The sequence below is a fragment of the Spinacia oleracea genome, chromosome 2, assembly GCF_020520425.1.
Source record: "Spinacia oleracea cultivar Varoflay chromosome 2, BTI_SOV_V1, whole genome shotgun sequence".
Lineage (NCBI taxonomy): Eukaryota > Viridiplantae > Streptophyta > Magnoliopsida > Caryophyllales > Amaranthaceae > Spinacia > Spinacia oleracea.
In genome coordinates this window covers 76729926-76800574 of record NC_079488.1, presented here as the reverse complement: position 1 = coordinate 76800574, position 70649 = coordinate 76729926, and the positions used below count along the sequence as shown (strand labels likewise).

General features: G+C 33.2%; 8 protein-coding genes, 1 long non-coding RNA gene and 1 other non-coding gene across 11 annotated transcripts; 5 read left to right on the top strand and 5 right to left on the bottom strand.

Annotated features, from left to right (window-relative positions):
- The first annotated feature begins 15944 nt into the window (after window positions 1–15944).
- Window positions 15945–19847, top strand: LOC110804852 (uncharacterized). Its single transcript, XM_022010454.1, has one exon. The coding sequence runs from the start codon at window positions 15945–15947 to the stop codon at window positions 19845–19847; it is 3903 nt and encodes a 1300-aa protein (XP_021866146.1).
- A 508-nt stretch (window positions 19848–20355) lies between these two features.
- Window positions 20356–31985, top strand: LOC110804853 (pleiotropic drug resistance protein 1). 2 transcript variants are annotated; one of them, XM_056837065.1, is made up of 23 exons: window positions 20356–20604; window positions 24064–24187; window positions 24371–24459; window positions 24568–24652; window positions 25786–25945; window positions 26157–26233; window positions 26539–26592; window positions 26719–26809; window positions 26919–27220; window positions 27296–27577; window positions 27773–28089; window positions 28187–28347; window positions 28431–28537; window positions 28694–28850; window positions 28930–29108; window positions 29204–29536; window positions 29631–29921; window positions 30015–30098; window positions 30236–30369; window positions 30471–30698; window positions 30818–30989; window positions 31067–31321; window positions 31512–31985. In XM_056837065.1, exons 1-23 carry the CDS (start codon window positions 20465–20467, stop codon window positions 31767–31769), a joined length of 4080 nt encoding a protein of 1359 aa, XP_056693043.1. In that variant the 5' UTR covers window positions 20356–20464; the 3' UTR covers window positions 31770–31985. The 2 variants fall into 2 exon arrangements, with proteins under 2 accessions (XP_056693043.1, XP_056693042.1); XM_056837064.1 differs by lacking the exon at window positions 20356–20604 and adding an exon at window positions 22885–23419.
- TRNAG-UCC (transfer RNA glycine (anticodon UCC)) lies at window positions 21195–21266 on the bottom strand. Its single transcript has one exon. It is a non-coding gene; the product is annotated as a tRNA-Gly (tRNA).
- A 3585-nt stretch (window positions 31986–35570) lies between the features above and the next one.
- Window positions 35571–36117, top strand: LOC130467938 (uncharacterized). The gene is made up of 3 exons (XR_008928024.1): window positions 35571–35706; window positions 35800–35889; window positions 35973–36117. It is a non-coding gene; the product is annotated as an uncharacterized lncRNA (long non-coding RNA).
- A 4146-nt stretch (window positions 36118–40263) lies between these two features.
- LOC130467553 (uncharacterized) lies at window positions 40264–40995 on the top strand. The gene is made up of 4 exons (XM_056836095.1): window positions 40264–40393; window positions 40484–40542; window positions 40634–40749; window positions 40843–40995. Exons 1-4 carry the CDS (start codon window positions 40350–40352, stop codon window positions 40993–40995), a joined length of 372 nt encoding a protein of 123 aa, XP_056692073.1. The 5' UTR covers window positions 40264–40349.
- A 1165-nt stretch (window positions 40996–42160) lies between these two features.
- On the bottom strand, window positions 42161–44839 carry LOC130467552 (protein FAR1-RELATED SEQUENCE 5-like). The gene is made up of 4 exons (XM_056836094.1): window positions 44805–44839; window positions 44448–44612; window positions 42853–43964; window positions 42161–42435 (listed from the first exon to the last, which is right to left on the bottom strand). The coding sequence occupies exons 1-3, from the start codon at window positions 44837–44839 to the stop codon at window positions 42974–42976; spliced, it is 1191 nt and encodes a 396-aa protein (XP_056692072.1). The 3' UTR covers window positions 42161–42435; window positions 42853–42973.
- Window positions 44840–45533: 694 nt separating this feature from the next.
- Window positions 45534–47453, bottom strand: LOC130467937 (calmodulin-interacting protein 111-like). The gene is made up of 5 exons (XM_056837068.1): window positions 47213–47453; window positions 46712–46792; window positions 46387–46577; window positions 46121–46302; window positions 45534–45705 (listed from the first exon to the last, which is right to left on the bottom strand). Exons 1-4 carry the CDS (start codon window positions 47238–47240, stop codon window positions 46264–46266), a joined length of 339 nt encoding a protein of 112 aa, XP_056693046.1. The 5' UTR covers window positions 47241–47453; the 3' UTR covers window positions 45534–45705; window positions 46121–46263.
- Window positions 47437–53190, bottom strand: LOC130467936 (sugar transporter ERD6-like 7). The gene is made up of 7 exons (XM_056837067.1): window positions 51238–53190; window positions 51055–51120; window positions 50858–50933; window positions 50695–50759; window positions 50526–50618; window positions 50344–50424; window positions 47437–47637 (listed from the first exon to the last, which is right to left on the bottom strand). The coding sequence occupies exons 1-7, from the start codon at window positions 51256–51258 to the stop codon at window positions 47437–47439; spliced, it is 603 nt and encodes a 200-aa protein (XP_056693045.1). The 5' UTR covers window positions 51259–53190.
- A 61-nt stretch (window positions 53191–53251) lies between these two features.
- On the bottom strand, window positions 53252–55712 carry LOC130467935 (protein FAR1-RELATED SEQUENCE 5-like). The gene is made up of 3 exons (XM_056837066.1): window positions 55409–55712; window positions 54292–54372; window positions 53252–54182 (listed from the first exon to the last, which is right to left on the bottom strand). The coding sequence occupies exons 1-3, from the start codon at window positions 55512–55514 to the stop codon at window positions 53260–53262; spliced, it is 1110 nt and encodes a 369-aa protein (XP_056693044.1). The 5' UTR covers window positions 55515–55712; the 3' UTR covers window positions 53252–53259.
- A 64-nt stretch (window positions 55713–55776) lies between these two features.
- LOC110804859 (pentatricopeptide repeat-containing protein At5g55740, chloroplastic) lies at window positions 55777–58580 on the top strand. Its single transcript, XM_022010461.2, has one exon. The coding sequence runs from the start codon at window positions 55889–55891 to the stop codon at window positions 57731–57733; it is 1845 nt and encodes a 614-aa protein (XP_021866153.1). The 5' UTR covers window positions 55777–55888; the 3' UTR covers window positions 57734–58580.
- The last annotated feature ends 12069 nt before the right edge of the window (window positions 58581–70649 follow it).

The window sequence follows — 70649 nt, the reverse complement described above, 5'->3', positions numbered from 1 at the left end:
TTAAATTAAAAAGAGAAGGGAATAAAATATTTAGTTGATGTAAGGAAGGAATATCTTAGTTCGAAAATTCTGCGACTGTAAATTAAGGACACAAAGCTTAAATGAAAAGAGAGAATGGGGGAGAAAAAAAACAGCCCAAAAGATTAGTAAAGAAGGGGCAAGGAATCTTCTTCTGCTACTTCAAACTTTAGTGAAGTGGGTGGGAAGGTAAGCGGATTCTCTTTACAAATTTGAGGGGAATTTCCTTTCATAATAACAATAATTCATGGGTTAATCGCTATTATAAGGGTGTGTTTAAATTTATACTTGTAAAGGACGAGTATAGGTTAGATAAAATACAAAAAATGTGAAGTTAAAAAAGTTAGTTCTCGTGACATAAGACCTAATTATTATTATTGTTGTTAATTAATAGGATTGCTATTATATAACTATCCCACTTATTATAGGATGGGATTCGAAATTTGAGTATATATTGGTGAACATTTTGGATCTTAGTTTGAGGAGAATTTTTGTTCATAATAACAATAATCGATGGGTTAATTGCTATTATAAGGGTTCTGTCTTGATATACTGGTAAATGATGCGTATAACTGTATAAGTTAAATAAAATATAAAAAGAATATGAAATTAAAAATTAATTGTCATGACAGAAGAGCTACTTATTCTTATTTTTATTATCGCTATTATATATCTATTTGATTAATGGTAGGATTGGAATTTGAAATTAGAGTATATATTGGTGAACATTCTGGATCTAGGATGGTATTTATCTTGTTTCTTTAGGGACCATTGATTTTTAAGAAGGAATACTCAAGTGTATGTGTTGAATCTCAAGAAGATTTGAAGCCCACTTACACAGTCAACTATCAAATATATGGACCCTTTCTGCTTCTTTCTGGAAATTTGTTTTATGCAAAGGAAAATTCATGTACAAGCTACCTTAAGTTGTTATCTTCTTTCTTTGTTTCTTTACTTCCTTCCTTTTTCTATCTTTTTATCTTTTCGTTTCCACTATTTTGTGCATTTTTTGATTTGAAGTTTTTACAAAGGTTTAGAGTCAGAAGAACATGTTTGTATTAACAAAGTAGTCGATACAAATTAGATAAACAATTTTATCCTTTGGTTAATGGCTTTTGAAACTAGTCATTAAAAGGAATCACAAATTAGAAGATGTACCATGTTGTATGTAGCTCTACATGTAATCGGGTTTAAAGCACATTTTTGCAATTTCAAATCACATTTTTGCGGTTTAAAAGCACAATTTTCCAATTTAAAATCACATTTTACAGTTAAAAACACACATTTTTCCTGAAATTTTCTTTTTCTTTTAGTGATTGTGTTGAATTCAACAATATGTTCTCTTTTAAAGTGAATGTGTTTTTTGTTTGTAAAAATGTGCGTTTAATTGTTAAATATATGCTTTTAAACAATAAAATGTGCTTTTCTAAAGGATTAAACATACAAAATGACCCAATTGTGTGTATAGCTACGTACAACCTGATATACCTTCTACCAATTAGGAAGGAATTATCTCAAACTCAATTATATTATCAACACGCCAAAGTCTTTTTGGGCTGTATAGACGACTAGAGAGCGCTACAAATGATAATAACGTAGATAAGATTTGATTTCGGGTTTCAGCTTAACTATGTTATATTTAACCATTTGTTAGGAAATAAACACAACTTAACTATGTCAACCGGCGGGATCACGAGTCGGAGCCTTTGAAGTTGGACGGTTGGTTACATGTTAAAGTAAACAAAAAACAAGGGTATCTTGAGGGAGCTAGGCAATGTTCTCTTCACCTTGTCATTGTTATTGGATTAGACCTTATTAGATCAGACCAGATCAGATCAGACCAGACCAGACTAGGCCTTTTTAATTAATTTATTATTATTGTTATTATTATATAATTATTATATAATTATAATAATAACAATAATATTAATAATTATAAATTATATATTATAAATTATAAATTATAAATTATAAAAATTGATAATTGATAATTGATAATTGATAATTGATAATTAATACTTAATAATTAATAATAAATAATTAATAATTAATAATTAATAATTAATAATTAATAATTAGTAATAACTAATAAGTAGTTAGTAATTAGTAATTAGTAATTAGTAATTACTGATTAATGATTAATGATTAATAATTCACAATTCACAATTAGCAATTAGCAATTCATTATTTATTATTTATTAACTTTCACTCGTCTTCTCAAAATAATCTCAACTTTGAATTATTTTGGAATAATCTCAACTTCCATGTATATCTTATTAAAACAATCCAACTATCAATTTACAGTAGACCCAAAATGGTTTAGTAATGACAAGAAAAAAAGACTTCGGATTATTTTGAGAAGGTAACTCCAAAAGTTTGGATTATTCTAAAATAATTCAAAGTTGGGATTATTTTAAGAAGATGAGTGAAAGTTGGGATTATTCATGTCAAATTTTTCTATTTTCTTCTTATTTTTCAACATCAAATTGTCATATAAATCAACATTCAGGCTCAAAAAGATCCTTGATTCATAACAGTTCATAATCTTTCGTGACACATGTTTGATAATAACACTATTATTTTGTCATTTGAGGATGTACGTGAAAATGAATTATCCTTCATCTTTTGTTTTCTTCTTTCCACTATGAATTATGCAAATTTATTTTTTGTTTGACAATTGGCCTTCTGATAGACCGTAAAGATCCTACACATTTATCGAAGAGCTTAAAAGTTTAATACCTACCACTCATGGAAGAGGTTAAGAGTTCAATACTCGACCCTCTCCGACTTTTCAAGTTTTTTCTCCATGCTAGAATACAAGAATACACATAGATGTGTCAATGTTTGTGTGAGTTAAATTATATGGCGAATGAGTCAATTGTGAGTTGAAGTCGATCCATGCAAGTTGGGGTGAGCATGGGTTGGGTATCCGAATTGATAGCATTATCGGATCGGGTAACTAGTAACCAATAATGCTTAATTGATATCTATGAACCAAACCGTTAAGTTCCGGTACTCGTACTTCGGGTATCCAAACTTTTGGATCGGGTACCAATTATGATATCCAATTGGAAAAAATAGATGTTATAACTAGATTATTATAATGTCAATCAACACCAAATACCAACATTAGTATAAGATTTTGACTACATTACTAATTAAATTACAATTTTTCAAATTATACATTAATTATTAACATCTAGGATTTTGAACTCTTGGGAAAAAAAAATATTTTAATTGGAAAAAACTTTAAAAAAAAGGCTTATCGGATTATTATCGGATACCTGTTATTTGTAAAAAGATATCCGTAACCATATCCAATAACCGAATTTCAGTTCAGGTACCCGAATCGATAACCTTATCCCACTTTTTCGGATCGGATACCGGATCGGATTTCGGGTTTTTGTTTTTTCGGATAGTTTTGATCAGCCCTATGCAAGTAGAGATGGCCAGCAGGCCGACTCTGACCCAACCAACACTGACACAATCCATACTGATTTACGTGTGTCGGACCTACTTATGACCTTATGATACAACCGCCTAACTCAAATTATGTATGGTGTGTAGAGTTTTTCCAACACAACGTATTTCGACCCACCCAATCGAATCCGAAACAACCCACCATGACACACCCCACCCACTCAACCTTATGACCCACCAGACACGTCATTCTAATTTAAACTATTTTGTATGTTTTAAATGCCGATAAATTTTAAATTTATTATTTAAATATACATTAATTACATTTATGTAAATTAATTTATTTAAGTTCATTAAAATTTGTACTTTTTAACGCTTAAGTAGTCCAAAAAACCCGTGACTCACATCGGCTCCTATAACTTGTCTAAACCCACTTGACCCACATCAACTCCTAAACTTGTCTAAACTCACCTGACCCAAATCAACTGTTAAAACTCGTCTAAACCCACGTACCTGACCCACATCAACTTCTAAAACTCGTTTAAACCCACCTGACCCACCAGAGTCACATCAGGTTTTAAAACCTATCGTAACCCACCAAACTCAACGAACCCACTCGATACGCATAACCCTGACTCTACTGATGCGGGTCGTGTGTCAACTATCCCCGACCTATGACCCACCAAACTCACTCATGACTCACCTAACTGCCTCGTTGGCATCTCTACATGCAAGATAATGGCTTTCAATCGGGTGAAGTTATAATTAGAGGATCATTAACTTCTAACTTAAGCGGGATTAGAGGAGAAAGGGTATACAAAGTAATTGATTTTGGTAGTCCTATTGTTATACCACGGTTTTCTTACGTATCTAGTTACCTAAATCAATCATTAGAGTGGAAAAACCGGTACCACCAGAAGAATGGAACTTAGACTCTGTTCTTCACCTTATTCTTATCGCTTACTTTTCTTGAAATTAGACCAGACTAAAAAAATTCATGCCAAATCAGACCAGACTAGAAAAATTCAGATCACCACATACAAAAAAATATATATATATACTAGATACAGAAGAATCAAACTAAACTAGACCAAATTAGATAGGTAAAACGTTGTCATGAAAGTTAGTAAAAGGGGGTGCATGGGCTTAGTTGAGGACTTGGGGTAGTGGGAAAATTAAGAGGAAGAGGTGAAAAAAGAAAAAAAAGTTAGCTTGAGAATCGAATATCTTTTTAACAGCAGAGAGAAAGAGAGAGTGAGTGGCAATAATGAAAGAGAAGGTTGGTCACTTTCTAATGGAAATGAAATCAGTCTTCTAGTACAATACTCCAACACTTTCCTTTTCTCTAGATTCTCTCTTTAGTTGTGTTTTTCATGTATAGTATTTGAAAGAAAGAAAGAAAGAAAGAAAGAAAGAAAGAAAGATACTCCTCGTGACACGCGTACAGATATTCTCAATATCCAAATAATATCATCCTCCTCCTCTCTGAATATCCCTTTTGTCTCCTCTCTTTCTTTTCATCCCTTTCTCTCAACACCCCCACTTCAATTCTCTACTATTTGTTCTTACCCGAAAACGTCAAACCCAACTATATCTCTTATGTTATGGATGCTATAGGAGCATCACAATCTATGTTACTCGAACTCCTTATTTCACATCTTGCATTCGTCCTCGGCTATTTGATATGGGTGTAACTTACGTAACACTTAATTTAAGTAATAAAATGTTATAACATTGACCAGTGATTAATGACTAGCCTTCATTATGTACATGTTAGAGTGAGACTTAGAGGAACTACTGCTGCTCAACATATCATTTACGTATGATTTTGAGTTGTTTTGAACTGCAAGGGGTTGTTTGGTTCACAAAGTGGGATTTAGACAAGGAATGAAACCAGGATTGTAAAGGGTTGGAACTTGATTCTTAGTACTATGTGTTTGGTTTTGCTCACGAAGATTTTTTTTCCCTTTTATTTTGGTATCGTTCATACCTACCTTCCCCTTCTGTTTTTCTAAATCCCATAACTTATACTCCCTCCGTACCAAATTACTCGTTACACTTACATTTGTACAAAGTTTTATGTGATATGTGGTTGTTTGGTTATCATTTGTTATTTCATTGAAAAAGTAGAGTGATGAGAGTTAGTGGAGTATTTTTTAAATTGGATGAGACAGGATGTGGGAACATTAAAAAAAAAACAGTGAGAAGAGAGAGACAATATAATAATTATGGGTTCATTCATAATTTAAAAGTATAACAACTAATCTGAAATGAACGAAAAATAAAAGTGTAACAACTAATCTGGGACGGAAAGAGTACATTTTTTTTCATTTCAAACCCATATGTCCATGGGCGGACCTATGTGTCCCCCAAGGGGTCCAAAGGGACCCCTATTATTTTCAAAAAAAAATGTTAAACTTAATTGATGTTGGGGTAATTAATTGCACTTTACGTAATTTAAATATATATAATTAAGTTACAATTATGACACTTAAATACCTTTGGCATGGTGGTTGCTTGACTAGTGTTTTATGTAGGCAGTCTGGGTTCGAATCGCTAAGAGGTCATTAAACATGATTTTTTAATTTCATAGTTTTTTGTTTTTCATTTTCCCTTGGTAAGTCGTTTTTTCTTCATCACTTTTTATTTTTAATTTTGTTGTTTTATAATAATTCATGATTTTTATTTACAAAAATACAAAAAAATAGTAGTGTTATTTTTTCCTTCAAAAGATTTTGTAATTTCTATAATATATATACTTCTAGTAATATATTTTTAATACTCTACTTTAATGGACTTATAGTTGTCTGTTACTTTGAAATTTGTAGAGGTCTAATTGATTACTTCAATTCATATATAGATTTATAATGCCCCACAAGCTAATGTCTTTGTGTGTTATTTGTTCAGTGACAATTATTGTAATAAAGTAAATTTCATTCAAAGTATGAAAATATTAATTTTTTACATTTTAAATTGATATCGCGCCAAGTTAGTGTTATAATTTGGACTAGGTATTGAGTTTTACTGTTATAAAAATCCAAAACTAAAGTTCCTTAGGCTGTGTTCGGTATGGGTGTTGTTTTGTGTTTTTGGATTTTTTAATCCAGAAAGTATTAACGCTTCTGTTCGGCTAAACTGTTTTATAAAACAAATAATTGGGCTTTTCTACTACGTAGTAAAACACAACGGAAAACCCAAAACCAATAAAAGTGGTTTTGTAGGTTTCGTTTTCATTCTCGCCCCTTCATATTCACTCTCACGCTCTCTTTCTCTGTCTCCGACTCCGCTCATTGCCATCTCTGTTCAAGCAGCATACTCGTACAAGTATGAAGCTTTTGTCATCTTCTTCCTTCTATTCACCTTGTAATCATCCTTTCTTCCATGGTTTCTCTATTTTTTGATTTATACTAAAAAATTTATTGATAAATTGGGTTAATTATGTAGTAGTCACTTTGTTTGTCTAAGTTTTGTCCATCAATCATCAATGGAAAACAATTCCATTAGTGGTGATCCATCAGTTTGTTTGTCAATGGCAAACAGTGGCGATCTCCCTGATAATATAGGGTCCTTATATAAACTTCAGTATTTGGATATCTCAAACAACCTTTTTATTGGCTCTTTACCTTCAGAAAATGGCGGCTTAGTCACTCTACAGAACCTTTCATTTACCGGAAACAATTTTTCCGGATTCTATTTCGGGACTCACTTCACTCGAGTCTCTGGACTTGAGCCGCAACTCCTTTTCAGGCCCTCTTCCTTCGTCATTGACAAAGCAATAACAATAACACCAATAAAAAAAATATAATTCAACATGAGTTAAAATAATGAGATAAGAATAAATCCCCTAAAAAAAATGACATAAGAATAATAGTTTTATTAGTTAATTGAAAACAAAAACTGAAACAGTTTTGAGAAAATAGAAAACTAAAACTAAAATCAGTTTTTTGTTTTCTAAAAACAGAAAACTAAAAACTGATAATGATACCGAACAAGCCCTTAATTTTCCACATGTTTTATTACGACGTTTATAATATTTGGACAATTCCCCTTTCAACTTTAACAACCCACTAAAAAGAAAGTAAATCATAATTTTTTTGGACCCCAAATATAAATTCCTGGGTCCGCCCCTGCATATCTCATATGTCATACCATAAAACTACTCCGTGCGAACCAAATATCGCCGAGTCTTTTGAAGAAGATAGATATTTAGTTTGGTCCATCATACTATAAATCAATCAATGTTAGTCATATACTTTTTTTTTTGGTTCGGATCATATTATAAATCAATCAATGCTAGTCATAAAGTTTGAGCATAATAAGTCTGATAATTAGCCTCTCAATTTTTTTTCTTTTTTTTTTGTTCCTTTTTTTATTTGAGTATATATAGGAAAAGACAAAAAGGCCAATGAAGATAATACATTTTACTCTCTTAAACACTAGCTTAGCTAGCTTCGTTATTAAAGTGTATAATCCTATAAAATGGCGGACTTCGGCCGTAAAAAATCAATCCTTGTATATTGGGCCGGGCCAAACCTTAGAACAATCTTTTGTGCCCCAGGCCCATTATTTTTAACTAAATAGCAGAGTTTTCAACTCGGTCAAATCTAGTTTTGAGGCATTCAAAACCTGCCCAAAAATTTAGATCCAAATTAGGCTGCACATAATCACGTTTAATCGTCTAAATATTTACAAAAGAACATAAAATTTCAAAAAGTTATACTTCGTATATGAATAATATGTGTATTTCTATATGATTACCCGATACGGAGTACATATTTGACAAAGAAATGATCAAATATCGTACTTTAACAAGCTAAATCAATATGGTTTGTATATATAAAACGGAGTAATCTATGTATGAAAAAAAAAAAAAAAAAGACAAATAACGAAGATATTAATTGTCCTATTAACTAAAGGAGAATAAAATATTAAACATTTAAAACTTCAGAAAAAGAAATTGTAGTACGTACTACGTAGTAATGAATTTATACTAATAAGAATTTAGCTTTATCAAATGTCCACTGGTAAGTAGTGCATATATTTTGTTTAGTTAGCCTTTGTCAAAAAATATAAAAAAAAATAAAAAAATAAAATAAAAAGTAGTGCATATAGATTCCTTACAAGTCCACCCTGCAATGATTTAAATGAAAAAGCCTATTTTGAGGATCACCGCAACCACCCTTTCTCCCTACTTCGTTTCCCTTGTTTTATTTTCAAGAACCTTACATTAATATTTTTATAGAATATATGATGCTAATCTCTTCATAGTGGAAAAGCCCACACTTTAAGAATATTTAATATTGAATTATTGAATTAGAACCTAACAAGGTCAAATTATTGGTGCATGCAATATTGCAAGTCCATTGCATGCATGCTTGTATTTTTTTTTTTTTTTTTCATTACTCCATTCTTTTAGAATATGCCAAGATTAATTTGTTTGTGTTATAATGCTTATTAACATTATGAATTTATGATACATGATTAATGTAACCGTATATTAATGTCGCGTGATGTATCAAAAATCTCATACGAGTATTTTATTTATATTTTTCGATATTTTCTATAAGTTTAGTGCTTATACTTTTTTGTTTTACGAACAAATCATAAGGGTTATACAAACTATTATAGGTTCAAATTTCAAAGGTCAAGTATCAATTTTAAAATCTAGCTGACCATCACTTAATCAACCAACATATTGATTGCTGTATAACAATTTATGTGTTTCTACAGCTGAAAAACAACTTTCTCTTTTATACAAAGTATACTACGTACGAAATTATTCTTTTATACTTTTGTTGACTATGAAGGACGATGATATAGTCGGAATTTGATTTCTATACAACTTCCTTTTTTTTATTAAACTATAGTAGATATATTGATGGGTAGCATATTATTGTTAGGTCCTAAGGTGCCATACAGGAATGCACCATCCATTTTTCTTATCTTATATTATAAAAAAGATTGGTCCATTATAAATTTATAACCCTATAATTCTACACAGAGAAAGCGTAGATACTAAGAATAATCTATAAAGTCAAATAAATGCAATGCAAGTACCTAAGTGTATTGGATTATATTCCTCTTTATCCATAACACTTTGCTGGATAATACACACAATTCATGAATCAATTAATTTTAAATTTCAATTTAACTTATTTTAAATGTAAATTCTTGTAAAATATTGTCAGATACTTAGTTAACTATTACAGCATATGTCATATATATCACAATCAATCTCCTAGTTGGAATAATATTAGGCATGATAACAGTTAAGTAAGCGTCAAACATTATGTTAGAAACTAATACGTCGTAATTTAAATGAGACTAAGTTGAGAAAAGGGAAAAAAATAAAAAATTAAAAGCATGGCCTTTATTTAAATTTGCATGTACATGAAATATTCTTGGGATTGCTTTAATATAGCGGAAAGAGATTGATGTCTACGTTTACGAATTATAGTGGTTGTTTGTCAAGAATCAATGGGGAAATAATATACTGATTTTAGGGATTGAGGTCTAAGTTTGATTTATTATGCTTAACTAAATTCCCCAATATAATTGAAATTCTGATTAAAAAGAATTTGTTCAATTTAGGGGAAGTTGATACATATACCCCCTGGGTATGGAATAGTGTCATATCTTGGACTTTCATTGGTCTATTTTACATAATAACCCCACATGAGATTTAAATTTAAATTCAAAATATCAACCCCATATGAAATTTATAAATCTAAACCAATCACAGCTCAGGGTATGACACTATTCCATACCCAAGAGATATATGTAGCCTTTTCGCAATATAGGGACTTGGTCATTCATATGATGATTGCTACTTGTTGATTGGATGGGATTTTTGTCTTACTCTTCTCAGATGGAAATGACTTTGATGGTTTAGCAATGAACTCAATTTTCTTCTAGAACATGTTTACGAGTATTCAAAGTCTATCTTTGTACGAGTATAAAAAGTATAAGAGGCCATTTCTTGATTTACAATGTTAACTTTATTGTTTTGGATAGTTAGGGACCTTGGTCATTTTTCACTTTTGTAGATTGTACTTTGCTAATGTGCTTAATAGTATGAATTAAGACTTGGGAAGACGTTTTAGGTGAAGGATTTAGCGATGCCATTTTTCTCTTCTTCTAAAAGACGACTAAACACTATACATGACATAGATGTTGTCCCTATTACTATTACCAAGTCATGTTTAATGTGACCCATGAAAACATGAGGTAGAGTGGCACCATGTCAATGTGAAGATAGAAGTACCACGTGACAAAAATATGTGTAAGACATCGTCTCCGTAGACAATATAGATGTATCGATATACTGACATAAACTATAGCCACTTATGTGGAGGTCGGATATGTGAATATATCTTTGACTTCCTAGTGATTTTGCCTTATTTCTCGATGCTCATTAGAGGACTCCACAAGATGCCTCTTGGTCGATTTCATTGAAATTCGAAGTACAATTTCTCTCTAAGTTTAAAATCCCACTCTTGTAATGTCATTATCCTACATACATTGAAAGAATTAACAAGAATAATCTCAATTGTGCACGTATTAGCCATCGATAAGGATGAGCATTGGACGGGTCCAATGAGACCTAGACCCAGATCCATATTTTTCACGTGCATCCAGATCCGCCCCAAATATATTGGGTTTGAAAAATTCAGACCCTTGCCCAGATCCAATGGGTCTTTCGGGTCTTGGGTTTAAAATGGATCTTCATATTTTATTACTTTTAACCTTTTTGGTCACTAATTTTTTTTCTAGGCCATTAGTTTGGCGATCATTTATCATCACATTCGTGTATAAAATATCACAAGTTATTAAATATTACTTCCTATACAATCTAATGCCAGAAATATGTCTACAAGTAAGTTAAATTAATATATTTACGACATTAGATTGACTCCCCAAGTTTGCTATATTTCTGGCATTAGATGACCAGGTCAGATCTATCAGTCAAGTCAATTGGATCGAGTCAATTTTAGGGCCTGGGTCCATTAGTATTTCGTTATTTTATTAATTGAATGTGTCCACAGGCCGGATGTGGAGCGGGTATGGGTCTAAAAATATTGGACCAAGACCCAAGCCCGTTTATTAACAAATGGACCAAGATCCAATGGGTCCCACAAAATTGGACCCATACCCTAAAAATGAAGCGGGTTCAACAAGGTTTGGGTCGGGTCCTAGACCCATGCCCATCCCTAGCCATCGATCTCGTTCATATAGAAACTACGAGAGGACATAATTTGACTTAATACTTGTAGATTGACTAAAGAGACGATAGCTAATCCAGAAGAACAAGAGCAAAAACAGCATCAAATAAGCAAGTTGAAAAGGGGGGAGAAGAATAGAATTAGAATCAGAATCAGTGTTGTCGGCCTCTTAGCAAAAGATTAACTCTTTCTTAAAGGCTGATTTTTAGATTGCAATTCAAGATAGGAATTTCAAAACCCTACTTTTAATTTATTACCAAATAATAAATTCATAGTTGACCCTTAATAAGTATATTACTATATATATTCTACTATTTTTGATTTGTTGTCGTAACAAGAGGCATGGAAGTACAACTGTACAAAATTATATTTATAAATTAAAATTATTATAAATAAATTAATAATAAATAAGAAATTTGATACTGAAATGACAAAAGGAGTAGCACACCAGCACCAATATGTTTAAAAAGGTATATAGAGAATTTCACCATAATGGATGTATCTTCTTCTTCGTCGTATACTTATATTCGTGCATCCAATAATGCATATGCAAAAAATCCATAGAATTGTGCATTGTGGCATCTTTGTCTTTTGAAGTGGGGTTTTGTTTTAGTTGCTATACATGAGGTCAAGAGGTGAACCAATTGACCCGAATTAATGGATATCAAAAGTCATCTTGGATCTGGAAAAATTGACTCGATCTAAATGACATGAACTGATGGACCTGATCCAACAACCGATTTTGTCTCAAAATGACGACCTGAACATACTTGAAACCTAAAAATGATCAGAATCAAGTTTGAAATCGAGCTGAAATTGACTTGAACTAATACTTGAATTGAATAGAACCGTCCAATCTCAAATATTAGTTAGTTTACTACTCCGTACATCATAATATCTATTTTTTTAAAGGATACATCATAATAATTTATTGTTAATCCCTAAACAAAATACCACATTTTCCGTTTTCTTTAATTATTATTGAACATTTTAACGAACAATGATTTGATATAACCCAAAAAACTTAAACTGTGCACAATAACATCTGAAAGTTTTTCTATCTTCTTTCTCTCTCTAGAATTTGAGAGGTCTCAACCTCACGTGACGTGAGTGGTCAACCCAAGCAAGTCTTGGTGTTACTGTAGCATGCAGATGCTTCATCTTCCATTTCTTCCTACCTTTTCAGTTCTAGTCAATAGGAATTCTTGCTTGTGTTTCATTCTCTAGGAAGTCTACATGCAAAAGAAGATTTGCTTTCCATAGAAATTTAATTATTGGTTCTTGTTTCAAATTCTGAGTTAGGAAATCTTTCCAAATCTCTGCTTTTCTACTCCACCCAATAGAATTTGAGCTGTGTTTACACTCAAAACTTCTTGAGCTCCGGTTTATGAACTGATTCCCAAGGTTTTTTCAAAACCTTCTGCTCTTCCATTTTCCCTCATTCCACGTGGTGTTCATGCATAACATTTCAAGTGAATTTCAATTGATTCTTTCCTATAAATTTGGGAATTTATTTCCCTGAGATCTTCACTCTTAAATTTCTACTCTTCTTCTTTCTTCTTCTGTTTTCTGTTCTCTCTGTCTTCATAATGAGGAATAGCAACTCTCAAAACAATAATAATCATCATCTTCATTCAAATGGGGATTTCCAGATTCGTCTTATAGAATGGGTCCTCTAGTACTCCCTCCACCAAATTTTAGTACTCAAGCAGGAATTAACTTCAATGCATGTGCGATTGGGGTATTTGTGGGGTTAAATCCGCCCTCTGAAGTATTTGTGCAGCATATAGTTCGTTCAAGGTGGATACGAAGAGATGAGATTCGAGTCCACAGATCAGGGCAATATTTTCTCTTTGAATGTCGCAATCGTCAAGATCTGGAGGGGCTTGTAAGGCAACAAACTGCGATCTGCGATGGTCGTATCATCAATTTTAGAAGGTACCATTCCACTTTTGTACCTCAACAAATTCTGTTTAATACTACTCGATTGTGGGTTAGAGTTTTTGGTCTTCCTTTTCCATATTTGACTGCTAGTTGGGCAAGACAAATATTCCCACATGTGGGAATGATTGATGTGTTGGAACACAATGAGAATAGGCATCCTCGGCATTCGGAACTGAGGGCAAGATTGTTCATTGATATCTCACTTCCCCTAGTACCTGGATGTTATATTCCGTTGGAAGATGGAAGGGTTATCTAGGTTTATTTTGGTTATGAAGGTGTTTTTAAATTCTGCAAAGCGTGTGGCTGCGCAGGGCACTCAACAAGCAGATGCCCAACTACACCAGAGGTGGCGATCAGAAATTTGAGGCGACGATTGGATGCGGTTCATGAGGAGGGGTTAAGGGTACTGCATGGCCCATTAAACTATCCTTTCTACACTAACAACATTCAAGGTCTTCAAGATTTATTCAGGAATAGAAACTCTAGTCTGAACTTGATGAGATATGAAGAACCAGAAGATGTGCCATTGTCAGAGAGATTTCGAGATGGGTTCCAGAATAGGGGAGGTGATGATTCGGAGGATAGTTCAACTTATTCTCCAGGGGGGAATACTGAAAGATATTTTACTGGGTCGGAGGACTTTGGAGACGAAGACATGCAGGAGGGTGAGGAAGCTAGTCAAGGAGATAGGGATTTGGAGAACATGGTAATTCAATCTCCTGGTAGAAGGTTTGGTTTCTTTAATGATCCGTACGCTCAGTATGTGCAGCAAAGAAGGCCAATGAGTCCAGCAATTAGGAGAGAAGATGTTGAAGCAAGGGATCGAAATAGGGAAAATCGAGGTGAGGACCCAAACCCAAACCCTAACCCTAACCCTAACCCTAACCCTAACCCTAATAATGTTTTGAATCCAAATGTTAGAAACCATGGGGTTTTTGGGCCTTCAAGGAGTGGGGGGTCCACGGGGTCTGTTTCGAGCCCGTTTAGAAGGGGTCCTTACTTTGACTTGCGAAGGGCGGCAGCTTCTCTGAATCTAGATGTAGATAATTTGCCACCAGTGACAGCTCTGGTGTTTAGAGGTGGTAATTTTGAAGTGGGTGAATCTTCAAACCCAGTTAGAAGGGATAATATAAGGGAAGAAAGGGAGGATAGAGGGGAAGTTACTGGTAATCTTTTTCGTACGCTAGGTATTGATAACTGGGTGGCAACCCCACATAGCACAGTGTCAATGATGATTCAAGGAGGGGTGACAGGTACGGGTTTGTTGGAGGATATTGTGGCTCCGCTACCTGCTGAGGTTCCAAGGCCAAGTCAATTGCTCTTATCATCGCTTACGGCTCCAAGGGTGGTAAGAGAAAGGGATAACATAGGGAGATTGAATTCATCATCAACAAATTTCATGGAAGCAAGTAGAAGGCTAGCTCGATCTTTATGTTCGTTGAGGACGTTTCAAAGGGCAACGAGAGTTCATCCCGAACCAGGAGCAACAAGACCACCATTTGTTCCACATTCCCCAAACTCCTTTGGGAGAAACTTGCCAAATTTACCTTTAACTGAGTTTGATCCTCCTAACTCTCCTGTTTCGCCTTTTAGTTCCATTAATTTGTCAATTTTTGGTTCTGATATTGTTGAGTCTGGTTTGGGAAAACGGAAAGTTAGGGAGAAAGATCAAAGAGTGAGATCGTGTATGGAGATCCCTGTAAGAGAAGAAGAGTCTGAGGGGAACTGGGTTAATGGGATTAGAAGAAGTGAGTTTGATTTAGAATGGGTAGGTATTAAAAAGCGGAAAACTTTGCATCGTTGGTCTGAAAAAGGGGGTTTTAATATGTGGAATAGGGATCACTCTGGTTCGCTCAAGTTTATCTCAAAAGCTTTCTCTGATGTTGATATGGCTCGATGCTGGGGGGTGAGTGTTTCCAAGAAGTTTGAAAGGAAGAGCAAAGGGAAGCAGAAAATGGGCTCGGGAGTGAAGAGTACTAGGAGAAAGAGGAATGGGTGTGTAGCCAATACAAAGGAGGGGAAGAAAAGAGCGCAACCATCATCTTCATCATCTTCTTCTGTTACGAGTAGGTTTAAGAGGAGGAGGAGTGAAGTTGTATCTTCAAGTAAGCAGGATCAATCACTTGGAGCGGTAATTGAATTACAGGAGGCGATATTAGCATCAATGAAGACTCACAAAGTGGTTAAGGAGACTGAACCAGATCAGTCCCCGAAGCAGATATGAAGATTCTTTGCTGGAATTGTAGGGGTCTCAACAACCCACACGCCCTTGCAATTCCATATCTAGTGTGGTTGTGCAGATCTAAGCAACCTTGTTTTCTCTTTCTTTCCGAAACAAAAATGTCTTATGTGGATGCGGCTTGTAAATTAGGGGTTCTAAATCCTTCTACCTCTTTTGGTGTTGATTCGATGGGTAGTAAGGGGGGTTTATTAGTTTTTGGTTGGACTAAGGCTGTTGTACGCCTAGTGTTTTCTTCTTCGAACCTTGTACTATGTAGTGTTTTGGAAAGTAATGGAATATGTAGGTATTTTGTGTATGTGTATGGAGAACCGAAAGTAGAAGATAGGAAGAATGTTTGGGATACTTTGGCGATGATCATTTCTGCTTATCCTCATTGTGTTCTAATTGGGGATTTTAATCAATTGAGTAGTTTGGAGGATAAGCTAGGGGGGTCTTCTGTTATTAGGGGAGGAGAACGGTTTAATGATTGGCTAATTGACACTGGAATCATAGAAGTTCCCTTTTCTGGTCCGAGATTTATCTGGTCTAATAAAAGAGAGGGGAGGGATCTTATAATGGAGAGATTAGATCGAGCATATGTTTCTCAATCATGGTTTGATGAGTTTCCAAATGGGAGGGTGTTTAATGAACCAATAGTATGTTCTGATCATGCAACAATTCTATACAACTCTGATTGTGTGACTCGAAGTTCTAATAGGCCATACCAAATTGAGTCATGGTGCTTGCAGTTCCCAGAGATTAAAGAGTTGGTGCATAGCTCTTGGAATAGTAGAAGTTTAGGATCACCCATGTTTAGATTGTCAAATAGCCTAAAGAAATTGCGCACCATAATGCAAAGATGGTACTTGAACAATAAGAAGATGTGGGGGATTAATTGGAGGGGGACAACTAAGAGCTTAGAAACTTTGGCAAATGGGGTTGTGTCAATAGAGCAAGGTGTAGAATATGTAGAGAAAATCAATGAATGGCTTCCAAGAGGTGCCCTGGAATTCGAATATTGGAGGCAAAGAATGAAGAAAAACTGGATTAAGTTTGGGGATTGTCCAACGCCTATGCTATATAGGAGGGTAAAACAAAGACAAGTAAGAAATGAAATCCTTTGCTTAAAAGATAAGAATGATAATTGGGTAGAAGGGCAAAAGAGGGTTGAAGATTTGGTGGTTAGTTCTTTGAAGGAGGTGTTTAATCCTAGTATTCAAGATTCTCACCTAGAAGATGTAGATCTTGTGCTACGTCAACTTGACCTACCCCAAATAAAAGAGATTGATAAAGCCATGTTATCATCTAATTTTTCTTATGAGGAAATCCGGAAAGCAATGTTCGATATAAAGTGTTGTAAGTCCCCGGGTCCAGATGGCTTTAATGCGGAATTTTTCCAGAAATATTGGGAGTTAGTGGGCCCTATGGTTTGTGAGAGTGTGTTAAATTTCTTCGAAAAGGGTTATGTTTTAAAAGAGTGGAATCAATCGCTCCTTGTCATGATTCCGAAAATTGCCACTCCGATTTTGGCAGGACACTTTCGACCAATTAGTTTGTGTAACACGATCTATAAATGTATCTCGAAATGTATGGTGAATAGAATGAAGTCGTGTCTACCTATGTTGATAACGGATTTTCAACATGCTTTCATTCCGGGAAGGTATATTGAGGATAATGTTCTTTTAAGTCATGAACTCATCCACATGGTTAATACGAGAAAATCCTCGGATGCGGTAGTGATTAAACTGGATATGTCTAAAGCCTATGACCGTGTTAATTGGAATTTCTTGCTCAAAGTTCTCTTAGCATATGGGTTTCCTCCTCAATGGGTCCAGCTTGTTTCTCAATGTATTTCGACGGTCTCCTATAAGGCGATAGTGAATGGAAGAATGTCCGAAACATTTAGGCCTAAATGTGGTCTACGACAAGGAGACCCTTTGTCACCTTATCTTTTTCTGTTTTGCATGGATATTTTGTCACGAATGCTGCAAATGGCTGAAAATATTAAGCAGATCCAGGGTCTTAAAGTTTCGAGAAGAGCTCCTTCGATATCACACCTTTTCTTCGCGGATGATGCGTTGCTTTTCTTCAAAGCTGATTCAACCAATTGCAAAAACATAGCTGATATTCTTGGGGAGTTTGGCAGAATCTCAGGGCAACAGCTTAATCTTCAAAAATCTTTTGCAAAATTCTCACCCCACTTACGAAAAGAAAAGGTGGAGGAAATGAAATCGTTACTTTCCATGCCAGTGGTTAACAATGTTGGAAATCATTTGGGTGTACCAGTTGATCTTTCTGGGAGCAAATCTGTCTTCTTTCAGAGTTTGCTGAATAAGATTTCTAACAAGATTATTTCTTGGTCCCACCTTCACATTTCACAGGCGGCAAAATTGGTGCTTATTCAATCTATTCTCATGAGCTTGGCATCTCATGTTATGAGAAGCCTCAAGATCCCTAGTGCCACTGTCCACAAGATTGACTCGTTGATTGCAAAATTTTGGTGGGCTGGGAATGGTGAGCGTGGAATACATTGGGTAAGAAGGGAGATTGTTCATCGGCCAAAGAGACTAGGAGGGCTAGGAATTCGATCCGCGGAGTTAGTTAATGACACTCCTCTTTTTAAACAAGCCTTTAGGATCCACAATAACCCAAACCTTTTAATCTCAAGGGTGGTGAATAGTAGGCAGGGTTGTTTGGTTTGTAGTAACTTGTCTAAGATAGGTTTGGCACAAAATAGTTCCTGGGGAAAGAGGAGCCTTTTTCAGGCAGTTAAGAAGTTTGAAAAGGGTTTAGCTTGGAAAATTGGAGAGGGGAGTAAGGTTAAAGCTGTTAGTATGCCTTGGGTAGAAGGAAGAGTGCCTGAAGTCAAGGATTCTCAACAGATATTCCAAGCTAGATTATGGAAAGTGAAAGATTTTATAAGAGAGAATCATGAGTGGAACCATTGCAAGATTAGAGAATGCTTTGTCTGGAAAGATGCAAGTGCAATTGTAGCAATGGAGCAACCGAAAGAAGGAGAGGATGATTACTTATACTGGAAGATGCATCCTTCTGGAAAATTTTCTACTAAGTCTGGCTATTCCTTCATTTCGCAACAAAGTTCTAAAGACATTCAGGAAGTCAGCAAGGAGGATGCTATTTTCTTCAAACTTATTTGGAAGCTCGACATTCTACCTAGATGGAAAGTATTTTTATGGAAACTTATGTACAATGCAGTTGCGGCCAAGGAAAATCTGAACAAGAGAGGGATTGTAACAATCACAAGTTACTGTGGGTTTCCTAGTGAGGATTCACAACATATTTTCCGTTTTTGTAACTTAGCAAAACTGGTTTGGAGCTGCTCGCCCCTACAGATTTGCTCAAATGATAATGAAGACATTTCTTTGAAGAAATGGATTCAAAGCTATATCCTGCTCTTTCGTAGCAAGGATGGTTCTGACTGCTTCAGAATCGACTGTTTCGTTGCGGTTCTATGGAGTTTATGGACTACAAGGAACAACAGAATCTTTCGTAATGAGAATGGTCATGCGCGTTTAGTTCTTCAGAATGTTGACAGGATTCTAGATACTTCAAAACTCTATAAATCTTGCATCCCAATTGCTCCCAAAGAAAATCAGGAGGGTGAAGTTCCCCCGGGTTTTAACCTGGTTCAATTGGGGATCCTTAAGGATAAGCTTTCTAACTCTGTTTTGCAGGTTGATGGTTCATGGGAAAAGAAGACAGGCAAATCAGGAGGAGGTTGGGTTTACAAATTTCATGATGATACCCATTTCCAACCAGGAGGGGGTTTCTATGGATGTGCACACTCAGCAATACAGGTTGAGACGGAAACTTGTCTGAGAGCAATGCAGTGGGTGAAGCAACAAGAGAAATCAGAAATCTTTATCATGATAGACTCATCAGTCTTGATTTCAGCTCTAAGGAATGCAGTGAATGCTGATGTTAGGATTTCTTGGATGATTAGAAGAATCAAGCAACTAGCTTCAACATCTGTACGATTCTCAAGGTGGACAGAAGGGTGATTCAACAAGCACATGAAATAGCCCAGAATTGTAGGATTATAGGAACTAGCTTTAATTTGATTGCTTAGTTTAGAATGCGTAGCTGTTGTCAAAAAAAAAAAAAAAAAACTTAAACTAATCCAAAAACTCAAATATGAACTCGATCCAACTATTCATAAACTAAATTAAATTGAATATCTGAATAGATCCGACCTAAACCTGTACAGTTGTATCCAATCTGAAATAGGTATGACCCGAACCGAATTTACCCGATCTGATATTGGTCCAAATGTTTGGCAGATCTAATGAGTAATAGTTTTAGAAATGAAACTCGCCACTTTACTAAGTTGAAAGATGAAGAATTCCAAAGTTTGACGGATAAGTTGGATAATGGTATTACTGTGATGTCCAGCTGCCAAGTTGGGTTGGGTGCCCAACAATGTATACAGGCCCATGTATTGGCTTGTTTTGCGCTACTGCTTCGGCAAAAGGGAGCAGGCATATTAAATACATTGACTTCATTTAGCCCAACCAATGTATCCCACGATTTACTGCTAACAATTTCAGTTCTCCTTTGCCTCGTTGCTTGATGTTTTTGCACATTTCTTAAGGTCGTTATTATTAGTTTAAAACAAAACATGGAGTGGCAGGTGAATTTAAAGAGGTTTGATGTTTCTAAACTTAGTTTTGTTGAAAGGAAGGCTTTGTTGAATAGATTGCTTAAAAATATGGCTCAAAATGAAGTCTTCTTGCACAAAATCAAGTCTAGGTTTGATCGGTAAGTAACATTTTTATTTTGTGTTCTTCTTCTTTGTTCCTATGTTTTGGTAAACATTTCATCTTTTGTTATGTTTAAATCGGTTCAGATCGAGATAAGATTGCGTACAACATAGCATAAGTAATCCTACTAGCTAATCTATGCATAGTGAATCTAGATTCTTTCTTTATTCATTATCTTTAAATCGGTTCAAAGGTAAAGATTGCGTATTAGGATCGATCTAGCTTCTTACATTGAATCAGTAGTGATGATCCATGCATAATGAATCTTGGTTTTTTTTTCCATGTAAATTTAATTTCCCATTTCTAAAATGTTTTCTAAATACTTTTTTCAAACGCTAATTTAGATTCTTTTGAGGTGCGTAAATTTTGACTATTAGATTAGTTCAAATAGGTACGGAGTACATCCTAGAATAATGTTTCTTATCTATAATTGGAGATATTAACGTTTGAAATCGTGCATTGGCAAACGTGCCCTAAATAATTGTGTCATTTAAAAAAGAACAGAGGAAGTATTATATTTGTTTAGGTCGACTAACATAAACGGTCCACAAAACGCGAAAAAAGAAATGGAAGCTTAAAATTTAAAGTTGCGTCTGCCGGGAGTCGAACCCGGGTCTATTGCTTGGAAGGCAATTATCCTAACCGTTGGACTACAGACGCTGTTATTGGTTATGTTAGAAAAGAATATGTTATATTATAATTTAGTGTTGCACAGATTCTGGTTAGTTTCTACACTTGATACTCCGAGTATGTATTTTGGGTACGATAAAACTTTGACGTCTTTAATTAATGTTAGAGCTTAGTAAAACTAAAATCAAACTATTTTTAATTACTTAATTTTATTTTGACATAAGCTAAATGAATCTATTTGGATGGTTGGTGTTATTGATATGTTCATGAAAGGTTGCCAAGTCCCCAAATTTCTCCAACTGTTGTACACTACGTGTATGCATGAGACATATAAGCACTATCAATAGTCGAGTATTATTACATACTACGAGTAGTCAAGTATTATTATGTACTCCCTATATCGGTATATGATGTGTGATCAGTATCGAGTGAATTAAGCTAACATATTTGTTTACAAAACCCTTCAAAATTATGAGTTTATAGTAAGTGAAACCTAAAATCCGAAGTTAAACGCTTAGATTAAAATATACGAGTGAAGCATGTTAGATCCGAATTAAGTCCAGACACACCAAAATCCACATCAGTATACATACACCAATACATCTAAAGGTTGACCATAGTTATTATGCTTGTGTACAAACTTATATCTCTAAATTTATGGACCATATTTTATAATGTCCCTTGATACCCTCAACTACCAAGCATTCACTTTTTTTTTTGGTGATGCTAATGTGGTACATATTCTAATTCCGGAGTTGATGTAGAACACATGCTAATTGTGGCCAACATTTAGTTTTATTTACTTTTTTGATAATTTGAGGTTTTTCATTTATTAAAAGAAAGAGCAGCAAGGCCCAATTTAGTTACAACGTACAAACTAGGCATTATACTAACAAGATGAGACATTGTGTTAGTATTACATCAATTAGACCCAAGCAATGAAATCACAATATTTAATTTAAGTGTGTTTGTTGTAACAAATGGTTCTACTTTTTAATTAGTGGAACTTTTTGTTACCACTATAGTGGGGAAATATGGAGATTTGAAAACCTCTCTAAAATCAAAGTTTTGATTTATTCTTTCATAAAAATGAAAGGGTGTGACTATATATGTTACTTCTCTTTATAGTATTGGTAGGTTAATTACTTCACTTATTATTACCTCGACCTTAAATTTAGAATGAAACCTCACCATAAGCTTTATGTCTTTAGTAGCGAATTGCATTATTGGTGCATTTACATTAATAAGAAAATTAAACTTGTTTACATTAAGTATTATTAGGAGTCAACAAAGACCATATGTAATAATGGAAGATCATAAATTCACAATCTGCAGATATTGTGCAACAAATACTCACATTCTAGAACCTTAAAATAAAATAAAATTAAATACTCATATTCTAGAAGGTAAATCACTAAGAAGCATCATGTATGATAATATATGATGCAATTAAAATCTATATTCACAAGTTAATATATCTATTTATTGGAAAATGATAAATCCAAGGAAGAATTTCACTTCTTCCAAGGAAATCACATTTAAAAAAATGTGGATTTCCTTGGAAGAAGTAAAATTTTCCTTGGATTTATCACTTCCCCTATTTATTATATTACCTTAATAAAAATACACGTTTTTATTTTTATTTTTTTGGCCTTTTCTTATTTTTTCTATTTCTTCTTTTAATGATCTTCAACTCTATATAATGCCCCCCCTCACCCCACCTCCCAATAGCTTCAATTCTTCTATATATATAAGACCATAATCTACACAAAATATTCACCAAAATATTTTCTTAATTTGTTTTTAAAGGAGCGTTAGGTAGACATTTTATTAAATCAAATCAATCTCAGTTAAAGTCGTGAATTTTTACAAATTAAGTTAGAATTTATTAGAAAAATGAGGTTGTTTAAAAGTGTGAAAATTGAGCATAGGAGAAGTTCATGTAGTAATTCAGATGAAAATAATAACAGTAATGAAAATGAAATAAATTGGGCAACACTTGAAAGGCTCCCAACATCAGAAAGAGCGCACCATGGTTTTTTGCATGGAGTGGCAGGTGAATTTAAAGAGGTTGATGTTTCTAAACTTAGTTTTGTTGAAAGGAAGGCTTTGTTGAATAGATTGCTTAAAAATATGGGTCAAAATGAAGTCTTCTTGCACAAAATCAAGTCTAGGTTTGATCGGTAAGTAACATTTTTATTTTGTGTTTTTCTTCTCTTTTCCTATGTTTTGGTAAATATTTCATCTTTTGTTATGTTTAAATCGGTTCAGATCGAGGTAAGATTGCGTAAATTTAAACCTTTCTGCAACATACCATAAGTAATCCTACTAGCTAATCTATGCATAGTGAATCTTTATTCTTTCTTTATTCATTATCTTTAAATCGGTTCAAAGGTAAAGATTGCTTACATTATGATCGATCTATCTTCTTACATTGTATCAGTAGTGATGATCCATGCATAATGAATCTTGGCTTTTTTTTCCATGTAAATTTAATTTCCCATTTCTAAAATGTTTTCTTAAAACTTTTTTCAAAAGGTAATTTAGTTTCTTTTGAGGTGCGTAAATTTTGACTATTAGATTAGTTCAAATAGGTACATCCTAGAATAATGTTTCTATTTATTATGTAAATATATCTTTCCATTTCCAAATTTAAAATGCATGATTGCTTTTATTTGTTAAGGAAAGAGTGATTTCTTAATACTTAATAGTTAATATCAAATTTAATAAAATGCATGAGTTAATAATTTGTTACTTAATTAATCATTTTCATTATGTTAATAAGTTAATTACTTACTAACTAATTGTTACTTGTTTGATGAAATAGAGTTTCCTTGGCAATACCATCAATAGAAGTCCGGTTTGAGAATCTAAATGTTGAGGCTTATGGTTATGTGGGCACTAGAGCTTTACCTTCAATCTTCAACTCATTGGTCATGAATACTCTTGAGGTATATTTGAAATTTTATTATTCTTGTTTTTGCTATTTACAAAATAAAAAATAAAAAATAAAAAATCATTAAGTAAGAATTTTATTAATCAAGGCTCAAATATTCTATACAAGTTAAATCTTGATCTTTTTTACCCTAATTTTTGTTTGATGAAATTTGATTCATTTTTTATTTATTTTAAAGAATGTGCTAAATTACCTCCATATAATTCCAAGCAAAAAGAGAAAATTGCAAATTCTTGAAGATTTTAGTGGAATCATCAAACCAGGAAGGTAAATCTGTTGGCTTTTATTTCCTCTTATGTTGGATTTCCTATATTGATTTTATGATTATTGAACAAAATATTTAAGATATTGCATTTACATTGTGTTTGACCTTAGGATGACTTTGCTTATGGGTCCACCAAGCTCGGGAAAGACCACACTACTATTAGCTTTGTCTGGTCTTCTCGATTCGGAACTAAAGGTACTCTCTTCGTCTCTAATTATATTTTTGATCTTTACCGAATCTTTTAAAGTCAATGTCAATAAAAATTGACTAGTAAATTTTTTACATGATAATTGTAGTATATTATGATTTTTTACTATTCATTGCAATATGTATATTTAAAATTTCACTTAATTTTCATAATTATTATAGCATGTGCAATTATATATGAATAGTTTTTTGTAACTTTAACCTAGTTTTTTACAACTTTTACATTATAAAAAAAAGTTGATAGATAAATATTTTAAAGGATTAGATGATTAATTTTATTCATTATTAGTGATTTTGAAGATTATTTTTTATTAACATGAAATTTTTTATTACTACAAATTAAATAGATAACTTTTACATACTTCCTCCATTTTTTAATAATTGCACCATCTTGATTTTAGCAGTATTTACGCATTCTTATATAATTATTTTTTGCGATTTATATGTAAGGAAAAATATTTTCATGTGGGATCTTGTTAGATTCGTCTCGAAATATACTTTCAAATTATCAAATTTTTATAATTTTTTAAATTGTATAATGAGAGATATTAGTGGTTAAAATAGTGCATTGACAAGCGTGAAATCAGAGATGGTGCAATTAAAAAAAATGGAGGAAGTATATAAATATAATTTTTAACCATTTTGAGTCAAATTTTACTCCGGTGTATAATCTTCTAGAATAAGATTGATACGTGAGACTTTGTCCCTTAGCCTCACGCGGTCACGCATGAAAGTCAGAGAGCTAGTCAATTACTCGATTTCTCAGTAAACCTATACAGAAAGAGAAACCAGGAACTCAAAGTATACCTAAGAAGTTACAGAATTGATCATTTATTACTCCTTGATTTTTTTTTAGAGATCGTTTGTTTCTAGAAATGTAGTGCACAAAAATTGGACATCTATATGTATTTCATGCAAATTAATAATTACTCCGTATTTAATTAATTTATACTCCGATAAATAATTGAATATGCATGCGTGCACTGATTTTAATTTAGTGAATATTGAAAAATGCAAAAAAATAATTAGTGAGTATTTAATTTTTATCAATAAATGCTGCAGATTTTCCTTTATTTTGGCTTGTTTTAAATTAATTAATAAATTAATTAATAAATGATCAGGTTTCTGGAAAGGTGACATACAATGGACATGAGCTGCATGAGTTTGTGCCACAGAGGTGTTCTGTGTATGTTAGTCAAAACGATGTTCACATTACTGAGATGACTGTTAGAGAAACTTTAAGCTTCTCTGCCACTTGTCAAGGAGTTGGCCATGCTTATGGTATTATTTTCTCAATCCCTTACACGTTCCATTTCTAATGTGTGCATGAGTACATGCATGCGTGCGATGTTCACTATACACTTAAAAAACATAATTGTATTCTCTACATGTTAACAAACATGACATATTTCATGTTCTTTAATCAAAATGTCAAATTTGCCAAGTTTGTATTATGATCCTCATTTTGTTGCTTATTGTTTCTTTGATAAAGAGTTGCTCTTGGATCTGCTGAGAAAAGAAAAGGAGATAGACACTAGACCAGATCCCTTGCTAGATTCACTCTTGAAGGTTAGTCCGAGACATCATTACTTGATTCGCTAGTATGAGATGAGTACGGGTTAATAATTCACTACCTACTACATAATTTGCTAAATTGGACAAAAAATGTAATATTTTATTTTGGGTCACAGTTCGTGTAGGATGATTAGAGAATCAGGTAACACTCATCAGACAGGAACACGGGAAATAGAAATATTATTAACTTGTTTTTCTATTTTTCTAAAGCTTATTGCATTGATTATTCAAAATGGATAAAACAAGACTAAAACTTTCAACTTAAATTTTGGTGTTTTACACATTTAATTTGTACACAGGCATCAGCTATGGATACACAAAGAAGAGCTTTGTTCACTGATTATGTTCTTAAGGTAACGGATTTGATTACATATGTTTGTATTGCCTCTGTGGATCATTGGCACCAAAAATAATTTGGTCCTGGAACAAATTTGCTAAAGAATCCCCAAATGAAGCAATTAGTCAAAATTTGTTTTCAGGTATTGGGGTTGGAGGAATGTGCAGATACACTTATAGGTGATCAAATGAGAAGAGGCATCTCTGGGGGTCAAAAAAAGCGAGTGACAATCGGTAAGTGTGGACTTGTTTCAAATTATTTTACAGTTTTACACCATATATACTTAATACTTGTACAAGAAGTAAATAAACTATGTATGATTTTTGTAATGATTTAACACAGGGGAAATGATGGTTGGACCTGCAAATGTGTACTTTATGGACAGTATATCAGTTGGTTTAGACAGTTCTACAACTTATCAGATAATTAACTCAATCAAGCAATCTGTACACATTATGAACAAAACTGCTGTAATCTCTCTGCTTCAGCCACCCCCTGAAACATTTGAGCTGTTTGATGACATAATTCTCATCTCTGAGGGACAGATTGTGTACCAAGGACCTCGAGTTTATGTTCTCGATTTCTTCGAATCCTTTGGTTTTCGATGCCCTCAAAGGAAAGCTGTTGCTGATTACCTGCAAGAGGTACCTAAACACTATCTTAATCCTGCAAAATCGACGAGGAAAAGTTTTCTGAGTTAGATACTGACTTTGTGACAGGTTATATCAAGAAAGGATCAAGCACAGTTTTGGGCAAGACAAGAGGAGGAATATACTTATGTTTCTACTAAGCAATTTGCTGCCAGATTTAAGGAATTTCATCTTGGAAGAACCATTCAAAATGAGCTTGCTGTACCTTTTGATAAGTCCACCAGTTACCCTTTCTCCTTGACTAAGTCCAAATTTGGAGCTAGCAAGATGGTTTTATTCAAAGCCTGTCTATCTAGAGAAATCCTTCTCATGAAAAGAAACATACTTATCTTTGCTTTCAAGTCGATTCAAGTAAGTTACTTAAATAGCTTTTCACTTTTCATCTTGCCCTATAACTATGAATCTATAAAGGTCTGTTTGTTTCAAATAAGTTCAGATAAGTTAATTTCAGTTTAACCAAATGGAGCCTAACATACATTTACGTTATGTTATTATACCGGGATTATATTGTTGTTATTCCTTATACCGGGGATGGATTCAATGCAGCTCGCAATACTTGGATTCATCGTTGCAAGTGCTTTCTACGAAGATAGAAAGCATCATGAAACACTCCAAGATGGGGTAGTTCATATGGGGGCTCTCTTTGTTGGACTAGTAACACTCATTGTTTCAGGATATGCTGTTCTACCCATGACCATTAGCAAACTTCCAGTGTACTATAAGCAAAGGAGTTTCAAATTTTTCCCCTCATGGGCATACTCGTTTCCAACATTGCTCCCTGGGATTATTTTTTCGAGTATTGAAGTTATTATTTGGGTGCTCACAACTTATTTCATCATAGGGTTTGATCTTAACTTCTTCAGGCAAGTTTTTCCTACTGGTTTCTTCATAATCTGTTAGTGTGTTTTCAGTACATTTTAGCTAACTTCTGTTTTTTTGTTGTTGTTTAAACTGTTTCAGGCTGTTGAAACATGCTTTTATCTTCATACTATGTGGGCAGATGTCTTACACTCTCTTTAGATGTATCGGTGCCGTAACAAGAGATAATTCCATTGCAAGTGTAGTAGCTAATCTTGCAGTTATGTGGCTGGTTATATTCAGTGGTTTTGTGCTAGCAAAAGGTAACACTTAAAATCATTTGACACAGCGCGCTGTTTTCTGTCAGAAACTGATCTTCCTGTGTTTTTTCCCCCTGATTTTATAGAGGCAATGAGGAAATGGTTACTGTGGGGCTATTGGACATCTCCATTGTTGTATGTTTTCAATGCCATTGCCTCAACCGAGTTCCTTGGACATTCATGGGAAAAACATGTAAGATCAATTGTTAGCCCTTACCGGAATCTACTTGAAGTTGTTGTTCTGTATCTGAACTTATTTTAGCTATAAAACTGAACTTATTCACCCTTATCTGAACTTTCCATGGCTGATAATGTTTCACCTTGTTTTTGTTCTGTAATTATTATTCAGCATCTCCCAGGAACGAACAAAGAATTGGGACTATCTGTCCTGGAATCTCGTGGAGCAACTACTGATCCTCATTGGTATTGGATTGGTGTTGCTGCATTGATCGGCTTCATACTCTTTTACGCTTTACTTGCCAATCTCGCGCTTGCCTATCTCAAACGTAAGCCTAACATGTGCTTAATTAACAACTAATCTGTTAACTGTTACACATATAACTAATACATTTTCTACCTTCACAGCATATGGGCAGTCCCATTCATCAGGATTTATCGCTGAAGAAACGGAAGCTGAAATGACTACCAAGGCAGACAACACAAACCGAAACAGAACACCAAATAGTGGTAAAACCACTAGCCTACCTTTCACACCTCTCTGCATGACTTTCGAGAACATCATATATTCAGTTGACATGCCAAAGGTAAACAAACTAGTAACTATTCGTTCAATATTTAAAAAGGCATTCTTGATTTTTTAAGTACTAACTAAAAAATGAAGTGCTTTTATGTAATGTAGATGATGAAACAAAAGGGAAACCCACATGATCACTTGGTGCTACTTAATGGAGTAAGTGGTTCTTTTAGACCTGGTGTCCTAACCGCGTTGATGGGAGTCACAGGAGCAGGAAAAACCACTCTATTAGATGTTTTGGCTGGAAGAAAAAACACAGGATATATAGAAGGAAGCATTAAAGTTTCAGGATATTCAAAGAAGCAAGAAACTTTTGCTCGAGTTTCAGGATATTGTGAACAGAATGATATCCATGTTGCCCTCATGACTGTCTATGAATCAATCATCTTTTCTGCATCCCTTCGGTTATCCAAGGATATTAGCCCTGAGGCTAAGCAGGTATTCTCCTTTTCTTCTTTGTGTACCAATTAGTATTGCAACATTTTCCTACTTTGAGTTTTATAAATGCTCTAAATTTTGTTGTTTTCCTTAGAATTTTGTGGATGAAATCATGGAATTGATCGAGCTTTCTCCAATAAAAGACGCGCTAGTAGGACTCCCAAATGTAAATGGACTGTCAGTAGAGCAGAGAAAAAGGCTTACCATAGCAGTAGAGCTGGTTGCTAACCCTTCCATATTGTTCATGGATGAGCCTACTTCTGGTCTCGATGCAAGGGCAGCTGCAATTGTCATGAGGGTTGTCAGAAATACTGTGAACACCGGGAGAACAGTGATTTGCACCATTCATCAACCTAGCATTGATATATTTGAATCCTTTGATGAGGTATTGAGATAATTTATCTTGTGTGTATGGGTTTCAGTCTAATTTTGTTTTTTTTATGCATGATTTATGACTTGTTTTTTCTGTAAATATCAGCTTTTCCTGTTGAAGCAAGGAGGTCAAGTGTTATATTCAGGTCCTATAGGTCATCACTGTTGCCAGCTGATGAGTTACTTTGAGGTAGGTATATACATCTTCAGATTTGATGACCATGTAGCCTGTTGGCTTTTTAAGGCCGTGTTCTTTTTGACTTGTAGAAACTAATAAAAAGCAGTTTGAGTCATAAAAGTTTAAAACTTTTCCTGTTATTTTTGAAGCAAATCAATGGAGTACGTAAGATAAGAGATGGGTACAACCCTGCAACCTGGGTGTTAGAAGTGACAGCGAGAGCAGAAGAGGAGAGACTAGGAGTTGATTTTACTAGCATTTACCTGAATTCTGAGCTTTACAGGTAAGGCTTTACTAATTAGTAATTACTAATGCGGAGTAGTTGATATGTTTCTTGGTTTCGGTTTTGTAATGAATAAAAGTGATTTGCATTCTGCTGGTTAGGACAAACAAAGCTTTGATAGGGGAGTTAAGTATACCTCCACCTGGTTCTGAAGACCTCCATTTTCCAACAACATACCCTCAAACATATGTTACTCAATGGAAAATGTGTTTATGGAGGCAATACAAGTCATATTGGAGAGATACAGCTCATAACGGTGTTAGATACATGACTACATTAGCATCCGGCTTCATGTTCGGCATTGTGTTCTGGGAAATAGGGTCTAGAAGGTGAAATGCTAAACTTTTCCTGGTTCCTGGTTCCTGGTCTTGTTTGAGAATAGAGAATAATGAATAATGGGTATATATGCGAAAATGGTCTTACAATGGTATTGACGATTATTTTGAAGGAATACGCAACTTGATCTTGTTGGTGGAATCGGTGCAATTTACACTTACACAATGTTCATTGGAGCACAGACTAGTGGTAGTGTGATGCCAGTTATGAACATGGATAAACCAGCGTTTTATAGAGAGAGATCTTCTGGGTTGTATGCAGCCATACCATATGCTTTGGCACAGGTACGCTCTTTAGAGTTAATTAATTAGTGGTTTAATTTTGTGATTTATAGAAATTGATGGTTGATATTATATTTCAGGTTATGATTGAGATTCCATATGTTTTGGCGCAAGTGACCATATTCCAGATCATATCCTATGCAATGATGGGGTTCGAATGGACAGCTTTCAAGTTCTTTCAGGAATTCCTCTTCATGTTACTCTCACTGTTGTGCTTCACATACTTTGGCATGATGGTCTCCTCCATGACTCCTAACCAAGAAACATCTTCCGTATTTGCTAGCCTTGTTTACTCCTTGTGGAGTCTCTTCTCCGGTTTTGCAATGCCTCGAAATGTAAGTAGACATTTTGATTTTTGAACACAATATATGTTTATGCTTTGTTATGCTTGTATGACAGCCTCAACACGGTCATGATATGCCGGTACGTTGTACTTGTCATAGCCCTTTGTAGTTGTAAATTTGTACTCCGTAATAAATAAATAAATACGGAGTAATAATGGTGCATGTGTTTGTTTATATGCAGAGGGTTCCGGTATGGTGGAAATGGTATACCATGGTGTGCCCGGTATCATGGACCATATATGGAATGGTAGCTTCTCAATATGGAGATATAGAATCCAAGCTTAATACAGGCCAGTCAGTCACCCAATTCTTAAAGGACTCCTACGGGTACAAGTATGAATTCGTAGGAGTTGTCATTGCTATTATGCTTGCTTTCAACGTACTCTTCATTTTCCTGCATTGCTTCTTCACCAAGGTCTTCAACTTCCAGAAAAGATAGAACTTTTTATACTTGTCAATTTTTGCCATAAACCGTTGTATTAGTAGATATAAACGACTAGTAGTGACTAGTGACTAGTGACTAGTAGTGACTAGTGAGGTTGATGTTAGCTCTTTCCTCACTTGTACCTCAAATTTGTCTTGTTGCAAACCAGAAACAATCTAATATTATATTAGAGATGACCATTTTATTATAAGCAGGTTTTAATCATAACATTGGAACAAATTTCTAAGCCTATGTAAATTTCACCTTATTGCTTACTTATTCTTCTTAAAACCACACCACACCAGAGTCCAGACCGATAAGAAAAAACCAAAAACATTCAAATCAGATCAAAGCAGAAACTAGAAAAATTAGACTATACCAAATGCAATTCGAAGCCTAAGTTCTAGCACTATTAGTACCCACGATTCCAGATTCGTTAAAGGATGTCACCATAATAAAGGCCCTTTACTACCATCTATTCATTTGACACGAACCAATTTCTAACTTGTATTTTTAACACATTTCAAGCTTTACGGACTACGTTAGATGGCAACAAATCTCAGCCATTAAATACAATAGAAGGCCAAAATCTTCTCAACTCTTTATTTTGTAGAGTTTTACCCCAACTCCAGAGGCAACGCGCGGATGGTACAGGCGCGTGCACCTAGATCTAGGTGCACCTGCACCAAAACGCAGAAAAATAAGAACAAAACGCAAAAACATAAAAAAGCAACAAAAAACATAAAAGAACACAAAAACATAAAAGAAAGAACATCAAGAATTAAACCAAAAGAACAATAAGTAAAACAGGAAAGAACAATAGCATTGAAAACCAAAAAAGGTTAAAACAACAAATAAGTAAAAACACGTAAAAGAACAATAAGTAAAAACACGTAAAAGAACATAAAACACTAAAAAGAAAGAACATCAGCAATTAAACGAAAGAACAAATAGAAAAGAACAATCATATTAAAAACCAAAAAGATTAAAACACGTAAAAGAACATAATACACTAAAATGAGAGAAGATCAGAAAGTAAAGGAAAAGAACAAAAAGAAAAAAAGAAAAACACAAACATATTAAAAACCAGAAAGGTTAAAACAAGGAAAGAACGATTTCTCTGCACTTTTAAAAAGAACATGGCAAATGCAACACCAGACGCACAAAAGAAAAAAAGAACCAACGAAAAGAACAACAAAAACGTTAAAAAGTGAAAAAACCGCCAAACAGAAGTTTTTTATTGAAATAATGAACGTGGCAAGAAAAAAACCGCAAAACAGAAGTTTTCCTATGAAAACATAAAACGTGGCAGTTAATTTCTCTCTCCTCAAAATCTTTTAATAAAAAATAAAAATAAATAAGTTACTTGTATTTCATTTTGTATTTTAAAAAATTAAAAAATAGATTACTGTTTAAAATAAAAAAAATTAAAAAATATAATTTAAGTAAAAACAGTAATAAAAAACAAATTTAAAAATACTAACAACAGATAATAAAAAGAACACAAAGGAGACTCAAACGAACATCATTTTCTTTACTTATAGGCCAAAAGAACAAAAGAGCGAACGAAAAGAACAACAAAAAAAAAGGAAGTTTAAATTTGAAAATACTGTAGCAGTTATTTTCTCTCTCTTCAATTTATCATATATAAATACATCATTGAATGCGACATTTATTTTCACTTTCACACTCAACCTACATGCAAAACCTTCACTCACCAACAATCAAAAAAACAGTGCAAAACCTTTCAAATTATTGCAAATCCGAACTTCCCCAATTTGAAATTCTACTATTTTCACTCTAAAAACTTCCCCAATTTGTTTTTTGGAAGTGATAATCTGGTTACAAAAACTTGAACCCTAACAATTGAAAATGGGGAAATCGAAAAAAGGAGAAGAAGTTGATGCGAAATGTTCTATTGAGTAAGAATTCAACTTCATTTTTCTTTTCTTTTTTCTTGAATTTCAGTTTAATTTTAATTTTTAGAGAATTTCCCATGAATTTTAATTTTCTATAAAATTTCATTTGAAGGGATGATGTTCCTTTGACAACGACTTTATTGAACTTAAGAAACAAAAAGAAGAAAGAGAAAGAAATTACACCAACAATTGATGCGGATTTGTTGGAAGATATCAACAAAGAAGTTTCAGAAACGGAAGAAGAAGAAGAGAGCGAGTAAGTGGATTTTTTAAACAAAAACCTAGGTTCATTTACACCTTCTGTTTGTTCTATTTGTTTTCCTTAATGTTCTAATTACAATAACGAAACCAAATACATTTTTTAACGAATTTAAAAGTAGATCTACATTTATGTTTTTTTTAAAATGTATTTTAAGTCACTGAATCATACACTTAGAAGGACAATGGTATAGATTTAAAAGAACAACGGATGTTAACTCAAAAGAACAGTGGAAATTTAAATTAAATAAGTAGATCTATGTTCTTTTATTTATTTACTGTATGTTCTTTTTATTAGCCCTACTGTTTGACGAACAATTCGCCCAGGTTAAAAGAACAACAAATAGACTAAAAAGAACAGTACAATTTTGACGAACTTAAACCTAGATCTATAATTTTGTTCTTATCTATTGAATTTGATCTATGTTCTTGTTTATCTATGTTCTTATCTATAAAAACTTAAAAGAACCAACTGTGCAGGTTTAAAGAACAATCAATGTAGGCTCAAAAGAACAACCAATGTACACTCAAAAGAACAGTACAGTATTAATGTAGGCTTAAAAAGAACTATGCATCTAGAAGAAAAGAACAGTCCATGCCTACTTAAAAGATCACTAGGCATTAAAAGAACAATCAATGAAAATTAAAAAGAACAATGTGCTTAGATTTGATGAGATGGTGTTCTTTTTACTTGTTCTTAGATGTATTTTAAAAAATAAAGAACAATCAATCACGGATAAAAGAACAAACCATCTACATTTAAAAGACAAACCTAAAACTGTTAGCACACAGTAAAAGAACACTTAATAAAAAGAACATAAGAAAAGGAACATATAAGCATACCTTGATCAACAGTTGAACAACATTTATCAACAACATCAACATAAATCCTCAGCAAATGATCACAATCCTCTTGAATTTCATTATCTCCTTCAATTTTCTTTCTACGAAAATTAGCAAATTGTATTTTTTCATCTCCTGAGAATTAGTATTCTGATTAATTCACTAATTCTCAAAAAAACAGGAACAATAATGCGAAAAGTTGGAGAGAGAAGAAAGTAGAAATCGCATTTCACTCTTTCTCTCTCTTAAATTCTCTCTTCTGTTGAGAGAAAATAAAACCTCTCATTTTTCTCTCTCTAAAATGTGTTGCTAAAATTATAAAATGATGAATGAATGAGAATATGGAGGACAAACATTATTTATATATTGTATATGAAAAAATAAAAAAAATCAGATGAATAAGATATTGTACAAGGGTGCAGGATGAGAACTGTGCACTTGTTTTTTGTGTTGTTCCTTTTTTCATAATATGTGTTCTTTCCAAAAGCATAGCTGTGTTCTTTTGTACACGACATGTTGTTCTTTTTCCATTACATGTGTTATTTCAAACATTTTTCTGTTGTTCTTTTTTCATAACATGTGTTTTTGGTGTTGTTCTTTTTTTCATGACATATGTTTTTTCATTATAGACTTTCCAAACAAAGGAAAGCATTGCAAGAACAACAGAAGATGGTGCAAGCACTTCAGGAAAAGCTGCTACAACAGGAAAAGCAGCTGGATCTGATTGAACAAAAAAAGAAGGGTGGAGAAGGACAAAAAAATTCCAGCAAAGATCCTGAAAAGCAGGAAGAAACTAAAAAGAAAGAGCATGAAGTAAAAGTGCATGAAGAAGTGAAAGAACCTGAAAAAGAGGAGGCTGAGGTAAAAGTTCCAGAAGAGCTGGATGAACCAGAAAGAAAAGAAAAGAAAACGAACTTAAAAATTACTTTGAGGTATCATCTGTGTTTGTTAATACTATTTCATATTTACATTGTAGTTGTTATTTTCGTTTCTTAAACATACTTTTGCATTTATGTTTTTACTAGAAAGAAAAAAGACGGAGAAGAAGCTGGTGAGGAACCTGAAAAAGCAAAGGGGAAGTCTAGGAAATCAATACCAAACAGGAAAAGGACAAGGTAACTTACATAAATGGTGTTCTTTTTATTTTCTGTGTTTTACTTTTTTTTTACTACTTATGTTCTATTGTTTTGGTCAACAGAAGTCAATTGCTGAAAGAAGAATTTCCCGATCTTATCAAAGAGGTAAAGCAGGAATTGGAAGAGGCACATAAGAAGAAGAGCTTGTTGCCTGCTGAGAAAATTTCAACAAAAAAAGTTGCACCAAATGCTAAGAAGGGGAATGGAGTTACTTTAAAAAAGACTGCAGCACTTAAGGTAAACTTCACATTACCCTTTTTGTATATCTTTTTATTTACCTTAATGTTATATTATAATAGAGATAAATGTTATGTTTTAAATAAAGAATGTTCTTTTTTTCCTGTCTTGTGTTCTTTACATTATCATTTATGTTCTTTTTTCATTCAGAGGGGTAGCAAAGTTAATCAGATAGTTGTGAGGGAGGTTTATGAAGACGAGGAAGATGAAGAAGGAGGTGAAGAAGAAGGTGAAGAAGTAGAAGAGGAAAGTGAACCCTTAATGAAGAAGGGGAAAAAAGTAGTTGAGAAGGTCAAAAATTTTCTTAAGTTATTTGTTCTTTTTCTTCCTTATAATGTTCTTTTACTCCCTGACTAATGTTCTTTATATTTTTTCTTTTTTCCAGAGAGCAACAAGAAGTAAACACATTGTTGTTTCTGATGAGGTCATGGAGGTGGTGGATGATGAGAAACCAAAATCTTTGGTTGTTGCCAAACCAAAACCTGAAGAAAGGAAACTAAATCTAAGGCAAACTCCGCAATTGATGATGCGATTCTTGAGGGGAATTGCATCTAATGAACCAGATGATATAAGAAAACAACAAGCCATCGTGGAGTTAGGCTTTGGATCTCTTCTGCAACTTGACATCCCACAAAACGAAAATCCATTCCCGTACGAGTTGGTTAGGAATTTCAACTCGTCCGACCGGTCCTTGCATCTACCAAAGTCTTCCCTTGATATTACTGTAGAGGATGTATACCTGGTGTACGGTATACCTATTGGAGGAGCTCCGGTCGTGGAATGGACTGATGAACAAGATCCTGAAGTGTTGAGGGTTTTTGCTGAATTTTGGGCATACTGGAAAGTGAAGTCTGGATGCCCAAAATTGAAAGAAATGGTTGAAAAACTGATCAAAGATGAGACTCCAGTTGATGATAAATGGAAGAGATCTTTCCTAGTGGTTGCAGTTAACACCTGCATTAAATCCACTACTAATTTATCGGTATACATCAAAATTCCTTTGTTTCTCATTAATGTTCTTTTATTTCTCATTAATGTTCTTTTGTTTGCGTATTATGTTCTTTTAAATGTTTATTAATATTTTTATTGTTCTTTTATTTGTTTGTCGAATTCCATATTCTTTCTTTCTCTTTCACTGTCCTATTGTTGTACTTTCCTTTATATGAATGTTAGTTGTGTTCTTTTCAGTTGTATTCAATATTCTTTTGCTCTTCTTTCATTGTTCTTTTCATTCTCTCTAATGTTCCTTTATTTTCTATTGAATGTTCTATTTTCTTATTCTATTTAAAATCATAATTACTGTTCTTTTCTTTTATATTTTTCTGTTTCAAAAGCCAAACTTCAGATTCCTAGCAAGCACTGTTGACTTGGAGCAAGTGAGGAATCTAAATTGGTGCCAGTATGCATACACCAGCCTTCTTGGGGCAGCTATGTACTGGAATGTGGACCGTAGCAGATGGTTTGCTGGTCCACTACCATTTCTAATGGTAAATTTCAATCATTAAGCTAGAATTTCCCTTTGTTATATATATTACTTTCATCTTCTTCTTTCACCTAACTAACAATAAATTATGTTGTTATTGTTAAATTAGGTATGTTATTTCGATCGGGTGCAGATCATGGAAGAGTACCCTCCAAGGATCTTCCCCCTAATTTCTTGCTGGACAAGAGATATGATAAGCAGCAGGGTACGCAATGACAATGCTACAGGCTTCGGACATGGCTTGATTCTGGACAGAATTCAAGGTCCACCTGAGCTACAACTGTACAGGGAGGAGATGGAGCTGCTCAAACAGCATAAAGCACTCAGTGAACAACCACCACCACTTCTTCTTCAACACCCACAACAACAACAGCAGCAACATGATGAACAACCATCGCAGCAACCACTGCAGCAACCACAACAGCAACATCAACACCAAGAGCCTAACTGGTCCACAAATGATGTGCCCAGAGAACATCAAGGTGCACCAGTGACTCAACTCGGGGATGACAAAGATTTGCCAGAGCAACAGGCAGACCCCAGTGAGAAAGCAAAAGTCCCTTCTACAATTGAGGTAAAAATTAAATTCACTCAACAAAACCATTCCATTTATTTTTTCAACGTTTTTGTTGTAATGTTCTTTTTCCTCCAACAAATGTTCTTTTACGTCCTCAATATAATCTTTTTTCCTACCATGTTTTTTGCTTTCTGTGTTTATGTTCTTTTTATCAAAAACTAGTTCTTTACGTTCTTTTACATGTTCTTTTAAATGTTTATTCATGTTATTTAAGCATGTTCTTTTTTCTTAAAAAGATGTTCTTTACATTTGAATGTTCTTTTATATGTTTAAGCATGTTATTTACATGTTCATTTATCTCTTTGACATGTTCTTTCGATCTTTAACAATGTTTCTAAGCTCTACTTGAATGTTCTTTTAGGAATCTCTCTTGTTATTTTTTCCATTCGAATGTTCTTTTTATTTATCCAGTCCTTATTGTTGTTATTGTTAAACAGGAATTCCATGCTGAATTCACTAAAACCACTACTGAACCCAGTAGTGTCATGAACAAGTTCAACGACTTATTGTCGTTGTCCAGAAAGTTCTTTGACACTACTATTGATGTCAAAAAAAGTCTGCCATTCAATATGGCAAAAATGTGGTCAACATGCTCTGGAACTGAAATTCCAGTTACTTTTGAGAAGGGCAACTCTACAGAAGAGCGACAAGAAGGAAGGAATACTGAGGAGATTGGTTCAATCCTCAGTCAAGATAAAGAATTTTTCAGCTCAGACTACTTCACAATACTATTTGAGGAAGCAGTACGAAAGGCAACAGAAGGAAATGAAAGAAAGGAAATCGAGGAATCTGAGGATGTTCCATTTGATTTGCCACCATTTTTAACACCTCCGATCATGCCTTCCCAGCCTAATGTATTTGCTGATTTGACATTGAAGCTTGGAATGGTTTCCGATTCAAATCCTCCTCCTCAGGCACACGACTTTGAAGAGGAAATGAGATTAGAAGCAATCTTGGCAAACAAAACTTTGACTGAACGTGATTTGGAGACAATTTCAGGGGACAACAAAGATGAAGCTGAAAAACAACAGCCACCTACAGAAAAAATGAGTATGCGTTCTTTTAAAACAGTTCACATACACATGTATAATAAATATGTGACTGTTTCTTTCATTATTCACAATGTTCTTTTATAAACAATTATTTGTTTTTTTATTCGTTTGATTTGTTCTTTTTATTAATTCTCTGTCTTTATACAATTATTTAATGGATCTTTTGTTTCTTTTATTCGGAATGTTCCTTTCATATATTTCTTTATGTTCTTTCTATATTTACTTTAATATCTTCCTACTTTTAATATTAACTTATATGTTCTTTTTCATTGCACTTTTGTTCTTTAATTCTTCTCATTGTGTTCTTTGTTCCTCCTCACATGTTCTTTTTTTTTTTTTGTAATACACAGAGAACCTGAAAATGTGAGATCAGATATGGAAGGTTTAATCCAAGGAGCTGAAGATGGAAAACCAATGTCTCCAACCGTTAGAACTGAAGACTCCGAGTTTCAGACTATGGAAGGTTTAATCAAAGGAGCTGAAGATGGAAACCCCATGTCTCCAACTGTTAGAACTGAAGAATCCGAGTTTAAGACTCCGACTGCCGCTGAGTCGCAGACTGAAATGGAAACTCCATCAATATTCCTGAAGTAAGACTACTGTATTTTATTAAAATATAATTTTCATAATCTTCAATTTAATGTTCTTTTCTTTCTCGCTTTTGTTCTTTTTATTTATAGTAATATATTCTTTTCTTTCCACTCTTTTAGCACTCCAAGTGCGGTGTACTCGCAACCAGAAAATGCACCTACATCTATAAACATAGAGTATGACTACTGCATTTTATTTTATAAGTTATTTTTCGTTTATTATTACAAGTTATTTTTCATTATCATTTATAAAATGTTCTTTTCTTTTCACTTTGTTGTTCTTTTTATTGTTAGTCTGAATTCGTTTTTCCCTCTAATATGTTCTTTTTACTTTATAATGTCTTTGTTTTCATAAGTGAGGAAGAGGATCCAGATAACGTACAAGTACCTAAACTTGTTAAGAGAAAGAAAATGTTCCCCTCAAGTTACTGTCACCCTTCTTAACTCAGTATTCACACCTACTGGTTGGGGAAGAACAGTTGAATCAAAAGGAAAAGGACATGCGATGCGTACTGGATTATGCCTTTGGAAAGGGAAGCCCAACGTAAGAATTTTATACTATTACAAGTATTTGAATGTAGATGTTCTTTTTGTACATGTTCTTATGGAAATTTTATTTTCATTCTTATAACAGTCAGGTGTTGTACACTGATGATTGGAATATAGTTACCAGAGAAGAGTTTCAAACCCTAGGTATATATTTAATTATTGGAATTTAAAATGTTCTTTTAAATGCTGTTGATGTTCCTTTTACTCATATTTTTGTTCTTTTCCTTTAAAACAGCTCCCAATGTGTGGGTGATGAATAATGTTATTGACACTTTTGCAAGAATACTGAATGATGATCCAGATCAAAGTGTCAAGAGTAACTTGAAGTTCTATTTCTCTACAATCCCTTTCGTAAGTTTTAATATCACTAAAAAATCATATTTTCGTACTTCTTCAGTTATTTTTATTATATAACATATATTTAATTTTTTTTTTTCGGTGCAGAATATGCTCTGCCAGAATGAACCGTATGGTGGATCACAGGATAGTCAAGCAACCGAGGGCAAACGCTTAGAAAATTTTATTTTAAGTGTACGCCATGAGTATGTAACTGCTGGTGTGAAGTCTTTGAAGGGATTCCATCTGCTAAAATTATAATATTGTTCTTTTCTTTTTTACATATGTTCGTTTTCCTTTGTTTAATGTTCTTTTCTCTGCTTGTAGTTGTTCTTTCCAGTCTGGTCTGGTGATCATTTTTATCTCATTGTAATCAACCCAAAGGCGAAGAAGGTGGAGATCATTGACAATCTCTCCTTACCTGAAGGAATTACATATGATGATAAATATAAAACATTTGCAGAAAGAACTGTAAGTCTATTTGAAGAATTTCCTCTTATATATTTTATTTGTTCTTTCCTTTGTTGTTCTTTATTCTTTTACTAAATTAAATGTTCTTTTTTCCTTCCTTTGTTGTTCTTTGTTTCTTTGTTGTTCTTTGTTCTTTGTTCTTTTACTAAGTTAAATGTTCTTTTTATTTCAGTTTGAAGCATGGACAATATTTTGTGAACAAGAAGGACATCCTTTGCGGAAGGCACAGATTTCAGCATATGAAATTGTGTTGCTTGAAATGCCATGGAAAAACAGAACAAACAAGACTGATTGTGGGGTATATGCAATGAGGCATATGGAGATATACAAAGGCAACCAGACTTGGAATTGTGGCTTCAAAAACACAGATGAAGATGTAAGTAAATTTTGAATATATGTACGTATATTATTTTAATATATAATCTTTTATTAATGTACTATTTTATGTTTTCAGAAAGACTTTATTTGCAAGCTGAGAATGCGGTACGGTACTGAAATCTTATTATCCCTTCTGAACAAAAGGCATGAGCTAACGTATCTGGCATTGAAGAGAGCTAATCAAGTTGAATAGTTGGTTGTTTTCATGAAGGCAAAATAATAGTTACCTTTTATTAGAAGTATGCTTTAAAAAACAATGGTATATTTTGTAGATGTGGTTATTGCTGGAGTTATGGGTTGTTCTTTTAAACATGTGTGGTGTTCTTTTGGAAACAATTAGATGTTCTAGTAGTTGCAGATAAGTAGTTTGGATATTTTAAACAAGTATTTCAATTAAAGGTTCAAGTTCTTTTCAATCCCAGACCATGTTCTTCTATATCATGGGATATGTTCTTTCCTTTCCAAAATTCTTTTTATTCTCTTTTAGTAAGTTCTTTTCACATTTAAGCATATACTCCTTTATGCAATAATTTTGCAATCCTAATTGCACAAAAATCAAAACAAAAATAAGAATATATACAACTAAAAATTCTCATTTCAAAATATTGATTGAGCGAAACATCAGTAGCCCGTAAAAATATACATCAAAAGAGTAAAAGAACATTATTGAGAATACAAAAACAAATGATTAAAAACACAACAAACTAAAAATCAAAATATTACCAATCGTAAATGAATCTACAAAGGTTGTATGTGTACTCCAAAATAATCATCTGGAACATATGCTTCCAATTGTGAATTTGAAGATGTTGGATGAACCAAAACCCCACCAACAGGTAAATTTATGATACACTGAAAAAGAACAAAGAAACAATAAGGAAAAAAAGAACATGATAAAGAAGAAAAAAGAACAAAATAGATAATAAAAAAGAACAGTTCAAAAAAGAACATAATAAACATTAAAAGAACAAATAGATGTTCTTTTAAAAAATGAACTGTTTAGCAAAAGAACATAAACAAAAAGACAAAAGAACATATAGAAAGAAAAACGAACAATGATAAACAAAAGGAACAAACTAAAGGAATAAAAGAACAAATAGATTATTAAAAAGAACAATTTGCCAACAGAACATAATAAAGTAAACTAAAAGATCATAAACAAAAAGGATAAATATATAGAACATAAAAATGGAAAAAGAACAATGATAAACAAAAAGAACATTCCGAAGTAATAAAAGAACAAATAAATGTTTAAAAAGAACAATTTACCTGATCAGTAGACTGAGTTTCCTCCCTCAAATTATCAACATGTCTTTCTCTTCTCTTGTTCCAACCTTTCAGTTTATTGCGTTTCTTCTCAACAATTCCTTTAGGTCTCACATTCCTCTCATTAGCCTTCAGTCCCGTTCTTAATCTTCCTCTTTCGCTTTGGTGGATTTTGAATCATTGTTGGAATGACTTTTTCAGCAATCGGTTCCACAACATCCGGCAAAACTGTGTCTGTTGAAGGCTCAACGACATCAAGTAGAGTTTCTTCTCGCACATACTTGTTTGATACATTACCATCCCCTTCAACACCACCAATATACTCCTTTACTTTGCATGACATATCCAACACACCCAAATCAATAAGCTTCCTTGCAGCCGGACAATGTTGAGCTTCATTTATAACTTTAATGCAATTTCTTATGCTTTGCATCCTCCAAACTGAAGCAGAAACAACACTTACTTCATTATCTCTATCTTCTCCTTCTTCAACAATCGTGTTCATAGCCTTTTTGGTCCATCTCTTCATAATGTATTGTTTGGGAATCTCTTCAACATTATGGACAATGAAAACTCGAAGAATATGAGAACAAAGAACTCCTATCTCTCCATATGACTTGCAAGTACAATCAACAACCATCTCTTGCTCATTAAACATCACAACATGTCTAATAAAATCCTTTGTAGGATGCCCAACAATGTACTTAGAAACTGGAAACTCATAGGAAATGCGTTGACACCTCAAACCAATTGCTTTGATGAATCGTTGCTCAAATATCAAATATATTGCAATGGTATACACATCCCGCGCATGCAAACATAACATGTTATCTGCACATGCGTAATATCTATTTCCAGTAGAAGAATTATAATCTCCCTTGTTCTCCTTACTTCTCCATTCATCAATTACATCTAAAAAACACTTATAAAAATCACATAAACCATTCGTTTTATGCAACCTCCTAGAAATAGAATGATTTGTCGTCTCACTCCTTTGAGAAGATAAAATACCCCCAGAAAACCAGTCTTTGTTATATGCAGGACACCATTTCTCTTTCAAATCATATAACCTCTCTATCCATTTGTGTGTCTTGCAATTGTAATCAGTCATAAGACTACAAAAGAACATATAACAAAAAAAAAGAATAATAAGTCACACAAAACGTACACACACAAAAAACAATAATCTTTGTTATATGCAGGACACCATTTCTCCTTCAAACTATTTAATCTTATTATCCATGAATGTTTAGCGCAATTGTAATCAGCCAAAAGACTACAAAAGAACAAACAAGGAAAACAAAAGAACAATCAGAGACACAAAACGAACACCCTGAGTAAAACAAAAAACAAATGAAGACAAAAAAAGAACAATATACAGTACAATAAAACTTGAAAAGAAAGTACACACAATCACAGTTCAAGAAGTATGGACTCTATTAAACAAAGAAAAGAACATTAATATACCAGATTAAAAGAACAAGTTTCATCAACCATGAAAAGAACACTATTTAACATTACAAAAAACATGTTGTCGAATGAAAAGAACAAAATAAAATTTTAAATACTAATCAGTCTATTAGCAAAATAATTTTTACCTATTCCAATAATGCTCGAACTCAGCAACTGTGTCAGTATATTTCAAAGCATAATCAAACCGACGTTTGAAACCTTCTTTGGCCATAACACCTTTGATGTTTACAACAGCATTTTCCCCAATGTGCCATGTACACAACCGATGCCTCGATTTTGGAAACACTTCCCTAAAAAAACATAATCCAAAAAAATAGATAAAAATATAAACTAAACAGAAAGACAAAAGAAAAAGAACATAAAAAATAGTACAAAAATACAAAAGAACAAAAATGTTTGATGAACGAACACTACAAAAAAACGCGGCACATTGTGACGCTTTCTGGGTCAAATTGCGACGGAAAATTGTGTCGCAATTTCACATAGCGACGCTTTGAGAGAGTGTCGCTATTTTCATTGCCGCTATTTACCGACGCTTTAGAGCGTCACAATTTGCAAAATATCTATGTATTTCGCCGCCACTATTTGGGATATAGGGACTCTATAGATAGTCGCAATATTTAGACTGCAAAAAGCGTCACTATTTGCACGCTTATAGACACATTTCTCAGCCACTATAAACCATATAGAGACGCTTTAGACACCCGAAATATATAGACTCTCATTAGAGTCCCTATATGTTTACTTTCGTTCAAGTTCTCCTCATTCCCTCCAAAATAATTTAGACCCTTTGAAGCGTCACAATTTGCATCATATTATTTTTCATATATACATAATAATTTAGACACTTTGGAGCGTCACAATTTGCGTCATATTTTTTTTCATATATATATATATACATAAATTAATCTAAAATCATGAATTATCTATAAAAATATATATCGACCATAGATAATCATAATCAAATACAAGTATTAACTTACTACGTACATTATCTTAAAGCAATATATATATATATATATATATATATATATATATATATATATATATATATATATATATATATATATATATATATATATATATATATATATATATATATATATATATATATATATATATAACGTCATGCTATGATATACATTAAATTAATTAGCAGAGTCTAGTCAAACTGGAATAAAAGCGATATTTTAAAATAAAAATAACTTTCTAACTGGCATTATCATTTTTTCTACAAGATAGTCCAAAACTAAATAAAAACAACTTCCTGGCTACGAACAAACTAATTACCAAGTAAACCTATCTTTATGCTAGCGTAGCTTCAAGATAACGTGTTCATCTCTTGATCTACATTTTACTATTACCACTTGAATCATCAATAATCTGCAAAGAAAATTTAATATGTCAAATATATATACAAAGCATGATGAACATATTTTAAAATCAAGGGAAAATTAACAGTAATCCTAACCAGGCTTGATCCTAACTACTAGAGGACTTCTCAAAATAATACTAACTATTAATCGCCCCTTCCCAAATAGTTCTAAGCTTGTAGCATGTGGCTTTGGTGGTTCAGCTATTAATCTCTAGGCAGCAACACAAGTCTCAGAATATTTCAGCAGATAGTCTAGAAAACCAAATAGGTTTGGTCAGATGGAAAAACGATATCTTAGAGAAATTTTACATTTTATAAGCTAATAACAGTACAAGGGAGCACTACAAGCAATCAAAAGGATTTTAAGCAGGTTGGTAGGCTGACAATTTAAACCAAATAGACAATGTAGAAAAGGACTGTTACCAAGATGATAACTCCTTTGGTCTATTAAGTTGATGTACACATGCCTCTGATGGAGACTTGGAATGTACAAGCCGCTGAAACTTGTCCGACAATTCTTGATAAGGTTGAATCTCTGATGGGTGTACACGAAGAATTGCAGTCTTTTAGTGCTCCATCTTTACTTCTGAACAATTTAGGTTCTCCTGATTTCATTGAAATATGCAAATAAAAATTACAGCTGAAAATATAACAAACGTTTCTGCAACCCAAGAACTTATACAACATACTTCAATTGCTGAAATTGCTGCTTCCCTGCAGATCGAAGATATGTCAGCACCAGTACAACCTTCAGTGAGATGAGCCAGCTCGCTTACATCAACATCAAAACCGCAAGGCATTTTACGCAAATGAACATGAAATACGTCAACACGATCTGTTTCACTAGGGGGTCCAACATATAGGAGTCGATCAAACCACCCTGTTCAATAACCGGGTCCAAAATCAGGAAAATATTTAAGAAGTTGGTAACATGCAGGATAAAGAAAAAAAAAAGTAAATTTAACCAAAAAAATTACTCATATTTGTGTATCAGAGAGAGCCGCAGAAGATCACCTGGTCTAAGAAGGGCAGGATCAATCTTGTCAGGACGATTTGTAGCAGCAATAACAGTAACATTAACTCTTCCATGTAGACCTAGAAGAAAGCAGGTCTTCTTAGGGTTCCAGACATCATATGACATGAATAAGAAAAAACATTTTCGGACCATACATAAGTCTAGTTTGCTTCACTTTTAATTGACACAATTTCCATCATTGCACCATGCCACCACTTAACATGAGGGGGCCTTAAATATACTCCAAGATTGTAGATATCTTCACATGGTTCTTTCAAGTTCACTAATAGATATTGAGTGTAAAATAAGGAAACAATCCAGTTCCAATAAGAATGCAAACCCAAAGGAAAACTGAAGAAAGGCGTAAGGGTACAGATTAAAGAAAGCAACAAAACAGCAAGAAGACAACAGAGGGTAAATAGCTAAAACAGCTTTACGACAAAGTAACACTTCCAATCTATTAAATAATGATACTGCTACTAGACCCACAAATAGCTTACCATCCAATTCAACCAAAAGTTGACTCATGACCCTATCTGCAACTGAAACACCATCACTTTCCTTTCCACGGATGACAACAAGATTGTCTATTTCATCAAAAAATATAACTGATGGCGCGTTAGCTCTTGCTTTGGCAAAAAGAGATCTAACAGCCTTCTCAGATTCATCAACCCACTTGCTGAATAACTCTGGACACTTGACAGCCAGAAAATTCAGTCCTGCCTCAGAAGCTACAGGACGGGCCATGAGCGTTTTGCTGCATCCAGGGGGGACCAAACAACAACACTCCTGTTGGTGGGCAGGTTCCAATTCGCTCGAATGCATCCTGGTGCTTTTGAGGCCACTCAACAGCTTCCATCAATTGTGCCTTCACTTCCCATGTCCACCCATCTTCCCACTTGACCCAAGGGATCTCAAGAGTTACCTGCAGAAGAAGAATGTAAAAAAGGAAAGAGATTAAACCATACTTCATACAATACTTTGGGGGTTGAATTATAAAGACCAAAAGAGATTGATTGTAAAAATGTATATGATTTAGACTCACATGACCTTCTTTCTGCTAAAAGCAGCAGGCAGCTCCCTCGACCATTACTCAACTTTCTCTCTCATAACAACCCCATGGTACTATAGAATTTTACCGGCGCATAAATCATATTATATAATTTTACCATCGCATAAACCATCCACACTTTTTGGTTTACGTTAATAAACAAGCACAAATACATAAATGCTTTCTCTCGAGCTATGTACCCCTCTCCATTGGTTTTCCATTCGAGGGAACTTGGAGGCCTGCACGGTATTGGTACAGACTGGAAAGAAAGACGACCTGATTGTGGTAGATAACACTGGCCTCACTCCAGCGCAATTGGCTGCTGAAAAGAATCACAGACAAGTTGCCTTTTTCCTTGTACGCCTTGCATTCTAAACTGGTTTCCTTACGTGTGAATTACATTTTGATATGGTGAAAATCTTCTTCATACATTCTAATGTTATGTTTATAGGAGTCGTTGATTGCAGATGAGCTATTTGAATTTTATTCTTTCTAGTAGGTCGTTGACTCTTCTAAAAATCATGTTATCTTCTCTATATCATTATTAGCCAAGGCTATGCAATGGTGTGTCAATTTGGTGAATTCAACTCGTTTTTCTGTTTGCTAGTTGCACTATCAAGGATTCCTGAATCTGTTGAATTCAAATTAAAATTTGTTTGGGATTTCAGTAATTGTTGTTTTGTTCAAGTCCCATGTGTATCAGGATTGGTTTGTTTAAAAACTTAGAGGTGCTAAGAAAGTAAGAAGAGCTGAAAACGTGTACTTGTGTACCAGGAGTTGGTTTCCTAATTAGATTAGGTTTAGTCTTCTTATTTCAGAATCTTTTTAGGGACTAGGTATTAGATATGTAATTTGTTAAGGAGGTAGTGAGGTACTAGGACAGTTTATTAAGATTATTTCAGCTCTTTGCTTGTAATTTTCAGATTTTGAGATAAATATTCAGGAAATTTTTCAAAAATTCTTTTGTGGAAGGAGAGACTTTTAACTAAAGAGTCTGTTGTAAATCGGTGAGTAAAACAAGATTAAATACACTTGTGGGCCAGTGAAAACACTGAAAATTAGATCAGGTAGATTAATTGCATTTAGTGAGTGAAGCTCATATAATCAATCTAAACCCTTTCTAATTTGTACCTTAGGGGAGTAAAGCCTTTGAATTCCTAGGGTTTTGGCAGTTGAGTAAAGATTGTTATAGATCTAACAGCCTTCTCAGATTCTGCAATGTTCAGGTCAGCTGTCAACATGGCTGCTAAAACTTTTGATTTACATGGAACTTCAGGTTGTAGGTTTCTGCTAGTTGTTAAGCTACATCACCTGGGGGGGGTCGGACTTTCCTGTGAATTGGTCAGGTGCTATGCATATTGATCTGCTATTTTCTCAAATTTTTGTTGGCCACAATACCATATTGATCTGCTATTTTCTGGCTCCTACCAACCTTGTTTAGGTATAGAGTTTTACTTTGCAATTCATTTATTTTTCTGATCGATCTGTATGTTTCTTCTTGCAATTCTGTTTTGTGAGTCGTCAGTATTGCAATTCATTTATTTTGCTGATCGATCTGTAACTCTGTAAGAAAGGATTGAGATGTTTCTTGTGAAACAAAAAGGCTTTGTTAGTGGATCAACTGCAATGCTTTCTCATGGTTGATGTATTTTTCCATGACCTTAGAATCCAGATGGGAGTAGTATAAAGTGAACATGCTTGAAATATTCTGATAAAACTTAGTGAAGTAGAAGTTCTAGTAATTCAAGAAGAGTACAGAGGAAAGATAACTTGACTTATCAAATTTATTTGTCGGAGGTTGTGAAACGTCTATCAGAACAAACACAATTGGATGGAGGTTGGAGTGGAGTATGTGGTTGATCTTTATTGTCAAAATGGTATTTGGCTGGGAGGTGGGTTTTGATGGGAAACCATTATGGATTTTGACCATGATATTTTCCTTATATAGGTAGTAGAAATACATTTGGTGATGGTAGGCATTGTTAGTTGTTATTTTATCTTTTGTGTAGGATATGAGAATTTAGTGCTTCAAATTAGGCTGGACATAGAGTGAAGAAACCACTAGCTGATCTGCATTGTGGCGGTCTGTGTGTCCGTGTGTCCCGGTCCAAATTTCGAGTGACATAGGTTGTGGTTTGGAACAGGGATAACTTTTGGAAAAGTGTTTATCACTTTTGGCTAAAGCTAATGAAAGCTCAAGAACTCAAATTTCTGATCTGATGAACATTTTTTTTTTGTGTTGTTGGTCAAGTGAATTAATCAATTCTCTTTAAGTAGCGCAACTCGCCTCTGCCCTTGCTTATTTAATCAGATAAACAAATTGAGTCAGATTTGGCTCATTGGTTTAGTGATCAGTAAGACAAAGTACTGTTAAATTATGAAATCTAAAGAACATTATATATAGTATTTTGTTGGCCCGTATATGATGTGATTTGTTAATGTGTGTGAGTTGTCATATACGAAGTATTTAACAAAATGAGTTGAGAAAACCCTATAAGATTAGGGAGTTGTGTTAAGACTTATGGATTCACAAATTTGACACAATCAGCTGATAACATATAACAAGGGTAGAAGTCTTACCGTTACAGAACGTAGATACCTCTTTTGAAACAAGTCAAACATATTAGCTTTGGGCATCTTTTCGAGTTCTTCTATGTAATCCTGTCAATTGAAAGTCGTAATGTGCAAATATGAGTAGGCCACTTCAGTGCTTGAGTATAATAATAGTCAAATTGAAAGAACCAGCTTAGAACAACTAGTACTTGAATCTCAGCAGCCTCATGGGTTATATCTGCATCCTTGCCACGAAGTTTCTGAAATGCAGCTTCAAACTCCTTTTGAGATCCTATTTTCGCCTGTATTTACTTTGATTTGATATGATTGTTCCAATTGAATTTTATACCTAATTTTGAAATGATTCTGTATGCTTACCATCCATCTTGGAGATTCTGGAATGAAGCATAAACCCAAAAGCAGAACAGCACATGGAACAAGTCCTGCATTATATGGCTAGTAAGTCTCTTGCTACAAAGTCTAAGATTTTTGTTTTAAGTAATCAAACTCAGCAATGAACTCCTTTTCCCTAATTCTTTACCAGTTAATGCTAAAGTCCTCCATGATAAAACTATCCCTATTATAAACGCCACTGAGACGCCAGTACAGATCATGACCTACAATAGGAGAAAATAGTGTAAGTCTATGCAAAAACCGTAATAATATCATTATTAAAATTTGATATGGTAACTGCAAGAATTTTTAGTAAAACATGAAGTACAACAGTTACAAAAATACCTGGTTTAATGTTGTAAGTGCTCCTCGGAGATTTACAGGTGATATTTCCGCAATGTAAACAGGTACCTGTTGATTTTACCATATCATGTTGGCTAGCACTTCAATGTAAAGCTGCAAAAATGTGGCCATTGAACAGAGTTTTTTTGTCTAGAAAGATGGCATATAACTCCAAAGCATACATACCACATTGGAGAAGGCACCCATTCCATATCCTCCTGCTAGTCTTCCTATATCCAATGCTAAAGAACCCTGGTTAATTTACGAGAAATTTATAGATAATTTATTTCTCTGAAACAGAAATTCAGTACGGATTAAAGAGGTTAATAATATTTGAAGCTGAACCTTGGAAAAATATATGGAAAACCATCCTCCCACACAGAAAGCAGAATACAACTAGTTTTGGGATGTTTTCTAATTATTTTTGTGATTTTAAAGGAACTTTTCGAGGAAATTTGGGCTTTTCTTGAGGTAATTACAACTCATTGCATAACGTCATACTGAGGTAATTACATCTCATTGCAGAACGTCATACTGGGAAAATAAATGTACCTTAACTAGCAGTAGCATCTAAGTCTAATGAAATTACCTAATATCTAGAGTCTAATCTCTTGTTAACTGATTACTTTGCTTTTGTATTACTAGTTAAGGTAAATTTATTTTCCCAGTATTCACAAATATTGCAGAGTCTAGTTATATACAGCTTACCTATTGTGGGTTAGGATAACCTATCAAAACAACAATATGCATTTATATTCAGTCAGAAATCACCAAATGCAAGAAAAATCTTGGGAAATTCAACCATATAAGATGTTATAAACAGGAGTAAAATATAAAAAATCACATCCAATGAAACCACCCACAAACTAATCGGTTTGATTAATAAGAGGTCGGAGGGGGAATACCCAAAACAAATTCACGGGCCATAGTATTGGCTTTAGTAGCTAGCAACGTTGAAATTGAGAAAGATAGTAAAGCCTAAACCTTCACAGGATGCATTTGCAAAAGCACAATTGGCAATAAGAACATAAATGTAGAGGCAACCCGGATAACAACACAACATACCGCACAACAGTCTGCAGTTACCAACACCACCGCAATCGCAGAAGCTCATCAACAAAAATCCCACCCAAAACAGAGAATAAAAATTAAAGGGGTGGAAATTTAAGCTACGGTTCTATGAAAAACTCGGCCAACGCAAATCACAACTGTGCAAGTGAATTATTATTGATGATTTTGTAAAAGCATTGAAATTTAAACAGCAATTAAACAACAACATCAGCATCTCTGTTGTAATAAGCAGAAATATAAAACAACTAGAATCTATATGCAATATAAATGACTAAGAAAACCAATAGAAATTAAAAAGTAATTAAAATACAGCCTTGATCGAAACTAACTACATATTAACCCTAAATTAAAACATAAAAACAATATGTTGAATTCTTGCATAAATCTGTTAAATTGCAAGAAAATTACTATCAGTATGAATTAAAAAAAATCAAACACACAAATTCCGCAGATAAAAGTAAAAAAATAAACAAACCTTCAAGAATTTCTTGATTGAATTGGGCGAATCTATCTGAAAAAACAAACTAGCTGTAATTCTACAACCCACGAACGAATTTCTCCAGAAAAAAACACTAATTTATAGATGCTTGAGATGGTTTTGTTTGGGCAATTATGAAGACGAATTAACCAGCTGGGATTTCAATCCTTAAATATTGAGAGGAATGAGATTATTGCTACAAACTGTGGACGAATTTGAGGATTTACCGACGAAATTGAGGGGATTCCGAAAGCTTGAGCGATTCTCTAGGAATGTTTCAGAGAGCAGTTGATTGTTGAGAGTAGAGAGCAGTTGATTGTTGAGAGTGAGGGTTTAGTCGGTTGTTTGAGGGAGAAAATCGTGGAGCAGGGCGTGGGAGCAGGGCGTGGGAACAGAGTTAGGCGGGATATCTTTTTGGCGAAAATATTTGGCGAAAATATTTGGCGAAATATTAACACGTGGGTTTCACGTGTTTTTTATGGTAAATAGCGACGCTTTAGTGTGTCGTAATATATTGCGACCCTCTAAACCGCCGCAATTTGCAAAGTAGTATTCGCGCCCCCAAAATCCTTGCGACCCTTTGTTACACCGTCACAATTATTCCGTCTACATATGTATCATTTTCCTGTAGTGGAACATACAAACAACCTAAAAGAACTTTACCTTATAGCCTTGTCCATGGCAGAAGATTGATCAGTCATGATAGTCACAGGTTGCTTCCCTCCCATTGAAGTCAAAAAAGAATTAAAAAGCCAGTCAAAAGTACCTGCCTTCTCATTCAATATAAAACCCACTCCAAACAAGATATTTTGAGTGTGAAGATTCATTCCAACAAAAGGCCCACAAATCATATCGTATTTATTAGTACGATAAGTTGTATCATGAATCAATAAATCACCAAAAGCTTCATAATCAGACCGCATTCTTCCATCTCTCCAAAAAAAATTGATCAACTGATTCTCTTCATTCAATTGAAAATCATAATAAAAATCATGTTCTTTAGCTTGCCTCATAGCGAACCATCTGATCAACTGATTTGAATCACAACCATCCAACTTTTTCTTCTTCTCTGCCAAAACAGCATCATACGCGTCAGGAACAATGAAGCCTAAATTCGCCTCACCACCAACTTCTTTCCTCATAGCTCTAAAAACATCAGCAAGCTTCGTGCCACTACAAGTAAAAGTAGTAAGAAAAGCCAATTGTTCTTTTGAAATGTGCCTATGTGACCTAATAAGGTGTCTCTTATTAGCAGGAACCATTGAATGGTTATGCAGACGGGAATGTTTAGAAAGAACATACACTCCAGTTTTCTTATCAACATCAAACTGAACTGAAGCCTTGCATCCAGTTCTCCTATCAATTGTTTTAAAGGATTTAGGCACAACACCATCTGGATTTTTAAACCCCTCGTATGCACAAACAAAAAACCGTTGTCGAACTATTCTAGTACCACTTCTATACTCCTTTTTACCCTTCCTAGTACCAAAACCATTCCTAAATGCATGACTGTTGTATAACTCATACGCCTCATCATCATCCTTAACTACACTTCCCTCTAATGAAACTGGTTCTTCAAAATCTGCATGACGATAAAAAAGAACACAAAGAACATCATAAGTATGATAAAGGAACAAACACAAGACGTAAACGAACATTGTGATAAACAAGTAAAAGTACAATTCATGTACCTTGGCCAACAACCACATAGGATTCTGGATCCTCATTAGCATCATTTTGTTCTGAATTATTAACTGCATTATTTAATATATCTGGAAATTTATAAAATAAAAAAAATCAGAAAAAGAAAAGAACAAAAGAACTTAAAAGAACAGTAGCCATTAAAAAGAACAATGCACCAAGAGTAAACGAACAATCCATGTAGACTGAAAAGAACACTAGGCATGAAAAGAACAATCAATGAAGAGTTAAAAGAACAATCAATTAGTCAATCAAAAGAACACATTAAAACTTAAAAGAACAATTTGGGCAGATATAAAAGAACAACCAATAAAGAATAAAAAACAACAGTACCTATTAGAAAAGAACAATGCATCAAGAGTAAATTACACACTCCAACTAGACTGGAAAGAACACTATGCATTAAAAGAACAATCAATAAACAGTTAAAAGAACAATCAGTTTTGTCAATCAAAAGAACACATTAAAACCTAAAAGAACAATATCGGCATAATTATCAACAATCAGTTTTGTCAATCAAAAGAACAATGTAAACTCATAAAAACATAAAAGAACAATCCGTGTAGATATAATAAAAAAACCAATAAAGAATCAAAGGAACAGTAACTATTAAAATGAACAATAAAAATAGAGTAAACGAACACAAAAGGTGACCGAAAAGAACACTATGACTTAAAGAACAATCAATGAAGAGTTAAAAGAACAATCAATAAAGAACAATCAGTGTTTATTTGAAAAGCTAAATATAATAAAAAGGAACGTCTCAATACGTATTCTAAACATGTTCATTTGATACTGAAAAATGTTCTTCTGAAATGATACAATGTTCTTTTCTGCAAACAGACAAAATCAACGTATATTCCTTAAATATAATAGTTATTACAGAATCAGTTTCACCACATAAATGAAATAAATGCGAACTCAACGAAAAAACCAATTCGTAACCTTCATTATCAACAATCACCAAAATCAACGAAGAATGAGATTCAAAATTAAATTAATCAAACTAATTACAATCACAAAAAACATAAAAAGTACGATTATTATGAAATCGAAATCATAAAATCAAAGAAAAATGCAACTCGTTATTACAAATTGAAAGAATACCTTCGTAACTCTGATTTTCAGCTGAAGAATTCAGATGACAAGAAGAAGAATCATTCGAAATTGATGTTGAAACAGAGAAATCATGGAATATTTGAGAATTTTCCATCAGTTTCTCTCTCTAAAAAAAATTTATCCACAAATGTAAGCTTTCTCTCTCCTATTCACACTTTTTGAATTCAAAATTATGAAGCCCAGACATATAAATACCCGCAAAAAGGAGCGAACAACAAAAAAAATCGCGAAAACTAAACAGGGAAGAACAGAGCACATGATGTTCTTTTGTATTGTGAGACTTGTTCTTTTTAACTGCAGAATTAATGAAAATACGCGTTTTGTTTTAAAATGTTTGCGTTTTAATCTCGGTGCACCTAGATCTAGGTGCACACGCCTGCACCATCGAAATGCCTCCCTCTTGAGATTTTAACTCGCCATGGTCACTTATCCAACAAAATCCTCTTCACTTCTGTTTCTATCAATTGCATGGCTTCTCTATCAATTAGCCCACCATTAAACCTCCTTAATTCAATTCACTTTAAACCCAGAAATCCTTCAGTTTCTCCCAAATTAAAAACAACCCATTTTCCAGAAATTGATAAAAGATTTTGTTTCACAGAATTCTCTTCTCTTTCCAGAAATGGGCAAATTCAAGAAGCTGTTCATCTTCTTTGTCAAATCCCCAACAATGCCGGCCAAATTGGCCCCGAATTTTACGTTGAGTTACTGCAAGGATGTGCTAATGAAACAGAACTTTTTCTCAGTCAGCAAATTCATGGCCTAATCATCAAAAAAGGTGATGTTTTTGCCAGAAATGAATACATTCAGACTAGGTTAGTCGTTTGTTATGCAAAATGTGATGAATTAGAGTGTACTTATCGTATGTTTAGCAGATTAGTTGTAAAGAATATATTTTCATGGACTGCTATTATTGGGTTGAATTCTAGGATGAAATTGAATGAGCAGGCTTTACTTTGTTACTCTGAAATTCTTGAAAATGGGATTTGTCCCGATAATTTTGTGATTCCCAATGCATTGAAGGCATGTGGTGCGAATCAGTGGCTAGGGTTTGGCAGAGGAATTCATGGGTATGTAATTAAGATGAGTTTTGAAGGGTGTGTGTATGTTGCGAGTAGTTTGGTTGATATGTACGGGAAATGTGGGGTGCTTGAAGATGCAAAGGTGGTGTTTGATGAAATGTCTGAGAGAAATTCTGTGGTTTGGAATTCAATGATTGTGGGTTATGTACAAAATGGGATGTGTGAAGAAGCAATTCGGTTGTTTGATGAGATGAGAGTTGAAGGGGTTGAACCAACTAGAGTCACTGTATCGAGTTTTCTGTCAGCAGCGGCAAATTTAGGAGCCGTTGAAGAAGGTAGGCAAGGGCATGCGCTTGCGGTTTTATATGGTTTAGAGTTAGGTAATGTTATGGGAAGTTCATTGATTAACTTTTACTCTAAGATTGGTTGGGTTGAAGATGCTTCACTAGTATTCTCAGGGATGGTGGAGAAGGATGCAGTTACGTGGAATTTGCTGATTTCTTGCTATGTTCAGCATGGTTTAGCTGAAGATGCTGTAAATATGTGTCATTTTATGAGATTACAAGGGTTGCGGATTGATTGTGTGACTATGGCTTCTTTGTTTTCTGCTTGTTCTGATATAGGTGACATTAAACTTGGTAGGGAGGGGCATTGCTACTGTATTCGAAATAACCTTGATTCTGATATGGTTGTTGCAACTAGTATGGTTAATATGTATGCCAAAAGTAAGGAAATAGATTATGCAAGGCGGGTGTTTGACTCTTCGTTAGAGAAGGATCTTGTACTATGGAATGCGCTCTTAGCTGCTTATGCTGAACTTGGGTTAAGTGGCAAAGCCCTAGAGTTGTTTTATCAGATGCAGCTACAGGGTTTGCAACCAAATGTGATAACTTGGAACTCCATACTTCTTGCACTCTTAAGGAATCGATTGGTGGATGAAGCAAAAAATATGTTCTCTCAAATGTGCGCCTTTAGTGTTGAACCTAATGTAGTAACTTGGACTACTCTTATAAGGGGATTAGCTCAAAATGGGGTGGCCTTTGAGGCAATGCTGTACTTTCAACAAATGCAAGAATCAGGAGTACAGCCTAATTCCATGAGTCTAACTGGCGTGCTTTCAGCTTGTATAGATATGACATCCTTGATTCTTGGAAAATCAATTCATGGCTATGTTATAAGGCGGAACCATGAATTTTCTACAGAAATTTTGACTTCTTTGGCGGATATGTATGCCAAATGTGGAGGCATAGCTAATGCTAGGAAGGTTTTTAATATAACTTCAAAGGGTTAGTGAGGATAACATACCTGAGCTATGAAGCTTTGGGATTTTACAAGCATAATATGCAGGATGAGAGCACAGAACCCAATGATATAACTTTCAGTATAGTCCTTTCAGCTTCTACGGAGTAGTTATGAATAAGGGCTGGTTGATGAGGAGTACTTTGTAGAAGGCTAAGAAAGGAACATAATGGCTGTTTGGTGACTGTTTCTTTCTCAACGTTGTAGTCTGGATGGCGATTATATGGTCATTTTATATATGCATTTGAGCCGAATGCAGAAATGTTACTGTCTGCATGCAAGGAGCAAAACCAGATTGATCTTGGGGAAGATATATCAACATACTTACTCCTACTTGAACCTGATAATAGTGCAATAAAACTCTGTACAAGGTGGGTTAAAAGCATCAAATGGAGGAATTTGGTGAAAATAAGAGGCTAGGGCAAGAATCCTAGATGCAGTTGGGTTCAAATTGGGATTGAGTCTCATGTATTTATTGGCAGACGGATCAAATCTTAACATTAGTACTGAACTATAGGCGGCATTTGCAGATGATCGATTCTCTGTTGTGAACTGAAACTGTTTGAATACTCCGTGTTTAATAGGCTCGCAGGGAAAGCTAAGTGCTTGCTCGGAAAAATGGTTTTTCATAGCTGATAATTGTTCAACTAACTGGTTAGAGATTAGTTGTCAAAGTACTTGTGCATTGTAGGTCTTGATAAGACCGAGACTTCAGATTCACTTAAGAAGAACAATTGTACATTCTGATTCTTGACATCCTTGATTCTGATCTAGTTATGATAAAATTTTCAAAAATTCATATGCAGTTACTGTATAATCTATGTTTTGCTGTTGACACATTTCGTTGGTTTGTTGTACTACGTAATATCGTATCAAATTTCATTATTCAATACCTCATAAAGCTACTACCGGACACTCCCTAAGCCAATTATGATACCTCATTAATAATTAGTCATACTGCTATCTATAAATTAGTTTGTAAACCACATATTTAGAGAAAAACATACTTAACTTTTACTATCAAAATCATTACTATTTTGCCTCATAAGCTATAACCCATACTCCACCACTTCTAGCTTGATGCGAGGCAGTGATATTTGACAAGCAGTGATATTTGACAAGTTAATTCACTGCTTGATTTTGATCAGTTGATAATAATGTATCAAAAAGTGATATTCAGTTCTATCCTTCTTTTCTGCTGATGAAACATCTCAGTGATTTGACGTATTAATCACACATATGCATTAGGTATGAGCAAGTGATAATATGGACCGACCATATAGGACCATAAATCTTTAAACAGGCATAAATCTTTTCAAGAGAGGTCTTATAGCACATGGGAATAACCCTCTTTATTTCAACAAATTCTATTCTTGATTTTCTTTGTAACAAATATTTATGAAAAGTTTGGACAATATTTTTATTTGGAAAAAGAAATCTTATCTTATTAATTATCTCATGTTATCTACTTGTCAATATCATGCAATTTTTTGGTGTGTGATTGAAAAGCTAGCTTGACCTACTAATGAAACTAATTGACGAAGATTCTTCTTGCATCTAAAATTAAAGGGTTTTTAAGGGTTTAAATACTTCCATGTAATTGTTATCTGTAAAGTCGGGTTAATTTGAAAAATAACATCCAGAACTCGACACTTCAACTCTTAGGTATATTGTCGATCAGTAGTGTCATTCAAACTTTAATAATGTACGGGTAGGTAATCTAATATATATATATATATATATATATAAAGGAGGCATATTTCCTGAACTATTAGAGCACCACATAAGATTACTAATGGTTTCGACCAATGAAAAATAAGATTCATAATTTATTTTTGAATTAAAAAAATCAAGTGCCACGTAGATAATTAATTAGGTGCCACATAGATATTTTAATTTATTAATACTCATATATACAACTCCATCCAAAATCAAACCACTAATAGTTATAAAATAAATCTAAAATAAAATTCAATCCAAAACCAAACACTAATATAAAATAAAATTTAATTCAAAATCACCCAATTCAATCAACAATTCAACACACCCAGAAAGTGGAGGACGAATTCAACCAAAAAATTAAGATCAAAACCAATTAACCAAAATTAGGAATTTTTCATATTTACCGCCTTTTAAGTTTCATGTTTTTGTATTTACCACCTTATAAAATGTTATTTCATATTTACCACCTTAATTACTCCACTTAACCAACTTCTTTAACTTTCCTCATCTTTTAGTAGGTTTTCAATTGAAGAAGTTAATTAAACAAGGTTCACATGCATGGGCCGAAAATTTGATGAAAACCGCTAAGAGGTGGTGAATTTAAAATATTTCATAAGATTAAGGTGGTAAATATGAAATAACATTTTATAAGGTGGTAAATACAAAAACATGAAACTTAAAAGATGGTAAATATCAAAATATCCCCAAAATTACTTGATAAAAAAAAAAGGAAAGATTAAGGACATATATACATAGAGGAGTCAGGAGTGTTGTATAATGGATGTATATAGACCAAGAACTTGATCTTCTTCCTCGGTTCTGAAATTGGGTACATTCTAATTTCTCAATTGTTCAAATAAACTAATCAAATCGCTGCTGTTCCACCTTCTTCTATGGATTATTTTATCGGAGTGTTACTAATAACCATATCGGTTCAAGTACCTACTTTTACGGATCGAGAATCGATTTATCGGATAGTTTTGCTCAGTCCTACCAATGACGAAGATATCATAGCAATTATTCAATGTACTAGAGATTCTTATCCTTTAATTTTCAATTTGAAAGGGTAAGATTTTTTTCGGGAATATAAATTGGTGTACAACCTTAGTCATGTATGGAATAAATTCTAATTTATTTTTAAATTAAACTAATTAATTAATATTACAGCGCGTTTTCTGTCAGGCGGCCTGACGGCCACGCGTCTGTCAGTCCGCTGACTCCCCCACGCGCGCGTGGGCTTCACGCGCTACATAAAAGCGAATTCTCATTTTTTTCTCTCTCCTCCCTCCTTCCTCCTTCCTCCTTCCTTCTTCGACAACAACGAATTCCTTCTCAAACCCTAATCTAATTTCGCGAAATTCTTCAGCTTGCTCCGCCGCAATCGCCGCCAACAACTTTCAGATCCGACATGGGCGACGGCGGCTATGAGCAATTTCAACCACCAATACCGATATTTCCGCCACAATCGCCGCCGACAACTTTCAGATCAGACATGGCCGACGGCTTTCAACCACCACCACCATTATTTCCGCCACAATTTCAACAACCAACACAGATATTTCCGCCACAATTTCAACCACCGAGTTTTCAACATCGCCACCTTCAACATTCTCCTCAATTTCTAACACCACCGAATTTTCAACCTCGCCACCTTCAACATCCTCGATTTCTACCACCACCGATTTTTCAACCTCGCGACCGTCATCCTCCTCCTCGTTTTCAACCTCCTGCGCGATTTGATAGCCCTAATCAAAGCGACCTTCATCCTCCTCCTCGATTTCAACCTCCTGCCCGTTTTGATAACCATAATCAAAGCGATCTTCATCCTCCTTCTCGATTTCAACCTCCTGCGCGATTTGATAACCCTAATCAAAGGGATTTTACAACAATGCAGCAAGTAACTACTGAAACAAGTTCTGGAACAAAGGAAAATACATCTGAAACAAGTTCTGCAACAACAGGAGAAACAACATCAGCTTATTTTTCAGGTTGTAAAATTAATTTAATGAATATAATTAACTAATTGATTACTTGTCGTAACTAAGTGGATTGTGCAATTAACTAAGTGGCTAAAAAAACTAAACAAATTGGTTTAAAATAAAGTAATGAATGTCAAAGTATAACTAATTGCTTTGAAAGAATCACTAACGGGTAAAAATAGTTAACTAATTGGATAATAAACTAAATAATTTATCAAGGAACTTTTAATTTAAATAAATCAGTGATTTATTTAAAAACTTAACTAATTAATATCAATACTAAACTAATTTTTTTTAATGCTACTTTTCAAATTTCATTTTTCACTAAGTTAACCTTTACCATCAATTAGGAAACCTTTTCCACCAAATAGTTAACTTTTTGAAGCAATTAGTTAACTATTTTCATTAATAAGTTTTCGTCACTAATTCATTGTCTAATACCTCACTAATTGTTTTATATACTCCACAAATTAGATTGGTATTTCTAATTGTTGTAAAAGTGTATAACCTAATAGCACAAATAAATTGGTTAACTTTTTGAATCAATTAGTTAACTTTTATCATCAATTAGTTAACTTTTATCACCAATTAGTTAACTTAGATCATCAATTAGTTAACTTTTATCATCAATTAGTTAACTTGTACCATCAATTAGTTAACTTGTTCCCTCAATTAGTTAACTTTTATCATCAATTAGTTAACTTTTATCATCAATTAGTTAACTTGTATCATCAATTAGTTAACTAATTGATTTCATTTTCAAAAGTTAAGTTAGTGTAATTATGGTTGATGTCACAATATGCAGGATGACTATGTTTAACTAATATTGTTAACCTAAAAGTAGTTAACTTTTTGCATCAATTAGTTAACCTAACCATCCATTAGTTAACCTTTACCATTTTGGTAAATTAGTGAAAAAATTCTTAACTAATTGGTTCCACTACGTAAGTAAATAGAAGATTTATTTAACTAATTGATTGCAAAATAAAAATAAAAATAAAAATTTAATCAAAAAACATTGTAGTTCAATTGGTTAACTAATTTCCTCAATTATGTAACTAATTAGTTTCTTTTGTTAACCATTACTTTTGTTCATTTTACAGGTTCAAAAGATATTTGGAACGATTTAACAGAGGATGATATTAGAGGACCTTTGACTGGATATACTGGCACAGTTAGATGAACTACATGAACTTTATGACAAACATTCAATACTTCTTGAATTTTCAATAAGAAAAAATACATTAAGGAGAGATCAAAAAACGGGAGAGATAAAGGAAAGATACTTTTGTTTTTCAAAGGAAGGAAAGAGAAAGGAAAACACAAAGAACACAAAGAAAGAAGAAGCAACTGTATCAAGTGAGAGCAAACAGAAAGGGAAGTCAAATAACCCAAGGCAGCAAAACCTTACTAGAACAGGGTGCAACGCATCTATACGATTGAAGTTACAAAAGGATGGAAAGTTTATAGTCTTTCATCATGTTATAGAACACAATCATGCCTTAACAAGAGAGTCACTGCAAAACTTTAAAAGGTACAAAACAAAATACAAGTAATTAGTTAACCATTCAATATATTTAGTTAGGCTTTGACATTAATTACTTAAGCGTTTAAATAATTTTGTTTTAATAATAAACTAGATAAAACAGTTTCTTACCTTTTTCCATCAATTACTTAACTTTTTTCATAAATTAGTTAACCTTTTCCATGCATTAGTTAACTTTTTAAAACATTTAGTTAACGTTTTGCATCAATTAGTTTACTTTTTGCCTCAATTACTTACTTTCTAAAACCATTAATTAACTTTTTCATCAATTAGTCAACTTTTTCAATCAATTAGTTACGTTTTTGCATGAAATAGGTAACTTTTATTTTAATAATATATTAGTTATTTACCTTTTACAAAAAATAGTTAACTTTTTGCATATATTAGTTAAATTTTTGCATATATTAGTTAACTTTTTACAACAATTAGTTAACTTTTTGCATCATTTCCAGATCACAAAGAAAAATTGATGAAGAAAAGGGAAAAGTAATTGAAGGACTCACACTATCAGGAATAACACCAGCAGATTCCTACAGATATATGTGTAATGAAGCTGGCGACGCAAGGGTGGTTGGACACACATTAGTTGACCACATGAATTTCACAAGTAGATTGAAAATGAAAAGACTAGAAGGAAAAGGTACACAAGCAGTTGTGAACATGTTAATTAAGAGAGGAGAAGAAGATCCAACATTTTATTTTCGAGTAAAGGTGAACGAGGCAAACCAAGTAATAAGCATGTTTTGGAGGGATGGAATGGGCAAGAAGATTATGACGTATATGGTGATGTCTGTGTCTTTGACACAACTTTCAGAACAAACAAATACAATTTAGTTTGTGCGCCATTTGTAGGTGTCAACAACCATTGGAGTAATGTGATGTTTGGTTGTGCTTTTATTGCTGATGAGAAGACACACACTTTTGTGTGGCTATTGGAAACATTTCTGGAGTCTATGGGAGGAAAAGCACCTATAACTATCTTTACAGATCAAGATCAAGCAATGGCAAATGCTATTGAACAAGTAATAGTGTATTAACTATTTGGGTTTTATAGTTAACTAATTGCTAAAAATTGTTAACTATTTGCTACTGGTCTTTAACTAATCAGTTGAAAAGTTTAACTAAATTGATAACCCTTCATTAGTTACTTTTTCCATCAATTAGTTATCCTATTACATACATTAGTTAACTTTTTAAAATAATTAGTTAACTTTTTGCATCAATTAGTGTACTTTTTGCCTCAATTACTTACTTTCTAAAACAATTAACTTTTTGAATCAATTAGTTAACTTTTGCAATGAATTAGATAAGTTTTTGCATGAACTAGTTAACTTTTGTTTTAATAATATATTAGTTACTTACCTTTTTACAACAATTAGTTAACTTTTTGCATGAATTAGTTAACTTTTTACAACAATTAGTTAACTTTTGCATCATTTTCAGATCACCTAACTAATACATAATTCTGTTCTGACTTAACTAAATAGTTTAAATTCTTAACTAATACATTCATCAAAAAAATTGCAGGTGTTTCCTAATACCAGACATAGATTATGCTTACGGCACTTACAAAAGAATGCTGTGTCAAGATTTGGAGACTTAAAAGCTAACAATACCTTCAAAGACACATTCAAGAAGTGCTTATATCGTTGTTACAATGAAGAAGAATTTGAAACCACTTGGTTTGACATGATTACTAAGTATAACCTTCAAAATCATGATTGGTTTACAAATCTCTATACAATAAAAGAAAAATGGTGTACGGCTTTGAACAAAGATTTTTTCTCTGCTGGAATATTGTCTTCACAAAGGTAAATGCTTAAATAAAAGAAGTCCACTAATTTTTTTAATGCTAAACTAATTGCTCAGAATAATTCACTAATTGCTATGAATACTTCACTAATTGCTTTGAATACTTCACAGTGTTTAACTAATTGTTTCATCTACTTAACTAATTTCTTTGCCTGCTTAACTAATTAATCAGAAAGATTAACTAATTAAACAAAATGTTTAACTAATTGTTTCACCTTCTTAACTAGTTCCTTTGTTTGCTTAACTAATTCCTCTACCTGCTTAACTAATTAAATAGAATTTTTAACTAATTGAATAATAATCTTGTTACACAGGAGTGAGAGCACTAACAATGCAATTGGATTTAAAGGAAACAAATCAATTTCACTAACAGAATTCTTTCACATTTTTGGAGCAACAGTGGATCGTTGGAGATATCAAGAAGATCAAAATGAATATGATTGTGGAAATGCTTTGCCTAAATCTGATTTTCCAATGGTCGGAATGATAAAACATGCGGCAAATGTTTACACACTTACATTGTTTAGAGATTTTGAAAAAGAATTCAAGTATGCAATGGGTTGCATCTCAAATGTCAACTACATCAATGGAAATTTCTTTGGTTACAAAGTGCAACATGAATCTTTGCCAGAACATACTGCCCATTATGTAGCATTTGATCCAACAACAAATTCCATTAAATGCACTTGTAGGAACTTCGAAGAATCAGGCTAGTTAATGCTCTTAACTAATTGCATTTTTACATACACTATTTGGTATAAAAACTTAACTAATTGCTTCTAAAATGTAACTAATTGAATTGAGATTTTAGATGAAAAAATAATATGTTTAACATGTTCAATTAATAAAAGTGTATAACCTAATAGCACAAATAAATTAGTTAACCTAATAGCACAAATCAATTAGTTAACCTTTACCATCAATTAGTTACCTTTTTACAGAAATTAGTTAACTTTATTCATCAATTAGTTTACTTGTACCATCTATTAATTAATTTTTCATCAATTAGTTAACTTTTTTCATCAATTAGTTAACTTGTACCATCAATTAGTTAACTAATTAATTGAAATATTTTGATGTCACAATATGCAGGATGGCTATGTTTCCATGCAATACGAGTTCTACATATACATTCTATAGTCAACATTCCAGAGCAATACATTTTAAAAAGGTAGACAAAGTTTGCAAAAAGTGAAGTATGGAAGAGAATGGAACATAGAGAAGATAATGGAACAGAAAAGAGAAAAATTACTCCATGGCGTTATGAGATGGCAAAAAATTACTATTATTTAACTAATACATAACAATAAATACTAAATACTTCAATAGTCTAACTAGTTTGCTTTAAATCTTAACTAATAGGTGCTTAAAGAGGCTTATGCTCATGCTAACGAAAGCATAAATAAGGTTCTAGAAAAAGAAAAAGCAGCAGAAAAGGAGGCAGCACAAAAGGCACAAGACGATGTTGAAGCACAACAAACCACAATCAACGTAGCACCGTCTACATCATCATCATCATCAAATGCACCACAAATAATAGTTGAAAATCCACCACTAGTGAAGACAAAAGGAAGAAGTAAAAGAAAAAAAGGATACATTGAGATAAGGACATCGTCAACAGCACCTACAGAATTTGGAACCTTTACACCAAAAGAACAACTTTTTTAGTGACATTGGATTGAATTTTAGTGTTTATCAAATTAGTTAACTTGTACCAGCAATTAGTTAACTTGTTCCCTCAATTAGTTAACTAATTGATTTCATTTTCAAAAGTTACTGTAATTTAATGAAATATTGATGATGTCACAACATGCAGGATGACTATGTTTAACTAATATTGTTAACCTTACCATCCATTAGTTAACCTTTTCCATAAATTAGTTAACTTTTTGCAGCAATTAGTTAACTATTTTCATTAATAAGTTTTCATCACTAATTCATTGTCTAGTACCTCACTAATTGGTTTATATACTCCACAAATTAGATTGGTATTTCTAATTGTTGTAAAAGTGTATAACCTAATACCACAAATAAATTAGTTAACTTTTGGAATCAATTAGTTAACTTTTTCCATCAATTAGTTACCTTTCTATAAAAATTAGTTAACTTGTAACCTCAATTAGTTAACTTTTTTCATCAATTAGTTAACTTGTACCATCAATTAGTTAACTTGTTCCCTCAATTAGTTAACTAATTGATTTCATTTTCAAAAGTTAAGTTACTGTAATTATTGTTGATGTCACAATATGCAGGGTGACTATGTTTAACTAATATTGTTAAACTAAAAATTAGTTAACTTGTTCCCTCAATTAGTTAACTTTTTTCATCAATTAGTTAACTTGTACCATCAAAGTAGTTAACTTGTCCCACCAATTAGTTATCTTTTTGCATCAATTAGTTAAACTTACCATCCCTTAGTTAACCTTTACCATCAATTAGTTAACCTTTTCCACCAAATAGTTAACTTTTTGCAGCAATTAGTTAACTATTTTCTTTAATAAGTTTTCGTCACTAATTCATTGTCTAATACCTCACTAATTGGTTTATATACTCCACAAATTAGATTGGTATTTCTAATTGTTGTAAAAGTGTATAACCTAATAGCACAAATAAATTGGTTAACTTTTTGAATCAATTAGTTAACTTTTTCCATCAATTAGTTACCTTTTTATAAAAATTAGTTAACTTGTTCCCTCAATTAGTTAACTTTTTTCATCAATTAGTTAACTTGTACCATCAATTAGTTAACTTGTTCCCTCAATTAGTTAACTAATTGATTTCGTTTTCAAAAGTTAAGTTATTGTAATTATTGTTGATGTCACAATATGCAGGATGACTATGTTTAACTAATATTGTTAACCTAAAAGTAGTTAACTTTTTGCATCAATTAGTTAACCTTACAATCCATTAGTTAACCTTTACCATCAATTAGTTAACCTTTTCCACCAATTAGTTAACTTTTTGCAGCAATTAGTTAACTTTTTGCAGCAATTAGTTAACTATTTTCATTAATAAGTTTTCTTCACTAATTCATTGTCTAATACCTCACTAATTGGTTTATATACTCCACAAATTAGATTGGTATTTCTAATTGTTGTAAAAGTGTATAACCTAATAGCACAAATAAATTGGTTAACTTTTGAATCAATTAGTTGACGTTTTCCATCAATTAGTTACCTTTTTCTAAAAATTAGTTACTTTTATCATCAATAAGTTAACTTGTACCATCTATTAATTAACTTGTTATCCCTCAATTAGTTAACTTTTTTCATCAATTAGTTAACTTGTTCCCTCAATTAGTTAACTAATTGATTTTATTTTCAAAAGTTAAGTTACTATAATTATTGTTGATGTCACAATATGCAGGATGACTATGTTTAACTAATATTGTTAACCTAAAAGTAGTTAACTTTTTGCATCAATTAGTTAACTTTTTGCATCAATTAGTTAACCTTTACAATCTATAAGTTAACCTTTTCCATCAATTAGTTAACTTTTTGCAGCAATTAGTTAACTAATTGGATCAATTAGTTAACTAATTGCATCAATTAGTTAACTAATTGAATTTGATATTTCACTAATTGAATTTAATGCTTAACTAATATATTGAATTAGCTTGACTGACTTATGAAATATACCAAGTAAATAATTCAAAATAAGCTCCTACTAAATATATATATACCAAAAGAGCTATTTGCCCAAAATATTCAAAGATTAAATATCTGTTTTAAATGACCTATTGCTCAAAATATATCAACCAAACAGAGCAGTTAATAAAAATATTCACATATTAAATTGTTTACTAAATAACAACTAAAAACAACCTGATAGATAAGTTTACTGATTAACTGGAAGGTGGCTTATGATGAACAACTTTTGGTCTCTTTTGTTTCGGTCCAAGAGTAGCTTTGTTATGATCCATATCAGAGAATGGCACTGCTTCTACTGTTGGCACTGCTTCAGCTGCTGCCAATGGTTCCTTGTTCTTGGCAATTCGCCTTGATGACTTGTATGTTCTCAAAGGAGCATTGTCATTTTCTTCTGACTTCTCTTGGGCTGCTGCTTTCCTTTTTGCAATTGTTTCTAACCTTTTCCTTGTAGCTTCAGCCTTTTTAAAATCAGCCTGTTGTTTCAACTTAAAAGCCTCTTCTTCTTCTAGCTTCTTCTTTGCTTCTGCTTCTTTTCTCTGTCTTTCTTCTTCTTCTTTCTTTTTCTTTCGGCGATCACGAACAGCATGGCAAATACCAACTTTAATCATGTTGAATGATTCCATTTCCTCCAGCACATTAGCCCGAATTTCATTCATATCAGAAAGGACTAAGGTTGAACAAATCTTAGCCCGTAACGTTGTTCTTGTACCGCGCTGAAATAAAAACACAAAAATATAGGATAATGTATGTGTACTAAATACTGTTTGTATGAACAAAAAATAGGTTTACTAATAGATTAAAAAAGTTAACTAGTTGCTGTAAAAAGTTAACTAATTGCTGTAAAAAGTTAACTAATTGCTGTAAAAAGTTAACTAATTGCAGTAAAAAGTTAACTAATTGCTGTAAAAAGTTAATTAATTGCTGTAAAAAGTTAACTAATTGCAGTAAAAAGTTAACTAACTGCTGTAAAAAGTTAACTAATTGCAGTAAAAAGTTAACTAAATGAAATTGATTAACTACTTGATGGAAAAAGTTGTTAAAAAGTTAACTAATTACTATAAAACGATAACTAATTGATGAAAAAAGATAACTAATTGATGGGACAAGTTAAATAATAGATGGAAAAAGTTAACTAATTATTGTAAAAAGCTTAATGGATGCAAAAGGTAAACTAATTAATGTAAAAAGTTAACTAACCGAAAAAAGGTTAACTATTTGAAGAAAAAAGTTAACTAATTGAAGAAAAAAGTTACCTAATTCATGAAATAATTAATTTGAAACTATTGAAACTAGAAAAGATAAACTAATTGCTTGAAAATCTTAACTAAAGTACACTTACATAGGAAAGATCCAAGGGAATATTTTTGCCATTAAAGTACTGCATTGCTGTCATCAAAAAAATTCCGCAATCTACATGATCAGGGTTATCTGATCTCCCTGGAAAGTCCAGAATTGACATTTCAAAACTTAAGCAATCAGCAGCAGTCGCATGGCCAATCTCTAGCAGAAACTGTGCGAATCCTTCAATAAGCAATGACACCATTGGCATATAATCATTATGAATCTTGTTACACCAAATTATGTTGTCAACATAGACAAGACTTTTCTGATTTATGTTGACAATCAACAGAGAGAGGTGTTCTTTGTAATGAATGGGAAAGAAAAACTGCAAATGAATCAAGGAAAAAAAGTAAGAAAAATCAAACTAAAATATATAAAAACTTAACTATTTAATATCACAAATTAACTATAACATATAAAGACATAACTACTAAAATAAAAACTTACCATTCCCACATTTTTCAGATCGAATCTGTGGTCATTGATTTGCACCCAAAGTTTCCAACTATTGATAAGTTCTTCAATAATTCGATTTAGAGTTTCAGCTGACTTCGTCTTAAGAACACCTTCAAGCTTCCTCTGGCATAAGCAAAAAACAGTATAAACAAATTAAATGAACTGAATAAAAAACTAGGTACTTTAATGTGTAACTAATTGATGGAAAAGGATAACTAATTCATGGAAAAAGTTAACTAGTTGATAGAAATAGTTAACTATTTGATTGCAAAAGTTAACTAATTCATAGCAAAAGTTAACTAATTGATAGCAAAAGTTAACTAATTGATATAAAAAGTTAACTAATTGTACAACAAACTGACAGAAGTGAATACAAAACTAGGTACCTTAATAGTATAACTA

Excerpts from the sequence above, each read along its gene's own strand:
- LOC130467936 (XM_056837067.1), bottom strand. The coding sequence starts at position 51,258 with ATGGGTGCCTTCTCCAATGTG. Across the intron at positions 51,121-51,237 it reads TGGGTGCCTTCTCCAATGTG|GTACCTGTTTACATTGCGGA; the intron begins GTATGTATGCTT and ends TAAAATCAACAG. Across the intron at positions 47,638-50,343 it reads GGTATCTACGTTCTGTAACG|GTAACTCTTGAGATCCCTTG; the intron begins GTAAGACTTCTA and ends CTTCTTCTGCAG.
- LOC110804852 (XM_022010454.1), top strand. The coding sequence starts at position 15,945 with ATGTCTTATGTGGATGCGGCTTGTAAATTAGGGGTTCTAAATCCTTCT.
- LOC130467937 (XM_056837068.1), bottom strand. The coding sequence starts at position 47,240 with ATGAGTCAACTTTTGGTTGAATTGGATG. Across the intron at positions 46,793-47,212 it reads ACTTTTGGTTGAATTGGATG|GTCTACATGGAAGAGTTAAT; the intron begins GTAAGCTATTTG and ends GCTTTCTTCTAG. Across the intron at positions 46,578-46,711 it reads TCCTGCCCTTCTTAGACCAG|GGTGGTTTGATCGACTCCTA; the intron begins GTGATCTTCTGC and ends GTTATTGAACAG.
- LOC110804859 (XM_022010461.2), top strand. The coding sequence starts at position 55,889 with ATGGCTTCTCTATCAATTAGCCCACCATTAAACCTCCTTAATTCAATT.
- LOC130467935 (XM_056837066.1), bottom strand. The coding sequence starts at position 55,514 with ATGGAAAATTCTCAAATATTCCATGATTTCTCTGTTTCAACATCAATT. Across the intron at positions 54,373-55,408 it reads TGAAAATCAGAGTTACGAAG|ATATATTAAATAATGCAGTT; the intron begins GTATTCTTTCAA and ends ATAAATTTCCAG. Across the intron at positions 54,183-54,291 it reads CTATGTGGTTGTTGGCCAAG|ATTTTGAAGAACCAGTTTCA; the intron begins GTACATGAATTG and ends ATCGTCATGCAG.
- LOC130467553 (XM_056836095.1), top strand. The coding sequence starts at position 40,350 with ATGCGATGCGTACTGGATTATGCCTTTGGAAAGGGAAGCCCAAC. Across the intron at positions 40,543-40,633 it reads AGAAGAGTTTCAAACCCTAG|CTCCCAATGTGTGGGTGATG; the intron begins GTATATATTTAA and ends CCTTTAAAACAG. Across the intron at positions 40,750-40,842 it reads ATTTCTCTACAATCCCTTTC|AATATGCTCTGCCAGAATGA; the intron begins GTAAGTTTTAAT and ends TTTTCGGTGCAG.
- LOC110804853 (XM_056837064.1), top strand. The coding sequence starts at position 23,133 with ATGAGGTTGTTTAAAAGTGTGAAAATTGAGCATAGGAGAAGTTCATGT. Across the intron at positions 27,578-27,772 it reads TTGCTTTCAAGTCGATTCAA|CTCGCAATACTTGGATTCAT; the intron begins GTAAGTTACTTA and ends GATTCAATGCAG. Across the intron at positions 29,537-29,630 it reads TTAGCCCTGAGGCTAAGCAG|AATTTTGTGGATGAAATCAT; the intron begins GTATTCTCCTTT and ends TGTTTTCCTTAG.
- LOC130467552 (XM_056836094.1), bottom strand. The coding sequence starts at position 44,839 with ATGAAAATAGCGACACTCTCTCAAAGCGTCGCTAT. Across the intron at positions 44,613-44,804 it reads CTCTCTCAAAGCGTCGCTAT|GGAAGTGTTTCCAAAATCGA; the intron begins GTGAAATTGCGA and ends ATGTTTTTTTAG. Across the intron at positions 43,965-44,447 it reads TTCGAGCATTATTGGAATAG|TCTTATGACTGATTACAATT; the intron begins GTAAAAATTATT and ends GTTCTTTTGTAG.